Consider the following 72089-nt stretch of genomic DNA (forward strand, 5'->3'; position numbering starts at 1 on the left):
CCCGATCCGATCATACACCCAAGTCCAAATTCATGATACGAACTTATTGGAACCGTCAAATCCCGATTCCGATGTCGTTTACTAAAAATATTGACCTAAGTCAAACTCGCCCTTTTTAAAGCCAACTAAGGAACCAAGTGCTCCGATTTCAACCTGAACACTTCCAAATTCCGAACGAACCATCCCCGCAAGTCATAAATTAGTAAAACCACATACGGGGAGTCTTATTTAGGGTGTCGCGACCCAAATTATCCCTCCGTAAGGTATCGTGATGGCACCTAGTCTTTACGACTAGGTAAGCCTAATATTGCGAAAAATATAAAGAAAATACAACATTTTAAAGATAAACAGCATATTATAAATAGCCAAGAGTAGCACCACTCGGCATATACAAAATAGTTTCCCAAGACCCGGAATATCACTAAGTCACAAGCTGCTATAATCTATGTAGCTCTATACAAAAGTCTGAAGATAATAAAGAAAGTCTCTAGGCGAGGGAGTAGAAGGAGACTCCGAAGATCTACAGACGCAAGAAGTAGTACCTTGAAGTCTCCTAAAATCAGCAGGGAAGGGCACGAGTATACCACAATGGTACCCAGTAAGTGCCAAGCCTAACCCCGGTCGAGTAGTGACGAAGTCAGGTCAAGGCCCTACCGGAGTAAATATAATAAATTAAACAGTAAAAGATATAAGTAAAATTTATGGTAACACAGTTAAAGAGATTCTCGAAATATTTAACAGTTAAGGGAGCCCTCGGCTCAAAACAATGTAAACACAGTGGGAAATCTCCCGGAATACCGTCCCATAGTTTCGAATGAATATACAGTATAAGGGGATCTCCCGGAATACGTCCGTAGTCCCAAAGTAAATATGCAGTGCTGGAAGATCTCCCGGAATACGTCCGTAGTCCCAAAGTAAATATGCAGTGCTGGGGGATCTCCCGGAATACGTCCGTAGTCCCAAAGTAAATATGCAAGACAGGGGGGATCTCCCGAAATACGTCTGTAGTCCCAATTTAAATATGCAACGCAAGATGAAATGGTAGGTATGGCATCGAATTATACAGTTTATACTAAACACAGATAAGGAAAATAGGGATTTAACTAAGCATGGCGCACAGAATGTCAAATAGGCAGTTAAAACATGTAAGCATGCTTTTCTAGTCTAAACTAAACAATTAAACGTGTTAGTATAATTTAATAAGAGAAACAATTTATGATTTAAAAAGGATAAATAGGATTTTTGCAATAACAACCCGTGTACGTACTCGTCACCTCACGTACATGGCGCCCACACACCAAATAATATCAAGATATCCTAAGGGGAAAGTCCCCAACACAAGGTTAGGCAAGCCACTTACCTCGAACCACTCAAATCAACTCGATATCACGTTCTTGCCACGAGTATCTGACTCCAAATGGCCCAAATCTATTCAAAACAGTACAATACCATCAATACGAGCTAATGGAATGAATCTCACAAGAAAAACTACAAAATTAGGCCAAAACCCGAAATTGGCTCAAACCCGGCCCTCGGGCCCACGTCTCAAAACCTAACAAAATTCACGAAACTAGAAAGCTCATTCACTCACGAGTCTAACCATACCAAATTTACTAAAATCCGACACCAAATGGTCCTCCAATCCACAATTCAAACTTCCAAATCCCTAGCCTCCAACTTCCAAATTTTCACCTTAAATACACATTAACTAGGTGGGAAAATACATGGCAAGGCAAGATTATTGAAAAAAATAAGCACAAGGAACTTACCTCAGGAAATGCCTCGAAAATGCTCTCAAATATCGCACAAACCCTAGTTTGCAAAGCCAAAAAAGATAAAAATCGCGAAGCCCTTCGGTTTTAATCACTGCCCAGGTATTTCCGCACCTGCGGAACCTGGGCTCGCACCTGCGGGTGCGCTTGTGCGGAAAACGTGCGCATCTACATAACTCACTTGCCCCCTCTGTCTTCGCACCTGCGACGAAAGGGCCGCACCTGCGCGCCTGCGCCTGCGGACATCCCTTCCGCTTCTGCGCATATTGCGCATTTGCGAACAGCCTTGCGCATTTGCGGACATCGCAGATGCGGAACTTCCTCGCACCTGCGACCCCAGACCAACTCTCGACTTTCTCACATCTGCGCCTACAAGCCTCGCTTCTGCGAGGCCGCACCTACGGAATCCCCACCGCAGGTGCGAAAACAACAAAACCAGCATAAATAAGAAATTTCTCTAAGTCCAAGCTTTCACCCGTTAAGCATCCAAAACACACCCGAGGCCCCCAGAACCTCAACCAAACATGCCAACCAATCCTAAAACACCATACGAACTTAGTCGAGCCTTCAAACCATATCGAAGAACACCAAAATCATGAATTAAGCACGGATTCAAGCCTAAGAATTTAAAATCTTTCAAATTCTACAACCGACACCGAACCACATCAAATCTAGTCCGAATGACCTCAAATTTTACACACAGGTCAAAAATGACACTACAAACCTACAACCACTTTCGGAATTCCATTCCGAGCTATCAAAATTTCCAGTATCGGCCGAAATTGCCGAAAAACTAACTTTCGCCAATTCAAGCCTAAATCTACTACAGACCTCCAAAACATATTCCGGACGCGCTCCTAACCCCAAAATCACTCAACGGAGCTAACAGAGTCGACGGAATTCCATTCCGGATCCATCTTCACACAGTTCCAACTACGGTCCAAACTCTAAGGCTTTAACACATAATTAGGGACTAAGTGTCCCAAAACTCTCAGAATCTCATAACCAATCACTCCAGCAAGTCCCAAAAGTAGAAACAGATATAGGGAAAGCAGATATTAGGGGATCAGGGCTCTAAATCTCAAAATGACCGGCCGGGTTGTTACATCCTCCCCCTCTTAAAATAATCGTTCGTCTCCGAACGAGTATAAAGACATACCTAAAACTGTGAAAAGATGAGGGTACTGGCTGCACATATCCTGCTCGGTCTCCCAAGTCGCCTCTTCGACCAGTTGACCCCTCCACTGGACCTTTACTGAAGCAATATTCTTTGACCTGAGCTTTCTGACCTGCCTGTCCAAAATGGCTATTGGCCCCTCAACATAAGATAGATCTTTGTCCAACTGGACTGAGCTGAAATCCAATACATGAGTTAGATCACCGTGATACTTCTGGAGCATAAACACGTGGAATATCGGGTGAACTCCTGCTAGGCTGGGAGGCAAGGTAAGCTCATAAACAACCTCCCCAACACGTCGTAATATCTCAAAAGGACCAATGAACCTCGGGCTCAGCTTGCCCTTCTTCCCGAACCTCATGACTCCCTTCATAGGCGATACCCGAAGCAAGACCCGCTCACTAACCATAAATTCCAAGTCACGAACCTTTCGGTCTGCATAACTCTTCTGCCTGGACTGGGCTGTGCCTCGCCCGGCTCAAACCATCCCATTGGGGACCGACACCACCTACCATACAAAGCCTCATACGGTGCCATCTGAATGCTGGACTGGTAACTGTTGTTGTAGGCAAACTCTGCAAGTGGCAAGTATTGGTCCTATGACCCTCCGAACTCTATCACACAGGCACAGAGCATATCCTCAAGAATCTGAATCGTGCACTCGGACTGCCCGTCCGTCTGAGGGTGAAAGGTTGTTCTTAACTCCACCCTAGTACCTAACTCCTGCTGTACGGCTCTCCAAAATCGGGATCTGAACTGTGTACCTCTGTCTGAAATGATGGATACTGGAATACCGTGAAGGCGGACAATCTCTCATATATAAATCTCAGCCAATCTCTCCGAAGAGTATGTAGTCAACACTGGAATGAAATGGGCTGACTTGGTCAGCCGATCCACGATCATCCAAATAACATCGAACTTTCTCAAAGTTCGAGGAAGTCCAAGCACAAAGTCCATGGTGATCCGCTCCCACTTCCACTCTAGGATCTCTAACCTCTGAAGTAATCCACCCAGTCTCTGATGCTCAAATTTAACCTGCTGACAGTTGAGACACTTGGCCACAAACCCAACTATATCCTTTTTCATTCTTCTCCACCAATAGTGCTGCCTCAAGTCCTGGTACATCTTTGCGGCACCCGGATGAATGGAGTACCGCGAGCTATAGGCCTCCTCAAGAATCAACTCTCGAAGCCCATCTACATTGGGCACACAGATCCGGCCCTGCATCCTCATCACACCGTCATCACTAATAGTCACATCTTTGGCATCACCTCGCCGAACCCTATCCTGAAGAACTAGAAGATGAGGATTATCATACTGGCGCTCTCTGACACGGTCAAAAAGAGAAGACCGAGCAACCACACAAGCTAATACCCGGCTAGGATTTGAAATATCCAATCTCACGAACTGACTGGCTAAGGACTGAACATCCAAGGTAAGGGCCTCTCAGCTGTCGGAAGATATGTCAAGCTCCCCAAACTCTCTGCCCAGCGACTCAAGGCGTCGGCCACTACATTGGCCTTCCCCAGGTGGTATAATATAGTGATATCATAGTCTTTAAGTAGCTCCAACCACCTTCGTTGACACAAATTAAGGTCCTTCTGCCTGGACAAGTACTGCAAACTTCGGTGGTCAGTGTAAATCTCACAGGGAACACCGTACAAATAATGACGCCAGATCTTCAGGGCGTGAACAATAACTGCTAACTCGAGATCATGAACCGGATAATTATTCTCATGCACCTTCAACTGTCTAGATACGTAGGTAATCACCCTACCGTCCTGCATCAATACCGCTCCAAGGCCAATCCTCGAGGCATCACAATAGACGGTGTAGGACCCCAAACCTGTAGGTAATACTAATACTGGGGCTGTAATCTAAGCTGTCTTGAGCTTCTGAAAGCTTTCCTCACACTCCTCGGTCCACCTGAACGGAGCACCCTTCTAGGTCAGCCTGTCATAGGTGCTGCAATGGATGAAACCCCCCCACAAAGCGACGGTAATACCCCGCCAAACCAAGGAAACTGCGAATCTCCGTAGCTGATGATGGTCTGGTTCAACTCTGCACTGCCTACACCTTCTTCGGATCTACCTTGATCCCATCACAAGACAATATGTGGCCCAAGAATGCCACTGAATCAAGCCAGAATTCACACTTAGAAAATTTTGCATACAATTTCTTCTCCCTCAAAGTCTGAAGCACGGTCCTCAGGCGCTGCTCATGATCTTCCCGAGATCGGGAATATACCAGGATGTCGTCAATAAACATGATGATGAAGGAATCAAGATAAGGCCGGAACACACTGTGCATCAAATGCATAAAGGCTGATGGGGCATTGGTCAGCCCAAATGACATGACAAGAAACTCATAGTGACCATATCTGGTCCTGAAAGCAGTCTTCGGGATGTCCGGCTCCCGAATCTTCAACTGATGATAGACAAAACGCAAGTCAATCTTGGAAGACACCCTGGCACCCTGTAGCTGATCAAATAAATCATCGATGCAAGGCAAAGGATACTTGTTCTTCACTGTAATTTTGTTCAACTGCCGATAATCAATACATATACGCATAGAACCATCCTTCTTCTTTACAAATAAGACCAGAGCACCCCAAGGTGATACACTGGGCCTGATGAAACCCTTATCAAGCAACTCCTGCAACTGCTCCTTCAACTCCTTTAACTCAGGAGGAGTAGATATGGGCTGAGTGCCCGGCAACAACTCAATGCCGAAATCAATATCTCTATCGGGCGGCATGCCCGAAAGATCAGCTGGAAACACATTTGAAAAGTCCCTCACTATTGGAACTAACTCAACTGTAGGGGTATCGATACTGACATCTCTCACATAGGCCAAATACGCATCACACCCCTTCTCAACCATTCGCTGAGCCTTAAGAAATGAAATGACCCTGCGGGGAGTATACTCTAAGGTACCTCTCCACTCTAATATCGGAAAGCCTAGCATAGACAACGTCACGGTCTTAGCGTGACAATCAAGAATAGCATAATGAGGCGACAACTAGTCCATGCCCAAGATAACATCGAAATCTACCATACTGAGTAATAACAAATCGGCTATGGTCTCAAAACCACTAAGAGCAATCAAACATGACCGATATACGTGGTCCACAACGAGAGAATCTCCCACGGGAATAGATACATAAATAGGGAAACTCAAGGAATCCCGAGATATCCCTAAATGTGGAGCAAAATAAGAAGACACATATGAATACGTAGAGCCTGTGTCAAATAATACTGATGCATCCCTATGACAGACAGGGACGATACCTGTGATGACTGAGTTTGAAGCAACGGCCTCTAAACGGGATGGAAGGGCATAGTACCTGGCCTGGCCTCCCCCTCTAGGGTGACCTCGACCTCCCCGACCTCCATATCGGGCTGGCTGAGGAGGTGGGGTAGCAGCTGGTACTGGAAGAATGGCCGGAGGACCCGGTGGAGCACGTGGAGGCTGATAAGTCTGTAGAGGTGCACCCCTCCTGGCTCTGGGGAAATCTCTAACCAGGTGACTAGTGTCACCACACTCAAAACAACCCCTCGGAGGATGCGGCGGCTGAGATTGACTCGGACCTGGCCTGCTGGACTAGCCGGTAATAGCACCTCGAGTAGGAGGCATACTGGATACTGGCGGTGCATAATAGGGCTCCTGAGGTCTAGGAGGAGCTGGAACACCACTGGCTGCTGGAAGAGCTGAATGAACAGGGCGACTCACAAAACCCCTACCATAGCGTGCTGCTGGTGCGCGAGCTCCTGAATAATGACCAGTCTCTCGAGACCTCTTGGCCTCTCTCTCCTCTTTGTCCCGGGCAAACATGCCCTCCACTCTCCTGGCAATGCTCACTGCCTGCTGATAAGTGATGTCCATCTCCAACTCCCTGGCCATACTGGTCCGAATACTGGAGTGGAGTCCCTCAATAAAGCGACGAAGCCTCTCTCTGACTGTAGCAACCAGAGCCGGTGCATGGCGAGCTAACTCACTGAAACGGACTGCATACTCCGACATAGTCATAGCACCCTGACACAACTGTTCAAACTCTGCGCGCCAAGAATCCCTGAGGCTCTGAGGAACATACTCACGCAAGAAAATCTCTGAAAACTGAGTCCAAGTGAGTGAGACTGCCTCGTCCGGACTACTCAGCTCATAGGCACGCCACCACTGATATGCTACTCCCCTCAGCTGGAAAGCGGTGAAATACACCCCACTCATCTCCACAATGCCCATAGTGCGGAGAATATGATGACACTCCTCAAGAAAACCCAGAGCATTATCTGAAGCTAGTCCGCTAAAAGTAGGTGGGTGGTACTTCTTGTACCTCTCAAGTCTGAGCTGCTCTACCTCAGAAGCAGCTACCCTGGTCTCATGCTGAACCGGAGCCACTGGGGGCATAGGAATATACTTTGGGGCCTGATCAACCTGGACCCTCTGCTCAGGAGTGCGGGCTGCGGGAGTCTGTGCCCCTCCCCCGGCCTGAGATGTAGCTGGAGCTATTGGAAATAGTCAAGCCTGAGCCAGAGTGATGAACAAGCTCAAGAACTGAGCTAAAGTCTCCTGGAGGGCTGGAGTAGTAATAGGGATCTCCGGTGCTTGCCCTCCTGCTGGAGCTGTTGGGGGATCCTCTGACACAGCTCTCATAGACGCTCGGGCTGCACCGCGTGGTCATCCTCTACCCCGACCCCGGCCTCTGGCGGCTCTGACAGGGGGCTCAGGTGCTTGATCGTCGGTCCTCCCGGTACGTGTCCTCACCATCTGTGAGAAAGAATAGAATAGAATCTTAGATTCTTGGCGTTAATAACTCGCACGACAAGGAAATTAAGGAAATATGATTGTTCTTAACAGTTACATAGCCTCCTGAAGATAAGTACGGACGTCTCCGCACCGATCCGCGAGACTCTAATAAACCGGCTTGTGACTTACGACTCCTACGAACCTAGTGCTCTGATACCAACTTGTCACGACCCAAATTATCCCTCCGTAAGTTGTCGTGATGGCACCTAGTCTTTACGACTAGGTAAGCCTAATATTGCGAAAAATATAAAGAAAACACAACATTTTAAAGATAAACAACATATTATAAATAGCCAAGAGTAGCACCACTCGGCATATACAAAATAGTTTCCCAAGACCCAGAATATCACTAAGTCACAAGCTGCTATAATCTATATAGCTCTATACAAAAGTTTGAAGATAATAAAGAAAGTCTCTAGGCAAGGGAGTAGAAAGGGACTCTGAAGATCTGCGGACGCAAGCAGTAGTACCTTGAAGTCTCCTAAAATCAGCAGCACGCACTAACCCCGAGGCTGATAGCTCGCACCTGGATCTACACACAAAAACATGTGAAGGGAAGGGCATGAGTACACCATAATGGTACCCAGTAAGTGCCAAGCCTAACCTCGGTTGAGTTGTGACGAGGTCAGGTCAAGGCCCTACCGGAGTAAATATAATAAATTAAACAGTAAAAGATATAAGTAAAATTTATGGTAACATAGTTAAAGAGATTCTCGAAAAATTTAACATTTAACGGAGCCCTCGGCTCAAAATAAGGTAAACACAGTGGGAAATCTCCCGGGATACCGTCCCGTAGTTTCGAATGAATATGCAGTACAGGGGGATCTCCCGAAATACGTCCGTAGTCCCAAAGTAAATATGCAGTGCTGGGGAATCTCCCGGAATAAGTCCGTAGTCCCAAAGTAAATATGCAGTGCTGAGGGATCTCCCGGAATACGTCCGTAGTCCCAAAGTAAATATGCAGTGCTGGGGGATCTCCCGGAATACGTCCGTAGTCCCTAAGTAAATATTCAAGAGAGGGGAGATCTCCCGAAATACGTACGTAGTCCCAATTTAAATATGCAACGCAAGATGAAATGACAAGTATGGCATCGAGTTATACAGTTTATACTGAACAAAAATAAGGAAAATAGAGATTTAACTAAGCATGACGCACAGAATGTCAAATAGGCAGTTAAAACACGTAAGCATGCTTTTCTAGTCTACACTAAATAATTAAACGTGTTAGTACAATTTAATAAGAGAAACAATTTATGATTTAAAAAGGATAAGCAGGATTTTTGCAATAACAGCCCGTGTACGTACTCGTCACCTCACGTACACGGCGCCCACACACCAAATAATATCAAGATATCCTAAGGAGAAAGTCCCCAACACAAGGTTAGGCAAGCCACTTACCTCGAACCACTCAAATCAACTCGATATCACATTCTTGCAACGAGCATCCGACTCCAAATGGACCAAATCTATTCAAAACAGTACAATACCATCAATACGCGCTAATGGAATGAATCCCACAAGAAAAACTACAAAAATTAGGCCAAAACCCAAAATTGGCTCAAACCGGCCCCCGGGCCCACATCTCGAAACCCGACAAAATTCACGAAACTAGAAAGCTCATTCACTCACGAGTCTAACCATATCAAATTTACTAAAATCCGACACCAAATGTTCCTCCAATCCACAATTCAAACTTCCAAATCCCTAGTCTCCAACTTCCAAATTTTCACCTTAAATACACATTAACTAGGTGGGGAAATACATGGCAAGTCAAGATTACTAACCAAATATAAGCACAAGGAACTTACCTCAGGAAATGCCTCAAATATTCTCTCAAACATCGCCCTAACCCGAGTTTGCAAAGCCAAAAATGATAAAAATCGCGAAGCCCTTCGGTTTTAATCACTGCCCAGGTATTTTCGCACCTGCGGAACCTGGGCTCGCACCTGCGGGTGCGCTTGTGCGGAAAACGTGCGCATCTGTGCAACTCACTTGCCCCCCTCTGCCTTCGCACCTATGACGAAAGGGCCGCACCTGCGCGCTCGCGCCTGCGGACATCCCTTCCGCTTCTGCGCATATTGCGCATTTGCGAACAGCCTTGCGTATTTGCAGGCATCGCAGATGCGGAACGTCCTCGCACCTGCGACCCCAGGCCAACTCTCGACTTTCTCGCATCTGTGCCTACAAGCCTCGCTTCTATGAGGCCGCACCTGCAGACTCCCCACTGCAGGTGCGAAAACACCAGAACCAACATAAATCAGAAATTTCTCTAAGTCCAAGCTTTCACCCGTTAAGCATCCGAAACACACCCGAGGCCCCCGGGACCTCAACCAAACATGCCAACCAATCCTAAAACACCATACGAACTTAGTCGAGCCTTCAAACCACATCGAACAATACCAAAATCATGAATTAAGCACGGATTCAAGCCTAAGAATTTAAAATCTTCCAAATTCTACAACCGACGCCGAACCACATCAAGTCTAGTCCGAATGGCCTCAAATTTTACACACAGGTCACAAATGACACTACGAACCTACATCCACTTTCGGAATTCCATTCCGAGCTCGATATCAAAATTTTCACTATCGGTCGAAATTGCCAAAATAATAACTTTCGCCAATTCAAGCTTAAATCTACTACAGACCTCCAAAACACATTCTGGACGCGCTCCTAACCCCAAAATCACTCAACGGAGCTAATAGAGTTGACAGAATTCCATTCCGGATCTGTCTTCACACAGTTCCGACTACGGTCCAAACTCTAAGGCTTAAACTCACAACTAGGGACTAAGTGTCCCAAAACTCTCAGAATCTCATAACCAATCACTCCGGCAAGTCCCAAAAGTTGAAACAGATATGGGGAAAGCAGATATTAGGGGATCAGGGCTCTAAATCTCAAAACGACCGGTCGGGTCGTTACACAGGGGAACGAAGTTCTAACAGTCAAAATGACCGATTGGGTCGTTACATTCTCTCCTACTTAAATATACGTTCGTCCTCGAACGTGCTAAGAACTGCTCCAGAATTTGCTGAAATTATTGTTTAACACCTTAAGCACCTATCTGTGCTACCACAACTCAGCTGAGCACATTAGTCCGAGCAATTCTGAAGATCCTCCCCTTTATTTAGGCGAATAAGCCTTAGAGACAAATTCCAACATCCGAAATTTTCTATTAGGCCTGCTTCCAATATACGAACACCATTTCAATCACCACACAATGTACCAATACATGATTGTATACTCTCAATGAATTCACACCATGCACCGCATTATTCACATGACCATAGTAACATCCTCTGACAACGATAGACAAAATTCCATGAATTCGATGCCCACAACACACTTCATGACACATATAAGTCCTGTTCCAACTCTTGCAATACTGCCACGACGGAAAAGATATGTAGAAATTCATAACCAACTGTATAGTCAACAAATCATTTAGTCCCTCCTCCTGACAGGAACCATTACCTCATTATGAACCAAATAACGATATTTGATCTTTAATATGCCTCGTATAAATCTGATAGCACTGATCCTAGGTCCAAAAATCTCGCCTCACCCAATACAAGTCGTTCCGGTAATAAGCCACCATAATCACTACCAAAAGTCTCATATGATGCCACCATGTCCTAAATAGCAACAAACTCGAATGTGATACATAAGGAATAACGAACTCTGGAGAGAACTACTCAACCCATGTAGCAATTTAAACAACCGAAAAGGTGTTATGAACCTTCCTTAGAACATAAGAAATAAGACACGCAAGAATTAGATATGGGGAACTGTACTCAACATCATACTTTTGCGGCGTGCAACCCGATACAAATAACATACCCATGGCGGCGGGCCACCCGATCCACACATGACAATAAATAGGGAAGTACCTATTAAGCCAAAATGCTTATACCTATGAAATACCTGAATGTCAACCACAAGCACGCCAAGTGCACAATACCATCAGATAGTGACATACGCTACAAAACTCAAGCACGACTAAGGTGCAATAAATGACCTGCATCTTGAGAGCCATCCTGCTCATATAATACCGCAAACTATACGGGATCTCAATACGAGTGCGAATAATCAAACCGCCTCACAACCCACATGGCACAATAAAGACTACACAGAATAACTGACGGCGAAAATAACATTCAATGCCTGACGACTCCTTAGTAAGGAATATTATGACGAATGAATATATCCGACCTTACACAGAGAACACATTCACATTGGTCCCACCAACGAACCTCAAACCGATTATGATAATACCATACTGGGCTAATAACCTTTCAAGGATTCATAATGGCCCTATTTATGGCACACACGAGCAGTTGTCCCAATCCGGAACAAACTCTCACATCAACGATTGTACCCAAAAATCTCCATACTTGGTTTTTAAATCTTTAGTACTCAAGTGACCAACATATCACACTTATACAAATTTTCTCGTGGAATACACTCCCACAACCTTCCGCAGCAGGCAGCCAAATTTGAACATCAATGGCCATCAACCATGCTATTTCTACATAACTAGCCAGGCATCAACATTTCAATACCCCAACACTACTAACACAACATATACCATTCTCCGACTGCCCGTCAATAGTGCCACAATACACTGGACATCTAAAATCCTCCTCCGCTCCTCCGAGCATGTGATATTCTTATCAAAACCAAATCGCAACCTTGATCTTCAACTTCCAATTTCCATACCACTCACCGCACTTATCATGCCGCTACGTGATAATACACGTATTCACCATAACCCTTGAACTACTAGTAGAATTAAACACTTCACTGGCTAGAAACCTTCCACTTAGCAGCATTTCAGAAGGACCAATACAACACGCAACCGAATTCCCAAATCGTAGAAAAACACAACTTCAAACCGCGATCTAAACCGTCATAACTCTTCCAGAATCCATTTACCCAATAAAGCCATTTGAATCAACTACCTCCCAAATAAATCAATTATTAGTGGTTGTCAAGCCTGAACGTATAACCACAAATCACATGTTATATCTTCACACATCGAATGAACCGACCATTGCCACAATCACGCTGACTCAGCCATTACAACCGACCCAATTTCTTTAAATTTACCCTTGATATGCCTTAGAAATAACGTTATCTCCATTCACAACATATCGAACTCAATCCGCACTCATCCCGAGTGACCCGTATCACGAGACTACATCATCTCAATACCCATGAATCACCTCATACCTTTCTCCAGCCCACGATAGCATCTCCGACTGGTATACACATTATGCAGAACATCCCGCAAATCCGAAGCCATTTCTTCCTTTCCTCCAATATTGCACCGCTTACCCGATAATAACATAGAATACTCCAAGTCCCATTCGCAATCCACTACAGAACTCGATCCTTAACCATACCACGGACCCGAGATCTTTAAGCACCGCACTTATTATTATTTTTGAATCCTCTGACTTGTTCCCAAATATGATCAACTCCAAGGCTCTGCTAGCACATGAACGCCCTCTCAAAGAAGCACCCGGCTGAATCACCTTCCTCGTACACCACATCTACACGAAGCATAAATCCTGAGTCTTCCCAAAGCCTGAACATGAATCGATAAGGCCAATTATAGCACACGTTCCTCAAATCCTTGGCTCAAATCACCACTGATGTTCTTTTTCCTTAGTCGTAATAACCCACCAATATTCCGATAACCAGAAACCTCACAAGTACACCACCATGCAATCCAATCGTAGACGGTGGGGCTTTCCCACTTAGCTTAAAGCTACAATTTCATAACCCCGGAACCTACCAATATTCCTTCTTCTTCATTGACATGACCTCGCACAATCGACCCGCCAAATTCCTCGAAATCTTCCTGTTAACCATTTCATGAACACTCTGAATCACTAGCCACATTTACATGCTCGACCTCTTACCGGATAGCCAATAAAATTCTTCGTAGAAGCTTCATCAACACCACGCAACTGCTAGCCTGCTCACAGGAGATATCCACCTGTGAAAATTCCATGCCGACATCCTCCAACCACGCTGTACCAAGTACAATTACCACGAAACTAATATCCTGAGCCTGTGCTCGTTCACCAGCTGTACAAGTCCGTTCACTCCTCATGGACATCAACTAAAGGTGCGACAATACATTCCAATCCAAAGTCATGTTGTATCCTGCTTCATTTTAAGCAACTCCCTCCTGTGACACCCAATCTTCCTCAATATAGCAGCCAATATTCCAAATTAAGCCCGTAGACCTAGTCACTGTCCACCATGAATCCCAAAACACTCTAATTTCCCCCAAGGCGTGTGGCTATCCTACCACAGAACTCGTATGCCACTCTGCCACTCTCCCACTTTGGTCAAACCCTCCTTTAAGCAACTACTCGACTCTTGTTTCTCACACTCGGCCTTCTAGAAGTTTAACCACCGTGAGACACATCCCATATGTCCCTCCTCATCCTTCCCTACCCAGTTGTTGCCTTAAATCAATATCTATCTCTGTAGCACTTGAATCAATTGATCGCCACCAACTTTAAACCTTTCCGAGGATCCTCTTTCTCGAGCCATCAATACTAGGAACACTGCTTCGATCCTGAACCACTGCACACTGCGATCTGTAACAACCGCTTTCCCGGCATCATTTCACAATACCCTGTCCCAAAGGCGAATTGAAGAAGACTACAACACCGGCAAACTTAACACATTCCATCAAGGACGACGTCATTGCCTTTCCTTCGCCAGAAATAAAATACTAACTCTCTAAATCATGCACTAAGTAAAACCTCCTTTCAGGTCATTCACTGCCCCGACGCATAGACAAACATCCTACCATTACACAACACTATGCGACAGCAATGCACGAGTCGCCATAACAATCAATGCCTAATCTCAAAACCTTAAGTAATACTGATACTGAGCTGTGTTGTGGCCAAACGCACACGCAAGTATACGCGGTCGTCAAGTAATAAAGTGACTAAAAGTCGGATGTCAAACCCACGAGGACTTGTGATTAACTATTAACTAAATTAGACTATCCTAATTATCTAAACAAGAATTAAACCTAAAAATATTTGATTCTAAACTAATTAAATAAAAAAATATAAATAATGAACTTTGAACACAGAAAGAGCATATTTTTATGATATCAATGTAATGAAAACTATCTAGGGTTATGGGCTATCTAACAATCCTATCGTATTCTTTAATTGAATTGACCGACTAATTTATCTAGCTTATTGGTTGACAGGATTAATATTGCTCATAAGAATTTGTCGAGTTCTTACTCGCCTATTCAAGCTAACCTAACGCCTATATGTCTATGAAGTTAGAATCAACAAGAATGCATTTATAATTCATGTAAATCAACCAAGCAAGGCAATTAGGCATATGTCTATCCTAACCACGAATCCGTTCCCCGATGCCCGAGTTCAAGAACTTGCTCTACTCAATCCTATATGCAATCTAGAATTTCCACTTTCGAGTTCAATTCTAGATTCATAGATAGTATTCAATTGGTGATCAAGCAATTAAATAATTAAGCGCAAGATTGAATAAATAAACCAATATGATAAATTAAGAATGCAAAATCAATATCCGAATAATAATAGTCATGAAAGAACCACAACCCTAGAACGTGAAGTTTAGCTCCACATAGACATGGTAGCCAAACAACAAATCATACAAAGAAATATAAAAATTACTAAGTTTGGTGGGAGAAAAATGGAACTTAATGAATTCCGGCCTCCACGGCGGCTCTGTGCTTGTGTTTTTCTCTCAAAAAATGTCCTCTCCAAGTATGTTCTCCCCAAGTATGTTCTCTTTCGGTCTTTTACTTTTATGGCATTTTTAGGTCTATTTATATGTGTAGGAAAAGACCTAAACATGTAGGACAAGTCCTAGTCAAACCCGGAAACGAATTAAGTCTTCAAAACTCGGATTGGACTTGGCCCCAGGCCTGGCGTCGCCAGCCTAACTCCAGCCTCAGCCTGGCTTTTGCTTAGAGTTTCCAGCCTAACGCCAGCTTCCGCCTGGCTTTAGCCTGGCGTCGCTAGCCTAACGCCAGCCTCAACCTGGCTTTAGCCTTGCAAAGCCACCCTTAAGCCAGCTTCAAGCCTAGCGTCGCCGGGTTTTCTCATTCACTGCTCCTGCGCACGCTTTCGACTTGTAGGTCTTCCTTTTCTTCTACTTTCATCTCCAATTCACCTACACATAAAATAGACTCAATTAAGCACAAATATAGTTTAGTTTAGCATTAAAGCCCCAAAATGTAAGGTAAGTAATGCACTAAAAATATGTAATTATAACCAAACATCACTACCCTACACTTAAACTTTTGCTCATCCTCAAGCAATCAAACTACACTTTATATAGACATGACCTTTTTAAATAATTCTCTTAACTCATCACACCAAGAATCTTTAAAATAGACTAAGCACAAGAGTGTAACATCTTCACCTCAAAATTTGATTCACAAGTACCACGCATTATTCACAACTCACTCACTTACTCTAACATAGAGGTTAATGACATTACCTTCCCTTCATGAATCAAGTGCCCTCACACAACAAAAGAGAGTAGTTCCACACACGATAAAAATTTAAGAACAATTAGGAACTCAAGAAAGAAATAATTCACTCACTCTCAGAAATAACATTCATATGCCACAAAAGATGCGCCATAGGCTTGCCCGTAGTGTACTACTCTACTAATTGAGCTCATTCAGTCTAGGATCAAGTAGGACTTTAATTGGTTGTAATATAGGCTACGGGTCAGGTATGATACATTTGGATATAAGAGTGACTACACCTTCTTACGCACTTTAATACATATACTTTAATATTTAACCCCACACTTATGTCAAACCATAACTCCACCTTCACATAAATGTATATTAACTCCATACTTCTTTAAGCACAATTATATCAAGAGTCACCACTATCAAGGAATATTTTTCACAGCAATACAACTATTTTTCCTTTCTTTTTCAATTCAAGTGGCTTTTCTTGTTATTTTATTTTTTTCAAAACAGTGCACCTTTCTCCTTATTTCATTAGTTCCACTCAAAAGCCAAACCAACCACCCCACACTTTAACTTTTACAAAGTTCATAACAATTCAAGTGCTCATGAGAGGTGAAAAGGTTCAAATAGATGGTTAATTCAAACAAATAGGTAAGGCTTGTAATGTGGTTGTCAAAGAAACAAGATTACAGGCTCAAAGGGGTTAACTACGATACATAACAATAAGGAGGGTAAATTATATAACTGGTTCAACAAAGAAATGCCTATATCACTTCCAAGACTGAACAAAACTACTATTTCGCTTTGCAAACACACCGGGCAAGTTCTAGACATCAGATGCAATGCACAGAATTACACACAAACCTTACACTCACATGGCACATAACTCACTTAGGATTGGACTCATCAAGACATACTAGTCAAAGCAGTTAAGCAAAGTTAAGATCATACGATTTAAGCTACTTATACAAGAGTCAAAAACTGAGCTTAAGCGTCACAACCAAAGTACTCACTATTCTCAAGGCATAACAAAGTTAAGAGATATTACTCCAATTCAATTCATCTCACAGTGGCTCCTACTCCTAAAAATATAAAATTACCTACACCCGGTTCAAATAAAATCCTGGAAAAAGAACCGCGCCACAAAGAAAATCCAAGGGGTAATTACTACACTACCTACAAAGAAAATATTTTTGTCCTTTTTCTTTAGACTTAAATCCCTCAAGAAAACTGTCTAGGAAATCCATCGTCGGGAAAAATCTTATTTTTCTACTTTTTTTTCTTATTTTTTTAAAAAAATAAAAAATTAAGCTACTAAAACTACTACTACTACTACTACCACTACTACTAACTCTGTGAATAAAAATAAGAAGCTAGCTAACAATAAAAAGATAAAAACTAATAATATACTAATATAATACTATACAAAGCACAGAGAATCTTCCACCCCACACTTAAAAGAGTGCAATGTCCCCAATGTACAAATATCGCAAAAATAACAAGGGTGAACAAGAAACTCTCTGAAAGTCCAAAGGCCGAAGAATTAGCAGCTTACGGGATACTCAGACTTCTCCCAAGTATGGTCCTTTGCGTGGGCACCACACACTTAGTTCTCACCATCTGTCTCGCTTTTGCGTATCTTATGACCTTACTTCCTATACTCATAATCCTACAACATAAAACAACACTACAAATATAATAGAAAAATAAAATAAACCAAAAATAAACAAAAATAAAAGAAAGCAGTAAAGCTGGGTTGCCTCCCAACAAGCGCCTAATTTAACATCGCAGCACGACGTGAACCACTTTTTGCCTCCACCTCGAACTTATGAATTGCATCCCTAATTTGGCATCAAGCTTTCTGTTATGCGCCCGAGGTGGTGAGACAAATTTAATTGGGCCAAGCAAATATAGTGTTTTACACTTCTTAGCCTTCAGATGAGGTATGTAATTTTGTCTCTCTGGCAGGATGAATTCAAGAATGTAAGCACCCCGTTCCTCATCCATTGGCTCCTCCAAAGGCTCAGATGGCTCGATTTCCATATTATCATCCAAACACAGTTTTGAAAAATGTATGGAATGAGGACCAATACACCCTAACTCTAGAATTGTATTACTCTTTACATCCTCATATGTACACACACTAGAGTCTTCACATATAATATTATCTACTTCCTCACATGACTCTAGAGTGCTTTACTCGACATAGACATCATCAATACAAGTATGGTTGAATGATTTATTCTCCACTTTTAGCTCCTCAATTTGGCGTGTAAGCTCCTTTTCAGCTTCACACAACTCAGAACTATTTTGTTGGGCGTTAGACGCATCAACTTTTGCAATTAATTTAGCTCCCAAGTCGTGAATATCAGTGCCAAATTTTTCAATCTCTTGTCCCAGTTCAGCTATTCCTTCTATAAAGTGTCTCATCCCATCAGTAATTTCCTCATGTTGAGCCTCATATATTTCTAACTTTTCAGCTCGTTCCACTAGCCATGTTTGGCTCAAAATCTCTACTTTTTCAAAATTTTCCTTTTCTTGGAACTCGCTCTCTTCATTCAATTCTTCCATATTAGCCTTCATTCTTATGATTGTTGCCCTCATTCTTTTCATATCTTTTTTGAGTTTATCTTGTTGCTCTGCTATTTGCCTCAGAATATCCCTAATATATGCATCATGTTCCATATCCTACACTTCATTGCCCCTATCAAACTCACAAACATTGTTAGAAAGATCATAATAAGGGCTCAGAGAAGGATGAAAAGAATTAGAACAACCATTCCAATGGCTATCTTGACCACCACACATATTACAAATATTCCACTCAAAGGATTGAGATTGTGCGCACAACTCGCTCCCGGGAACATTCTGATAATTTTTCCACCAGTGGGGTCTTCCACAATATGGACAGGGATTATCAAAATAAGAATAACCATCATTTGAATAATTTTCATTCCAAGATGCCATGCTAAAATAAATAAATAAATACTAACTAAACTAAAGAAAGAATAGAAAAAAATGTCTAATCTAGAAAAATAGCTAATTTCTAAGTCCCCGGCAAAGGCGCCAAAAACTTGTTGCGGCCAAACGCACACAAAAGTATACGCAGACATCAAGTAATAAAGTGACTAAAAGTCGGATGTCGAACCCACGAGGACTTGTGATTAACTATTAACTAAATTAGACTATCCTAATTATCTAAACAAGAATTAAACCTAAAAATATTTGATTCTAAACTAATTAAATAAAAAAATATAAATAATGAACTTTGAACACAGAAAGAGCAGATTTTTATGATATCAATGTAATGAAAACGATCTAGGGTTATGGGCTATCTAACAATCCTATTGTATTCTTCAATTGAATTGACCGACTAATTTATTTAGCTTATTGGTTGACATGGTTAATATTGCTCATAAGAATCTCTCGAGTTCTTACTCGCCTATTCAAGCTAACCTAACGCCTATATGTCTATGGAGTTAGAATCAATAAGAACACATTTATAATTCCTGTAAATCAACCAAGCAAGGCAATTAGGTATATATTTATCCTAACTACGAATCCGTTCCCCGATGCCCGAGTTCAAGAACTTGCTCTACACAATCCTATATGCAATCTAAAATTCCCACTTTCGAGTTCAATTCTAGATTCGTAGATAGTATTCAATTGATGATCAAGAAATTAAATAATTAAGCGCAAGATTGAATAAATAAACCAATATGATAAATTAAGAAGGCAAAATCAATATCCGAATAATAATAGTCATGAAAGAACCACAACCCTAGAACGTAAAGTTTAGCTCCACATAGACATGGTAGCCAAACAAAAAATCATACAAAGAAACGTAAAAATTACTAAGTTTGGTGGGAGAAAGATGGAACTTAATGAATTCCGGCCTCCACGGCGGCTCTGTGCTTGTGTTTTTCTCTCAAAAAATATCCTCTCCAAGTATGTTCTCCCCAAGTATGTTCTCTTTCGGTCTTTTTCTTTTATGGCGTTTTTAGGTCTATTTATATGTGTAGGAAAATACCTAAACATATAGGACAAGTCCTAGTCAAACCCGGAAATGAATTAAGTCTTCAAAACTCGGATTGGACCTGGCCCCAGGCCTGGCGTCGCCAACTTAACGCCAGCCTCAGCCTGGCTTTTGCTTGGCGTCGCCAGCCTAACGCCAGCTTTAGCTTGGCCTTAGCCTGGCGTCGCCAGCCTCAGCCTGGCTTTAGCCTAGCAAAGCCAGCCTAAAGCCAGCTTCAAGCATGGCGTCGCCAGGTTCTCTTATTCACTGCTCCTGCGCATGCTTTCAACTTGTAGGTCTCATTTTTCTTCTACTTTCATCTCCAATTCACCTACACATAAAATAGACTCAATTAAGCACAAATATAGTATAGTTTAGCATTAAATCCCCAAAATGTAAGGTAAGTAATGCACTAAAAATATGTAATTATAACCAAACATCAAGCTGTAACGACAGAGCGACCTTCCGCAAGGCGACAATAATAGCCCAATCAAATACGCAGGGAGAAACATCCTGCACCACATCTATAGTACCGTTAAGCTTCCTCGATTCCAAATTTATGACAAGTGCTTCACGTCGCATAAGATTGAATAGGAAGAAAACGAAGGCATAAGCCTCAAAGGAATCAAATCTGTAATGACCCGGTCGGTCATTTTAAGAATTAATGCCCCGTTCAGTGACTTAAGGTCTCGAGTAGTTTAGCAATATTTATTCTGACTTGTGGGTGTGGTCGAGTTTAATTTACTGAAGATTCGAAATTTAATGAAAAGAACAATCCTTATTTAGAAGCTTAAATGGAAAGAGTTGACCGGAGAGTTGACTTTTGAGCAAACGACTCGGGAATGGAATTTTGATGATGTCAATAGATCCGTATGGTGATTATGGACTTAGGAGCGTGTCTGAAAAATTATTTGGAGGTCTGTAGAGGAATTTGGCTTGAAATAACGATAGATGAATTTTTGGGAAAGTTTAACCGGGGGGTTAACTTTTTGATATCGGGGTCGGAATCCGATTCTGAAAATTTGAATAGTTTTGTTATGTCATTTATGACTTGTGTGCAAAATTTAAAGTCATTCCGGATTGATTTGATAGGTCCCGGCGTCGTTTGTGAAAACTTGAAATTTCAAAGTTCATTAGGCTTGAATTGGGGTATGATTCATGGTTTCAGCATTGTTTGAGGTGATTTGAGGGTTCGACTAAGTTCGTATGATGTTATGGGACTTGATGGTATGTTTGGTTGAGGTCCCGGGGGGCTCGGGTGAGTTGTGGAAGGGGGGTTAACGGATCATTTTTTGCCTTGGTGAGATTGCTGATATCAGCTGCTGCATTCTTCTGGTTTCCTTCTTCGCGTTCGCGAGTGGGCCCTCGTGTTCACGAAGGGGAATTTAAGGCAAGCAAGATTTTCCCTTCGCGTTCACGAAGAGGAGCTGGTGTTAAAGGTTCGTGTTCACGAAGATTGGCTCGCGTTCACGAAGAAGAGAATTCAGTTGGGGACCCCAGGTCCTTGTTCTACACGTTCGTGAGGTGGTGGTCGCGTTCGCGAAGGTCTAAGCTGGTAAAGCTTTGCATTCGCGAAGGGTGAGATTGGTAAAGCTTCGCGTTCGCGAAGCCAATGTCGCGTTCGCGAAGCCAATGTTGCGTTCGCGAAGGGTTAAATGCTGGCAGTCAAGTTTGTGCTTCGCGAACGCGAAGCAATGGTCGCGAACGCGAAGAAGGCCTATCTAGGCAGAATTAAAAGTCCCAAAAACGGGGGTTTGAGTTCATAACACAAAAATCAAATTGGGAGCTCGGTAGAAGGCAATTTTTGAAGAGATTCTTGCGTGGCTGTTTGGGGTAAGTGATTCTTATCCAGTTTTGATTAATTTCTATGATTATGCCTTTGAATCCATCATTTAATTCGGATTTAAATGGAGGAAAATCAAGATTTTTATAAAATCTTCCAAAAATGAAAATTTAAGATTTGGAGGTCGAGTTGTTATTGGAATTAGATAAAATTGGTATGGTTGAACTCGTATCGGAATGGGTGTTCAGATATCATGAAAATTATGTCGGGTTCCGAGGGGCGAGCCCCGCGTTGATTTTTGTTGACGTTTTGGAATAAATTTTTAAGTCGACGTATTATTATCCGGAATTGTTTCCGATGAATTTTAATGAAGTTATACAATTAATTTGGATAGATTTAAGCTATCCGGAGGTCAATTCAAGCAAGAAGGCTAATTTGGAATATCGGTCTAACTTCAAAAAGGTAAGTGTCTTGCTTAACCTCGAGTGGGGAAGTTTCCCCTTAGGCATTGAGTCTTATGTGTAATTTGTGTAATTGAAAATCATGCACGTGAGGTGACGAGTACGTACTTGATTTATATGTGCAAACTTCATTGATTTAAAATCCTTAGACGCCCTTATGTATTAAATTAAATTTTTTTGGCACTTATTAAATCCTCTATTTGTCATGCCTAGGTCCTTGTTTGTTGAAATTCTTTTTACATGATGATTTGGTGTGATTGCCACCTTGATTTTTATGTGAAATATTATTTTATTGAGTTGTTCACTTCCGGATATTTTGTTAAGATTTTTGTGCACATTATGGTCGAGCCATGGGTTCCTTATTGTGAAAAATAAGGTATTGTTGATTTTTGTGGCAAGTTGTAATAATTGAGCATTTGATATGCAATTTGTGCTATGTTGAAATATTTGAGCACTTGATGTGCAATCTGTGATAAGTTGTAATAATAGAGCATTTGATGTGCAATCTGTGCTATGTTGTAATATTTGAGCACTTGAGGTGCAGTTTATGAGATGTGATATTGGCACATTATATTGTGGGAGTTATGTTCGGGTGTTTGCACGAGGTTTCTGTCGTGCTATTATTACTATTGATTTATGCACATATAGCATGACAAGGCGGGCTATTTATATATATATGTGGGTTTGCGCATGTGGCGAGGCAAGATGGGAATATTGTTATGTGCGTGCGGCGAGACAAGGCGGGCAATTTACTTATTTAATGCGCACGTGGCGAGACAAGGTGAGCTATGTCGGGGATTGAATTGTGATGACTTATGATGGCCTGGGGGCATTGTTGTTATTGCATATTTACTTTTGAGACTACGAGACGGTGACTCGGGAGTGCCTTTGTTGACATTCTTTGTGGTTGCACTTGCCTTCGGTTAATTTGTATTTCCGTGATAAGTAAATTGTTGTGTTCTTCTGTGATATAACATTTGATTTTATTGTGTGTCTGTATCCCTTGTTGTAATGTGTTGGCTTTGTCTTTTGTACGAGGCTCTGAGGATTTGTGGTTTTAGACTTTATTAGTTTTCAAGGTTAAGTTATTTTGAATAAAAGAAATTGCTATGTGCTTTAGTTCTTATAAGTTTTACATCCAAATCAGCAACTATCGGGTGCTTCATTTTAATTGAAATATTATTTTCTTCACTCAAATAATTTCTAAAATAAATTCATTTCTTTGTTGATTTTCTTACTTGATTTAAAAATTTTAAACTGACTTATTCGGAAATAAATTGATCGTGTGGATCTTATATGTATTGATAATGATATTTGGCACGTGAATTGTCCGTGCAGTTGTGATATGAAATAAGGGTACGGGGTGCCGAAAAAATATGATGATTTAATTATGGGCACGAGGTGCCGTGGAAATATGAAAAATGGGCTGAGACTCGTGTTTACGAAAAATATGAAAATGGGTTAAGACCCGTATTTTTATGATTATGAAATGAGGTGTCACATGGTGACTTTTTAATTGAAAGAATTATATTCAAAATATTTATTTGGAAGGATTCTTATTTAGAAAGTATTATATGAAAGAATTGTATTTGAAAGATATTTATTTGAGAAAATTATATTTGAAGAGATTTATTGAAAGAATTATATTTGAAAGATAATTATTTGAGAAAATTATATTTGAAAGAGAGTTATTTGGAAGAATTATATGTGAAAGACATTTATTTGAATGACTTGATTTAATTAGGTGTACTTATATTTATAAATTGTTGAGCGATATTAATTCATTGTTGCCCTGTAATGCATATCACTGGTTGATTTGTGTTGCCCTTATTGTTATTTGCTTTAAATTATTCTTGTATATCATATTGCACAGGTTTTTAGACTAGTGAGTATCTTGACTGTACCTCGTCTCTACTCCATTGAGGTTAGTCTTGATACTTACTGGATACCGATCGTGGTGTACTCGTACTACACTTCTGCACATTTTTGTGCAGAGCCAGATATTAAAGATATCTGACTTGGGTAGAGTTAAAGCGGGATCGTAAAGATTCAAGGTAGAGCTGCTTGGTCGTCACAGTCCCTTGGAGTCTTTTCACTACATTGTACTGTTAATTATTATTCAAACAATATTAAGTATTCGATCCTTGAGATCAATTCATGTATTCAGCTAGAGTTTGTGACTCAGTACTACCAGTCTTGGGAGGTTGTATATTCATATTTGTTCCGTTGTTAGTTTTGATTATTTATTTAATTCAAAACAAAATGGCTTCAAAATGTAATTGAAATCAGCTTACCTAGTCTTAGAGACTAGGTGCCATCACGATGCCTGTGGTGGGATTTTGGGTCATGACAAAATCGCACGATAAGGACTCAAAAAAAGGAAGTGCTCCTAACAGCCCTGTAGCCTCTTGAAGATAAGTACAAACGTCTCTATACCGATCCGCAAGACTCTACTAGACTTGCTCATGACTCGTGAGACCTAAGTGAACCTAGTGTTCTGATACCATGTTGTCACGACCCAAAACCCATTAAAGGTCGTGATGGCGCCTAACACCGTTGTCAGGCAAGCCAACCTTGACTAATTAATTTAATTACTCATTTTAGTATTTGTGAATCAAATTTTCTTCAATTAAATAATAAAGATAGAATTCATATAGTAAGTGATAAATATTTTAGCAACTAAATTACTAAACAACCTATAACCACTGCCAAAACTCGGTGTCACAAGTGCATGAGCATTAACTAGGGGTAAGATAAAATACAACATCTGTCCGGAATACAAATTAGACAGAAAAAATATAAATAACTCTGAAGGAGACTCTGCTGGCTGCGGAACGTGATATAGAATGCAACTCACCTAAGTCCCCGCATTTAACCACACCTCTGCGCCCACAAGGCCGCTAGACATATCTGTGCTTGCACAAAAATGTGCAGCAAGTGTAGCCTGAGTACGTAAACAACGTGTACCCAGTAAGTATCAACTCTAACCTCGAAGAAGTAGTGACGAAAGGTCAACTTGATACTCACTAAGGGTCAATAATATTCAAATAGAAATATTTAAATCAACATAATTTATAGGAATAACAATAATTTCTTTAACCAACGGAAATGATTAATTCTTTCAATTCCAATAATTTCTAATTTATCAATTAGCTTCACAAGCTGCAATAAAATATCAAGATATCGTGTAATTATTATTATTAGGCACGATTTCCGCCATGGTCGTACGGCCCAATCCAGAGTGTCGTGTACACTGCCGATGGACGTGTGGCGTGATCCATAGATGCATCTATACTGCCGAGGCGTTCGGCCCGCTCCACAAGAAAGGAGGACATTTTCTTATGAATATCCGGAATGAGAAGTTTTATAATATTAACACGTAGGATGTTCAATCTTTATTAACAATTCAATAATTTACACAAAATTCAAGTATATGAAGTTTCGATCTATTACTATTTCCTCAAAAAAATTACAATATAATTCCAGTAATTTAAGCAATTAAAAGAAGCAATTATCACAAGTAATTCATGATTTGAGTCCTAAACTACCCGGACTTTAGCAATATTAGTAGCTATGCACGGACTCTCGTCACGCCCCCATAATTAGCAACAATTATTAATTTAAGTCACCTATGGGATAAATTCCCTCTTACAAGGTTAGACAAGAGACTTACTTTGTCTCAAAGCCCACTTCCCGATCACAATGTCGCAAAAAATCTCAATTCGGTGCCGAAAAATCCAAAACTATCCAAAAGTTATAGGAAATAATTAATACATGCTCAATAATTCGAAATTAGACTATTAAATACATTACCCTATCCAAAATGGTAAAATTCTTAAAATTTACCCCGGGCCCACATGCCCGGATTCTGAAAATATCGTTACCCATAACCTCAAGAACTCAAATATACCATTTCCATCCAATTCCATAGCCATTTTCGTGGTAAAAATCCAAAAATACCAATTTCAAGGTTTTTCTTCAAAATCCCAAATTTTTACAAATTTTCATGTTTAAATCCATATATAAACCAAGTACTTAACTTGCAATAAGTGAGAATCACTTACCTTGCATTAGATGATTAAGATGGAGCTCCAAAATCGCTCCAAGATCGGCTCCCATGGCAGAAATGAAGTGAAAATGGCCAAAATCCTATTTTTTGCAAACTTATACACTGCCCAGGCGACCCTTCTTCGCGTTCGCGAGATCCCCATCGCGTTCGCAATGAACAAAATTCTCAAAAGCCATTTTCAAACTCTTCTCAAACAGCCTCTAGTATAATGGCCATAACGTTTTGTACCAAACTCTAAATCATAAATGGTTTGACTTTTTGGAAACTAGACATCAAGGGCTATAACTTTTATATGTTGATCATCTCCCAATTCATTGTATATTGTAAGATATAAGCTTCCAAAGTCAGCCCTATGCAATAGAGATTTCCAAACTCTTCCCGGATAGTCTGTAGTATATCTACTATAACTTTTTGTACGCAACTCCAAATGATAAATGGTTTACCTTTCAGAATATTAGACACCAAGGTCTACAACTCTCATTTTTGGATCATCTCTAGATTCATTATAGATTGAGAGATATAAGCTTCTGAATTCAGACGACGGACAACAGAAATTCCTTCTTCGTGAACGCGAGAGCCTCTTCGCGAAGGCGAAGAACAAAGTCCCAGCAGCAAAATCCTTCTTCGCGAAGGCGAGAGGCTCCTCGCGAACGCGAAGAACAACACCAGAACCAGCAACCAACATCATCAAAACACCCAAACTTGGTCAGAAACCATCCCAAATCACACCCAAGGCCCCCGGGACCCCGTCCAATCATACTAACCTGTCCCAATACATAACACGAACCTGCTCAAGGCCTCAAATCACATCAAACAACATCAAAACTATGAATCGCACCCCAATTCAAGCTTTATGAACTTTAGAACATCAAACTTTTACATTCAACGCCGAAACCTATCAAATCAAATCCTATTGACCTGGAATTTTGCACACAAGTCATAATTAACATTACGGACCTACTCCAACTTCTGGAATCGGAATCCGACCCCAATATCAAAAAGTCCACTCCTAGTCAAACTTCTTAAAAACCTTTAAATTTCTAACTTTCGCCAAATGATCCCGAAATTACCTACGGACTTCCAAATTAACATTCGAACGTGCTGCTAAGACCAGAATTATCATACGGAGCTATTCCCAGACTCGGAATCCCAAACGGACATCAATAACATTGAAATGCACTTCAACCCAAATTTATGAAATTCTTCCAAAATGTCAACTTTCCACAATAGGCGCCGAAACGCTCCCGGATCATCCAAAACCCGATCCGATCATACACCCAAGTCCAAATTCATCATACGAACCTATTGGAACCGTCAAATCCCGATTCCGAGGTCGTTTACTAAAAATGTTGACCGAAGTCAAACTCGCCCTTTTTAAAGTCAACTAAGGAACCAAGTGCTCCGATTTCAACCCGAACACTTCCAAATCCAGAACCAACCATCCCCACAAGTCATAAATTAGTAAAAGGATATACGGGGAGTCTTATTTAGGGGAACGAGGTTCTAACAGTCAAAACGACCGGCTGGGTCGTTACACATATAGCACCAAAACCTTTGATGAACCTCATGTAGTATCCAGCAAGACCAAGAAATCCTCTTAGTTGTTTAATATTGCAAGGAACAGGCCAACTCTGTACAACCAATATTTGCTTGGGATTAGTTGAAGCCCCTTCAGCACTGATGAAATGGCCCAAGTACTCCACCTTAGACATACTAAATGCACACTTAGTCATCTTAGCATACAACTGATAGTGATGCATCAGTTCAAAGACAGCCTTCACATGCTCAACATGAGCAGACATATGCTTCTACTGTAAATTAAAATGTCAGCAAAAAATACTAGGACTGAATTCCTCAACAATGGTTTAAAAATAGAATTCATAAGACTTTGGAATGATGAAGGAGCATTAGTCAGCCCAAAAGGCATAACTAAGAACTCATAGTGACCTTCATAAGTTTTGAAAGCTGTTTTGTAGGTGTCTTCTCTTGCCATTCTTAGCTGGTGGTATCCTACTCTAAGATCTATTTTAGAGAACACAACTGCACCCCCTAATTCATCAAGTAATTCTTCAATAATAGGTATAGGAAACTTGTCCTTAACTATCATATGGTTCAACTCCCTATAATCAATACACAACCTCCAACTACCATCCTTCTTCCCTACTAACACAACAGGTGAGGCATAAGGACTGTTACTATGTTGAATTACCCCTTGGTCCATAATTTCTTGAACTAGATTCTCAATGATATCCTTTTTTATTCCAAGATATCTATATGGCCTTTTGTTCACAGGATTTGCAGACTATTAAGGGAATTCTGTGATCAAAAGCGCCTCTATGAGGGGGTAAGGTTGTGGACACTTCAAAAATACCTGAGTATTGCTTGATGAGAGCAAATACGGCTGGTATAAGTGCAGCTTCCTATGTGGCTTGTATGTTATGCCATTACATCCATGTCCATCAATGACATCATGAAGAACTGAGCCGCTGAGTCATTTAGTTTGGGCAAGGAAGTAGCTTTAGTTGATTTCAGTTGGTTGTTAGCACCCCTCAATACATGCTTCTTTCCTTGGTGTACAAATTCAAGGGTTCTGTTCTTGAAATCAAACAGGATTCTTTCTAAGGTGCTAAGCTATTGCACTCCTAGTACTATATCCATATTCCCTAATGGTAACAATAGAAAATGTGATGAGAATGTTGTTCCTTACAGTAACTATTATAGGTTTTTGCACAAAACAACAGTTCGTACTTTCCTACCATCAGCTACACTGATAAATTGTTCTACTATATAACTAAATTGGCACCCAGATTCTTAGCAACTCCTGATCAATAAAGTTGTGTGTACTCCCAGTATCAATCAAAACTTGTAAGGGCCTCTTCTCATGATAGCCAGTGACTCTAATTGTTTTGTAACCAGACACAAATAAAAGCTTGCAAAGATATAGTCATAAATTCATTTTCAGGTTCTACAACTTCTTGGGTCAATACCTCCTCCTCAACCTCAACTGATGCGGTTGTTTCTTTATCTACCACCTCCACCATAAAAAACTGCTTCCTAGACTTGCATTTATGCCCCATCTCATATTTTTTATCACAAAAGAAGCACAAACCTTTGGCCTTTTTTCATCCATTTCAGACAGTTAGCCTCCTTCCTAATCTGTTTAGTTTGTTTGAGTTGCTATCAATATTTCTTTGGTGAGTGAAATTTGGTGCAAAGGTTTTTTGGTAATTATGTGATCTGAAGGCAATTGGAGTAAGTAAAATAGGATTAGAGTTGGAGTGAAAAGATCTGGAAATAGGTTTCAATCCCAAGTTTTGGCTTGGGCATCAAAAATTTCCTCCTATAATCTGACAATCTTATAGGCTTGCATTAAAGTTCTTGGTGCTTGAGTTTTAACAGCTTTATTCAGTTCTGATTTAAGTCCCCCTGGAAAATAACTAATAGCATTCTTAGTTGTCAAATTAACAGCAGTTAATAATGTGTCAAATTCTGCTTGATATTCCTTAACCCCATCAGTTTGACTTATAGTCTTCAAAGCCTCCATAAGATCCTCAAAATTATCCCCAAATCTTTTATTTAAAGCTAGTACATATTCAGTCCATGATAAGTCTATAGTGGAAGTTCTAGATTTCACATAAGATCTATGCCAAGCAATAACATCACCATCCATGTGAATAGATGCCACTTTCACCCTTTGTTCAAACATAACATCATCCATAGAAAAGTATTGATCAACTTTATACAGCCATGTACGCAAATCTACACCAGAAAATTGAGAAAAATCTAGTTTTGAGAATCGAGTAAAGAAGTTCCCATTTCCTTGATGAGCAGAACCATTGTGTGATTCCTTGTATCTGACCTCTATTGGTTCCCCTCTGTTAATCGAAGACTCGGCTAAAATTTGTTCTTTTTCCCTTTGATTGATGATTCCAATAGCTTCCTTAGGGCCTAGCAATTCCTTATCAGCTTGCGCATTCCTCTCACCCATACTTATCATGCCATCCATCATATTTTGTAACTACTCTTGAATCTGTGACAGCTTATCCTCCATTTCGTCGACTGGTTTGTCTTGATTTTTGCTTCAAGTCATGTTGATTATTCCGAGAATCGTTTGCTCTGATACCAATTTATGCAATCAGTAAAGATCGCAATGGAATTTGTTAGTCTAGGAGCTAATCTCGAAGAAGATGGTAGTTAGTTCAGGGTAAAATCGAGAAAAATAGCTGAAAGAAATATGAGAAGAGAAGAGAGAATAGAATGATCTTATTTGATCAATGAATCCAATTACAATGTATCAATATATTTATATCACAACTATTGAGCAACAAATGTTAATTTCATTCTTCTACAGTGCGCTTCCTAACTAACTGTTTTAACTAACTTGTAACTAACTATAACTAACTCCTCTGATAGCTGCAACTAACGCAATGCCAACTACAACGCTCATCTCCCCAGTCCATTTATGCTCTAACAATCTTATACTTGCATCATTGGACGTAAAAACATAAAAAAAATCAACGAGTACTTGAGTGATGTAGCAAATGTTTGGTTTGAATAGCTTATGGAAGAAAAATGGTTGAATTGCAAATGGAGCAGGAGTTTTACAAGGGGCGCATGGGCAACAAACGAACGACGCGTTGGGTGGCGGATTTTTTAAAGTTTGTATAATTTTCACAGTGGCGATGCCACGCTGGCCCTGACCCATCAATGATAAAAAAAAATTGCCTCTTTATTGTCATTGATGAGCTGTAGCTGCCGGTCCGAACATGCTTCTAGTCACGGTTTTAGTCACGGAAAAGCTGCGTAACAAACACGTGTGGTTGCTAATGGGAAATTAATGGTTTTTGTTATGAAAATAAAACTACATAAATATTAACCCCATCATTCAATTTTATATAATGCTATTGGATTAGATATCGAGTTTAAGAGAAAAAAATAATTAAAATTTATGATCTAAGAACTGTCATAAATAGTTGTATATAATTTTAAGGGGAAAAAAATTAAAATTGAATTATTAAAATTTAATTAACTTCACTTAATTATGGTCTAAATCTGAATCATTCACAGCTCAACTAATTAAGTGTAGTTGTTTTTGTTTTCTTTCACAACCACTAAAGTTCTTAATAGGTTTTAAATTATTTAGAACTTGTACATACTCTTCAAATTATTAAGACACTAACTTAAGGATTTAATGTAAATGGAATAAATAATTACTATTCTATTTAATACCACCGCCGACTATGTCAACTGCCAATCACCTCCACAACGTCTCAGCATTGCCAACAATTTACTATTAGCCTCCACTACCATCAATCAGCAACCACCTCCATCATAAGCTACTAATACCAACCACTTACACAACTAGCCTCCATTACACAACTACCACCACTATTCATATCCACCACTAGTTATCACCACCAACTATCTTTACCATGAGGCTCTATCGTATAATCATCACCATCAGCTACCATCGCATATTTGTCATCTCTAAACTATCATCCTATCACGATTATCATTGCGAACCTCCCTCCACTAACCATGACCAGTTCTCCACCACCGTCAGCAAAGAATAATTTATATCTTTTCATAATTTTTTGTAGATGTAATATTTATTATTATTTAATTTGAATGTTATATTTTTTTAGTTTTTAAATCAAAATAAATTATAAATAATTAGATATTGAAAAAGAAAAAAAATTGAATTATCTAGTATTTAAATATAAATACAATTCTTTAATAGCCATAAATATATTCAGATTCAAACATCTTATTATTCTTAATAAGACAAATAGGGTGGTACTCACTCTTTTTATATACATGCACATAATGAGATACAAATAAACATAACAAGACTATCATAATTATCGAGTTAAATGGTTTTGCGGGTCTGTCACGACCCAAAATCCATAAAGGTCATAATGGCGCCGGACTCCACTGTCAGGTAAGCCAACACTAAACAGTTAATTAAATCCTCATTTTAATATTTTTAAAATCATAAATTTACTTTAATTTATCTAGTAAAAGATGAATTTACAGAATAAATAACAATATTTTCCAATTCCAAAAGCGAACATCCCATAATCATCCCAGAACCCGGTGTCACAAGTGCATGAGCCTTTTCTAGAAATTTAAAATAAAATACAATAAATGTCGGAATACAACTTGGACAGGAAAGAAAATACAATACTCTGAAGGAGACTCTGCTGGCTGCGGTGCGTCTTATAGAATGCAGCTCACCTAAATCCCCGCCATAATCGCGCCTCTGTGTCCACAAGGCCGCTAAACATATGTGTACCTGCACAAAAATGTGCAGCAAGTTTAGCATGAGTACGTAAATCAACTTGTACCCAGTAAGTATCCCGCCTAACCCCGAAGAAGTAGTGACGAGGGGTCGACTTCGATACTTATTAGTGGTCCAATAATATCAGGTACAGCAAAGAAGTAAATGAATGTAAGACGGAGTAAATATATGAAACAAACAAGTATAAAATACGTAGTATAATTTTTCTCTTTGTAATTTACTCAAGCTCTCAACTAGCAAGTTTCCTCTGTAACCGGAGCATATGTATAGATATAGTGGATTTCATCAAAGAGGTTATCATAATCCAAATCATGGAAAAACCCTCAGATACACTGGCTTCTTGCCAAACGTTACGCACGATTTCATGAGGATAATATATATATATATATATATATATATATATATAGAAAATGCCGAGGCGTACGGCCCGATCCAACATAAAAGTAAATTGTGCATTGCCGATGGTCGAACGACGCAAACCATAGATGCATCTATTAACCTGCCGAGGTGAACGGCCCTCTCCCATGAGAGTGTGGTACATAAATCCTGCTGAGGCGAACGGCCCGATCCCATAAGAGTGGTAGAAGGAAATACCCCGCTCGCGAATCATATGTGTGACGCGGTCAAATATAAATTTAACATTAAAATCATATCTCTTTCTTGATTCTTTTCAAAATAAGGAAAATTCAGCTTGTAGCTTTTTTTAAGAAAATTACCCCGCTCGTGAAACATACATGCGACGCGGTTACACATAGATTTCTTAAGCCATTAGCATTACTCAATCTTTTTCAAAATTACGAAGTTCAAACGAACCCTTTTAAATCTTACGTTCTTCAATTTCCACTCCTTTCAAAAATATTTAATAAGCAAACTCGATCTCGCTCCCTCTCAAGGCAGACAATAAACATAAATCAATAACAATATCAACAAGGCATGATGTGAGCCTAAAACTACTCGGACATAGGCATAGCTAGTAGCTACGTACGGACTCTCGTCACCTCGTGCGTACGTAGCACCCACAAATAGAAGCACACAATAATTTAGTTCACCTATGGGGTTAATTTCCTCTTACAAGGTTAGAAAGGAGACTTACCTTGCTCCGAAATTCCATAACCGGCTCCAAGGCCGCTCCGACAATTCAAATTGATGCTCGTCGCTCCAAAACTAGTCAAATATGATGCAACCGAATAAAAATATACTCTAATACTCATAATTAATTATTTTATAATAATTTCCAACTCCGTTCGAAAAGTTGATAAAATCACCCTCCGGGCCACGTGCCCGGATTCCAAAATTTTTCGAAAATAATCATTACTCATAACCTTATGAACTCAAATATATGATTTATTTCTAATTCCATGCTCATATTCGTGGTCAAAATCCAAAATACCAAATTCTAGGTATAAAAACCCCACAATTTATACTAATTTCCCTGTTCAAATCAATATAAACACATGTATTTAACTCAAAATTGTGAAGAAAACACTCACCACATTATGATTGATGAAGATGGCACTCCAATGTGCTCCAAAATCGGCTCCCATGGGCGAAAATGAAATGAGATAAGCCAAACCCTCGCTTTGAAGGAGACACTGCCCAACCCCGACTTCCGCACCTGCGGCCTCTTCGTCGCATCTGCGCCTTCGCAGGTGTGGACATACCCTCGCACCTGCGCTCCCAGATTCTTCTCTCACTTTCGCACATGTGACGCATCTCCGCATCTGCGACCTCGCAGGTGCGGACAACCCTTCGCACCTGGGGTCACTGCCCAGCTTCGCCCAAACCGCACCTGCGACCACTGGCTCGCACCTGTGGCCCTTATTGCGCAGGTGCGATCACACCAGATATCAGCTGCCTCATCTTTTCTGCCATGTCCAAACTCGATCCGTTAACCAACCGGAATCCACCCGAGGTACTCGAGACCTCAACCAATTATACCAACACGTCCCAAAATACATTATGAACTTAGTCGAGCCTTTAAATCACATGAAACAACGTCGAATTCATGAATCGCACCCCATTCCAAGCTTAGTGAACTTTAGAATTTCAAATTTCTACATTCGATGCCGAAACCTATCAAATCACGTTCGATTGTCCTCAAATTTTGCACACAAGTTATAATTGACATTACAGACCTACTTCAACTTCTAGAATTGGATTCCGACCCCGATATCAAAAAGTTCACTTCCGGTAAAACTTCTCAAAAACCTTCAAATTTTTAGCTTTAGCCAAATGACTCCTAAATGACCTACGGACCTCCGAATCCACTTCCGGACGCGCTCCCAATACCAGAATCACCATACATAGCTATTTCCACACTCGAAATCCCAAATGGACATTGATAACATTGAAATGCACTTCAACCCAAATTTATGAAATTCTTTCAAAATGCCAACTTCCACAATAGGCGCTGAAACGCTCCCGGGTCATCCAAAACCCGATCCGGACATACGCATAAGTACAAATTCATCAGACGAACCTGTTGGAACCTTCAAATCCTGATTCCGAGATCGTTTACTCAAAAATCCAACCATACTCAATTCTTCCAACTTAAAGCTTCCGAAATGAGAATTTCTTTTCAAATCAACTTTGAACTTCCGAAATTTCAATTCTGACCACGCGTACTAGTCATAATACCTGAAGCCTCAAACTGCTGAACGATGCGCTAGAGCTCAAAACGACCAGTCGGGTCGTTATATTTTCTCCCACTTAAACATACGCTCGTCCTCGAACGTGCTAAGAACTGCTCTGGGGGTTGTCCGAAATCACTGTTTAATTCCTCAAGCACTTACCCGTGCTGCCACAACTTAGTTGAGCACACTAGCTCGAGCCAATCTGAAGATTCTCCCGTTTTACTTAGCCAAATAAGCCTTAGAGTCCAATTCCAACATCCGGAATTCTCTGTCAGGCTTGTTCCCATCATACGAATACCGTATCAATCACTTCACGATGCACCTATACATGATTGCATACCTTTGCTAAATTCACACTATGCACTGTATAACTCACACGACCATAATAACATCATATGATAACAATAGCCGAAATTCTACGAATCTGATGCTCACAATGCACCTCATGACATATATAAGTCTTGTTCCAACTCTTACAATACCACCACGACGGAAGAGATGTGTAGAAATTCATAATCAATTGTAGAGTCAACAAATCATTGAATCTCTCCCTTTGACTAGAATCATCGCCCCATTATGAATCAAATAATGGTATTTGCTCTTTAATATATTTTATATAATCCGGTCGCACTGATCCCATATCCAAAAATCTCGTCTCACCCAGTATAAGCTGCTCAGGCAACAAGCCACCCCAGACACGATCAAAAGTCTCATATGACACCACAATGTGCTAATAAGCTACAAACTCGAACGTGATATATAAGGAAAACGAATATCTGGAAGGGACTACTCAACCCACACAACTAATTAGACAACCAAAAAGGTGTTATGAACCTTCCCCAAAAAATGGAAAACAAAACACACAAAAATAGATATAGGGGACTGTAATCAACATTCCACTGTTGTGGTGTACAACCCGATCCAAACAACATACCCGTGGTGACATGCCATCTGATTTTCACGACCCAATTTCTCCCTCTGTGAACCGTCATGACGACACCTATTTTCTATGACTAGGTAAGCCTAATACTTTGCGGAAATGAAACAAAACACGAACATTAACTACTAACAGTAACAAGTATCTAATAAGCAACTGAATGCCACTCGGCATATACAATTATCACCTCTGAAAATGTACAAAATAATTTCCAAAACCCGGAATACCGTAAGTCACAAGCTACTAAGAAGTCTTAACCATTCTATACATTATTTCTACAGAAAGAGGGAAAAATGAACATAGGGGGATAGAGGGGGACTCCGAGGATCTATGGGCACGAGCAGATGTACCTTCAAGTTTCCAATAAGCAACAACGACTGCAACTAGTGATGAGGCTGGTAAGATGAACCTGGATCTACACACGAAAAATATGTGTAGATTAGGGCGTAAGTACACCACGACGATACCCAGTAAGTGCCAAGCCTAACCTCGGTCGAGTAGTGACAAGATCAGGTCAAGGCCCTACTGGTATAAATATAATGAAATAAGACAGAATAAAATATCGCAGTAAAATAAATATGGAAATCTAACAGGAATAGAATCAATAAAAGACAACAACTCAGAACACAGTGATAACAACAAGGGATCTCCCGAAATACTATCTCGTAGTCACAAACATAAATGTGTAGGGGGATCTCCCGGAATACCGTTATGTAGTCCCAAAATAAATATGCAAAACAGGAGGATCTCCCGGAATACCGTTCCGTAATACCAAAGTAAATATGCAGTACAGGGGATCTCCCGGAATACCGTTCCGTAGTCCCAAAGTAAATGTGCAGCGCAACCAACCGAAATAACAATTACAACAAGAAATCCTACAGTTTAGACTAAGTTCAAGTCAAGGAAAGCAGGAAATTTCACTAAACATGCTGCACAGAGTTCAAATAGGCAGTTAAACAAGTAGGCATGCTATTCTAGTCTAAACAAGATAGTTACATATGCTAGTGTGTTTCAAATAAGGAGAAAATAAGTTATGACTTAGTGAAAAACGGAGTTTTATAACAAATTGCCCATGTACGTACTCGTCACCTCACGTACACGACGCTCACATATCAAACAATACCAAATTCTAAGGGGAGTTCCCTCATACAAGGTTAGGCAAGCCACATACCTCGAACCAAGCTCAAATTAATCCGTCACAATGCTATTTCCACGAATATCCGACTCTGAATGGCTCAAATCTAGCCAAAACCAATTACATAACATAAATATAGCTACAAGAAACTAATCTATCTAACGAAATCAAAGCTAAGGCAAGAAATTAGAAAAATGCCCAAAAAGCCTCCCCGGGCCCACGTCTCGAAATCGGGTAAAAGTCACAAAATATGAACACCCATTCACTCACTATTCTAACTATACCAAATTCACTCAAATCCAATACCAAAATCTCGATCAACACCCCAAAATTTGTTCTAAGAACTTTTCTCAATTTTTTCTAATTTTTCACCCCAAATCCGAAATTAAATGATAACATTAATGATAGATTAGCGGGTTATAACCATAAAGGAGCTAGGAATCATTACCCAATGATTCCCTCTGAAAATCTCTCGAAATTTCGTCTTCTACCGAGCTCCCAATTCAATTATATGAAATAAACTCAAAACCCTCGTTTTTAACTTTAAATTCTGCCCAGGTATGCCCTTCTTCGCGAACGCGGTCAAACCCTCATGTTCGCGAAGCATAAGCTGCTTCAGACCTAAAATATACTTCTCACAAATGCAATAAACTGGTCGCGAACGTGAAGCTCAACTAGCTTGACCTTACGCGAACGCGGGACACTCATCGTGAACGCTTAGGCTATCATGCATGGAACCCATCTGGCCGTTGACTCTACATGAACGCGAGGTCATTATCGCGAACACGTAGCCTTAGTGTTCCATACCTTCGCGAACGTGGGAATGACGTCGCGAACACGTAGAACAACCTCAGCTGCCTTTCCCATATGCTCTATGCGATCGCGAGACCTTTCTCGCGAACGCGATGAAGGATTGTCTACAACAAAAATACTAAAAAATCTGCTATCTTTCAAGTCCAAAAACTAGTCCGTTAAGCACCTGAAACTCACCCGAGGCCCCCGAGACCTCAACCAAACATACCAACCAATCCTAAAACACCATACAAACTTAGTCGAGCCCTCAAACCACATCAAACAATGCTAAAATAACAAATCATCCTCCGATTCAAACTTAAAGAACTTGAAACCTCCAAATTCGACAACCAATGCCGAAACCAACCAAACCACGTCTGATTGACCCCAAATTTTGCACACAAGTCATATTCAACCTTACGGACCAACTCCAACTTCCGGAATCAGAATCCGACCCCGATATCAAAGAGTCCGCTACCTGTCAAAATCTCCAAAATTTTGACTTTCACCATTTCAAGCCTAAATAAGCTACGGACCTCCAAAACACAATCTGGTCACGCCCCTAAGTCCAAAATCACCTAATGGAGCTAACGGAACTGACCGAATTCCATTCCAAAGTCGTCTTCACACAGTTTCGACTATGGTCCAAATCCTAAGGCTTAAACCTCCATTTAGGGACTAAGTATCCCAAAACACTCCAAAAACCAAAATGAAACCTCCCGGCAAGTCACAATAGCAGAAATAGATATGAGAGAATCAGTAAATAGGGGATCAGGGCTAGTACTCTCAAAATGACTGGCCATGTCGTTACATCCTCCCCCTCTTAAAACAATCGTTCGTCCTCGAACGAGCATAGAGACATACCTTAAGTGGTGAAAAGATGAGGATAACGGTTGCGCAAATCCTGCTCGGTCTCCCAAGTCGCCTCCTCGACCGGCTGGCCCTGCCACTGAACCTTTACTGATGCAATGTTCTTTGACCTCAGCTTCCAAACCCGCCTGTCCAAAATAGCCACGGGCTTCTCAATGTAGGATAGATCCTTGTCCAACTGGACTGAGCTGAAATCCAACACATGAGACGGATCGCCATGATACCTCCGGAGCATCAAAACATGAAATATCGGATGAACTCCTGCTTGGATGGGAGGTAAGGCAAGCTCATAAGCAACCTCCCCAACTCGCCGCAACACCTCAAAGGGGCCAATAAACCTTGGGCTCAGCTTGCCCTCTTTCTGAACCTCATAATGCCCTTCATAGGCGAAACTCGAAGCAGGACCCACTCTCCAACCATGAATGCAACATCGGGAACCTTCCAGTCCGCACAGCTCTTCTGTCTGGACTGGGCTGTGTGAAGTCTGTCCTGAATCGCCTTCACCTTCTCCAAGGCATCCTAAACCAAGTCCGTACCCAATAATCTGGCTCGCCCGGATTGAACCAACCCACTGGGGATCGACACAGCCTACCATATAGAGCCTCATACGGTGCCATCTGAATGCTGGACTGATAACTGTTGTTGTAGGCAAACTCCGCAAGTGGCAAGAACTGATCCCAAGAACCTCCAAACTCCATCACATACGCACGGAGCATATCCTCAAGAATCTGAATAGTGTGCATGGACTGCCCGTCCGTCTGAGGGTGAAAAGTTATGCTCAACTCCACCCGAGTACCCAACTCTTGTTGTACGGCTCTCCAGAACCGCGATGTAAACTGCGTGCCCCTGTCAGAGATGATAGATACCGGTATGCTATGAAGTCTGACAATCTCACGGATGTAAATTCGAGCCAGCTGATCGGAAGAATAGGTAATCATCACAGGAATGAAATGAGCTGACTTGGTCAGCCTGTCCACAATCACCCAAACTGCATCAAACTTCCACTGAGTTCGTGGGAGTCCAACAACGAAGTCCATAGTGATCCGTTCCCATTTCCACTCCAAAATATCTATCTTCTGAAGCAACCCACCCGTCGCTGATGCTCATACTTCACCTGCTGGCAATTTAGACATCTAGCCACATACTCTACTATGTCCTTCTTCATCCTTCTCCACCAATAATGCTGCCTCAGTTCCTGATACATCTTCGCGGCACCCAGATGAATGGAGTACCGCGAGCTGTGAGCCTCCTGGAGAATCAACTCACGCAACCCGTCCATATTAGGCACACATAACCTGTCTTGCATCCTCAATGCACCATCCTCCCTAATAGTGACCTCCTTAGCATCACCGTGCTGGACCGTGTCCTTAAAGACAAGCAGATGAGGGTCATCATACTGACGCTCCCTGCTACGATCATAAAGAGAAGACCAAGAGACCACACAAGCCAATACTCGACTCGGCTCAAAAATATCCAATCTCACAAACTGGCTGGCTAAGGCCTGAACATCCAATTCCATGGGCCTCTCTGCTGCTGGTAGATATGATAAACTCCCCAAACTCTCTGCCCGACGACTCAAAGAATCGGCCACCACATTGGCCTTCCCAGGATGGTATAAAATGGTAATGCCATAATCCTTAAGCAGCTCTAACCACCTCCTCTGACCCAAATTAAGATCCTTCTGCTTGAACAGATGCTACAAACTCTGGTGATTAGTGTAGATCGCACAAGGAACGCCATACAAATAATGCCTCCAAATCTTTAAGGCATGAACAATAGCTACTAGCTCAAGGTCGTGGACAAGATAGTTCTTTTTATGCACCTTCAGTTGTCTGGATGCATAGGCAATCACCCTACGGTCCTGCATCAACACCGCGCCGAAGCCAGCTCGCGACACATCACAATAAATTGTATAAGACCCCGAACCTAAAGGCAATACCAATACTGGGCTGTAGTCAAAACTGTCTTGAGCTTCTGAAATCTCTCCTCACACTCCTCTGTCCACCTAAATGGAGCACCCTTCTGGGTCAGCCTAGTCATAAGAGCTGTAATAGAAGAAAATCCCTCAACAAACCGATGGTAATACCCCGCCAACCCAAGAAAACTCCGGATCTCTGTAGCTGAGGACGGTCTAGGCTAACTCTGCACTGTTTCCACCTTCTTCGGATCCACCTTGATCCCTTCACTCGACACAATATGACCCAAGAATGCCACGGAATCTAACCAGAACTCACATTTTGAGAACTTTGCATACAACTTCTTTTCTCTCAAAGTCTGAAGCACTGTCCTCAGGTGCTGCTCATGATCCTCCCGAGTCTGGGAATATACTAGAATGTCATCAATGAATACGATGACGAAAGAATCAATATAGGGCCGGAACACATTGTGCATCAAGTGCATAAAGTCTGCTGGGGCATTGGTTAGCCCAAATGACATCACAAGGAACTCGTAGTGGCCATACCGAGTCCTGAAAGCAGTCTTCGGGATATCTGGCTCCCAAATCTTCAACTGATGATAACCTGATTGCAAGTCAATCTTGGAAAACATTTTGGCACTCTGTAGCTGATCAAATAGGTCATCAATACAAGGCAAGGGATACATGTTCTTCACTGTGACTTTGTTCAACTGGCGATAATCAATACACATACGCATAGAACCATCCTTTTTCTTCACAAACAAGGCAGGAGCACCCCAAGGTGACAAACTGGGCCGAATGAAGCCCTTATCAAGCAACTCCTGCAACTGCTCCTTCAACTCCTTCAACTCAGGAGGAGCCATACGGTATGGAGGAATAGAGATGAGATGGGCTAAGTGCCCGACAACAAATCAATGCCGAAATCAATATCTCTATCGAGTGGCATGCCCGGAAGATCAGCTGGGAACACATCTGGATAGTCCCTCACTACTGGAGCTAACTCAACTGTAGGGGTATCGATACTGACATCTCTCACATAAGCTAGATACGCGTCACACCCCTTCTCAACCATTCGCTGAGCTTTAAGAAATGAGATAACTCAACTGGGAGTATACTCTAAGGTACCTCTTCACTCTAATCGCGGTAAGACTAGCATAGCCACCGCCACGGTCTTAGCGTGACAATCAAGAATAGCATAATAGGGCGACAACCAGTCCATGCCCAAGATAACATCAAAATCTACTATGTTGAGTAATAATAAGTCGGCTCTGGTCTTAAAACCACTAAGAGCAATCAAACACGACTGATACATGCGGTCCACAACAAGAGAATCTCCCACAGGAGTAGACACATAAACAGGGGAACTCAAAGAATCCCGAGATACACCCAAATGTGGGGTAAAATAAGAGAACACATATGAATACGTAGAGCCTGGGTCAAATAATACCGACGTATCTTTATGACAGACTGGAACAATACCTGTAATGACAAAGTCGGAAGCAACTGCCTCTGTACGAGCCGGAAGAGCATAATACCTGGCATGGCCTCCCCTTCTAGGGCGACCTCGATCTCTCCGACCTCCACCTCGAGCTGGCTGAGCAGGTGGGGTGGTAGCTGGTGCTGGAATCATGGCCTGAGGTCCCGGTGGAGCACGTGATGGCTGAGAAATATGTGGAGGTACAACCCTCCTAAGTCTGGGGCAATCCCTCACCATATGGCGGGTGTCGCCACACTCAAAACAACCCCTCGGAAGGCGTGGCTTATGTGACTGACTCGGGCCATGTCTGTTAGACTGGCCGCTAAAAGTACCCCGAGCAGGAGGCACACTAGATACTGGCGGTGCATAATAAGGCTCCTAGGGCCTAGAAGGGGATGGAACACCACTGGCGGATGGAAGAGCTGAATGAATGGGGCAACCCACATAACCCCTACCATGGCGAGTTGCTGGGGCACGAGCTCCAGAATAAGAACCAGTCTCTCAAGACCTCTTGGCCTCTCTCTCCTCTTGATCCCGGGCAAGCATGCCCTCCAATATCCTAGCAATACTCATAACCTGCTGGTAAGGAATATCTATCTCCAGCTCCCTCACCATACTAATCCTGATACTGGGGTGAAGTCCCTCAATAAATCGTCGAACCCTCTCTCGAACGGTGGCAACCAAGTCCGGTGCATGTCGTGCCAAATCACTGAAGCGGACTACATACTCTGACACAGTCATAGCACTCTGGCGCAGCTGCTCAAATTTCGCGCGCCATGAGTCCCTGAGGCTTTGAGGGACATACTCTCTCAAAAACATGTCCGAGAACCGAGTCCATGTAAGTGAAGCTGCCTCACCCGGACTACTCAACTCATAAGCATGCCACCACTAATAGGCTGCTTCTCTAAGCTGGAAAGTGGTAAAAAAAACCCTGCTCGTCTCCGCTACGCCCATAGTACGGAGAATACGATGACACTCCTCCAGAAAACCCTAAGCATCATCTGTAGCCAATCCGCTGAAGGTAGGTGGGTACTTCTGGTACCTCTTAAGTCTGAGCTACTCTGCCTCAGAAGCAGATGTCCTAGTCTCATGCTGAACCGGTGCTACCGGCGGCATAGGAATGAACTATGGGCCTGATCAACCTGGACCCTCTGCTCAGGAGTGTGGACTATGGGAGTCTGTGCCCCTCCCCCGGCCTGAGATGTGGCGGGAGCTAACGGAATCAATCCAGCCTGAGCTAAGGTGCTGAACATGCTCATAAACTGGGCTAGAGTCTCCTGGAGGGCTGGTGCATCAATAGGAACCTCTGGTGCCTGCCCTCCAGCTGGAACTGCTGGGGGCTCCTCTATCGCAGCTCGCGCGGGTGCTCTGACTGCATCATATGGCCGTACTCTACCCCGGCCCCGAAGGCACCTAATCTCTATGACTAGGTAAGCCTAACACTTTGCGGAAATGAAACAAAACACGAATATTAACTACTAACAATAACAAGTATCTAATAAGCAACTGAATGCCACTCGACATATACAATTATCACCTCTGAAAATGTACAAAATAATTCCCAAAACCCGAAATACCGTAAGTCACAAGCTACTAAGAAATCTTAACCGTTCTATACATCATTTCTACAGAAAGAGGGAAAAGTGAACATAGGGGGATAGAGGGGGACTCCGAGGATCTGCGGGGGCGAGCAGATGTACCTTGAAGTCTCCAATAAGCAGCAGCGACTACAACTAGTGATGAGACTGATAAGATGAACCTGGATCTGCACACAAAAAACATGTGCAGGAAAGGGCGTGAGTACACCACAACGGTACCCAGTAAGTGCCAAGCCTAACCTCGGTCGAGTAGTGACGAGATCAGGTCAGGGCCCTACTAGTATAAATATAATGAAATAAGACAAAATGAAATATCGCAGTAAAATAAATACGGAAATCTAACAGGAATAGAATCAATGAAAGACAACAACTCAGAACACAGTGATAATAACAGGGGATCTCCCGATATACCGTCTCATAGTCCCAAATATAAATGTGCATGGGTATCTTCCGGAATACCATTCCGCAGTCCCAAAATAAATATGCAAAAGAGAGGGATCTCCCGGAATACCGTTCCGTAGTCCCAAAGTAAATATGCAGTACAGGGGGATCTCCCGGAATACCGTTCTGTAGTCCCAAAGTAAATATGCAGCGCAACCAACCGAAATAACAATTACAGCAAGAAATCCTACAGTTTAGACTAAGTTCAAGTTAAGGAAAGCAAGAAATTTCACTAAACATGCTGCACAGAGTTCAAATAGGCAGTTAAACAAGTAGGCATGCTATTCTAGTCTAAACATGATAGTTACATATGCTAGTGTATTTCAAATAAGGAGAAAACAAGTTATGACTTAGTGAAAGACAGAGTTTTACAACAAATAGCCCGTGTACGTACTCGTCACCTCAAGTACACGGCGCTCACATATCAAATAGTACCAAATCCTAAGGGGAGTTCCCCCATACAAGGTTAGGCAAGCCAGTTACCTCGAACCAAGCTCAAATCAATCTATCACAATGCTCTTTCCACGAATATCCGACTCCGAATGTCTCAAATCTAGCCAAAACCAATTACATAACATAAATATAGCTACAAGAAACTAATCTATCTAACGAAATTAAACCTAAGGCAAGAAATTAGAAAAAACGCCCAAAATGCCTCCCCAGACCCACGTCTCGGAATTGGGTAAAAGTCACAAAATTCGAACACCCATTCACTCACGAGTCTAACCATTACTCAAATCTGATACCAAAATCTAGATCAAGACCCCAAAATTTGGTCTAAGAACTTTTCTCAGTATTTCCCAATCTTTTACCCCAAATTCAAAATTAAATGATAAAATTAATGATAGATTAGTGGGTTATAACCATAAAGGAGTTAGGTTATGATATGAACCTAACTCAATTCAATTTTCTGATATGAACTCAAAATCCTCGTTTTTGAACTTTAAATTCTGCCCAGGTATGCCCTTCTTCGTGAAGGGGGGCAAAGCATCGCGTTCGCGAAGCACAAGCTGCTTAAGACCTAAAATATACTCATCGCGAACGCGATAAACTGGTCGCGAACGCGAAGCTCAACTATCCTGATCTTACGCGAACGCGGGACACTCATCGCGAACGCGTATGCTATCATGCCTGGAACCCATCTGACCGTTGACTCTATGCGAACGCGAGATCCTTATCACGAACGCGTAGCCTTAGTATTCCATACCTTCGCGAATGCGGGAACGACGTCGCGAACGCAAAGAACAACCTCAGCTGCCTTTCCCAGATTCTCTACGCAATCGCGAGACCTTTCTCGAGAACGCGATGAAGGATTGTCTGCAACAAAAACACCAAAAATCTGCTATCTTTCAAGTCCAAAGACTAGTTTGTTAAGCACCCGAAACTCACCCGAGGCCCCCCGGGCCGTCAACCAAACATACCAACCAATCCTAAAATACCATACAAACTTAGTCGAGCCCTCAAACCATATCAAACAACTCTAAAATCACAAATCATCCTCCGATTCAAACTTAAAGAACTTGAAACTTCCAAATTAGACAACCGATGCCGAAACCAACCAAACCACGTCCGATTGACCCCAAATTTTGCACACAAGTCATATTCAACCTTACGAACCTACTCCAACTTCCGAAATCGGAATCTGACCCCCATATCAAAAAGTCCACTACCGGTCAAAATCTCCAAAAATTTGACTTTCGCCATTTCAAGCCTAAATAAGCTACGGACCTCCAAAACACAATTCGGACGCGCCCCTAAGTCCAAAATCACCTAACTGAGCTAACGGAACCGACAAAATTCCATTCCGGAGTCGTCTTCACACTGTTCCGACTACGGTCCAAATTCTAAGGCTTAAACCTCTATTTAGGGACTAAGTGTCCCAAAACACTCCAAAAACCAAAATGAAACCTCCCGGCAAGTCACATTATCAGAAATAGATATGGGAGAAGTAGTAAATAGGGGATCGGGGCTATTACTCTCAAAACGACAGGCCGGGTCGTTACACCGATCCACAGATAAAATCTACATAAAGAGATACTTACCAAGCTAGAATGCTCATTACTATAAAATACACGAATATCGGCCACAAGCATGCTAAGTGCATAATACCATCCCTGAGGAGACAGATAGCGCCATACGCTACAAAACTCAAGCACAACTAAGGTGCGATATATGAATTGAATCTCGAGAGCCATCCGGCCTACATAACACCATCGCTATGTTGAACCTCAACACATAAGAAATTTACCAAGTCGTTTCACAACTCACACGACACAATATAGTATTACATGAAATAGCTGACAACGAAATGACATCCAACGTCCGAATACTCCTCCATAAGGAGCGCTATGCTGAAATGAACACATCCAGCCTGATATAGATCCCATATTCATATATAAATCTATCCACAAACCTCAAGTCGATTCTGATCGCACCGTACTAGTCTAATAACCTTTCAAGGGTCCATAATAACCCCATTTTCCCATAACATATAAGAACACCCATCATAACCGGGACAAGCTTCCGCAGTCCACCACCATACGAACCGAGCGTCCTCCAGGCACGAATTCCCAATTAGCAATATTACCACTATCTTCATACTTGGTTTCCATTCTTCAATCAATCAAGTGACTACACGTCACACTTATACAATCTTCCTGTGGTATATGCTCCCATGACCTTCCGCACCAGGTAACAAGTCTGTACATTCATACTACCGGCCACACCAATGATGTAAAGCAATTCAAGAATCTACATTCAGTATGCAAAGCCTCTTCACACCAGGCACCGATCTCATATGACGCCAAAAAAAATGCCAGCTGACTCTAACCATCTGAGTCCTTTCTTGATCATCTGAGCTCATGACATTCTTGTCAACATCGAACCGAAACCTTGATCCTAAACTTCCAAATCCCATGCTAATCACTGCACTTAATCGTGCCAATGCGCAAGAGCACTAAAAATTTCATCATAACTCCGGAAGCACTAATAGGGTAAACATTTCATCATATAGAAATATTTTACTTAGATTATTTCAAGAGAACTATTCCAACACGCAGCCAAATTCCCATGACCACAGAAAATACAAACCTCGAGTAGTGGTTTAAACCACCATAATCCTTCTGGGATCCGTCTACACATAACATGCCATAATGCTCGAATGCCCTCAAATAAAATCAATTATGGCAGTCGTCAAACCTCGCACATACCGCCACAAATCACATGCACAACTCAACATGCTGAAAGAGCTGATCATTGCCATCATCATGCCAATTTAACCATACTATGGACTCGAAATCCTTAGACACCACACCTTAACTTTTGAATCTACTAGGACCGTTATTGAGAGTCACCCACTCTGACTTGGTCCCGAATATAATCAACTCCAAGGCTCTGCTAGCACATGAGCACCCTCTCAAAGAAGCACCTGGCCGAATCATCTTCCTTGTAACTCGCCTCTACACGAAGCATAAATCCCGAGTCTTCCCAAAGCCTGAGCATGAACCTATAAGGCCAACTATAGCACACATTCCTCAAATCGCTTGCTCAAATTACCACTGATGTTCTCTTTCCTTAGTCGTAATAACCCATCAATATGCCGATAACCAGAAATCTTACAAATAGACGACCATCCAATCCAACTATGGGCGGTGGGACTCTCCCACTTAGCTTGAAGCTACTATTGCATAAACCTGAAACCCACCAAGATTCTTCCTTCATCAACATGATCTAGCACAATCAACCCGCGAAATTCCTCGAAATCCTTCTATTAAACTTTAATAAACACTCCAAACCACTAGCCATATTTACATATTAAATCTCTTATCGGGTAGCCAGTAGAATTCTTCGCAGAAGCTTCGTCAACACCATGTGACCGCAAACCTACTCACAGGAGATAACCCACCTGTGGAAATTACATGCCGACATATTCCAACGTCGTTGCACTGGGTATAATTACTACGAAATCAGTAGATCATCCTGAGTCCGAGCTCATTCACCAGCTACACCAGTCCGTTCACTCCTCATGGACGTCAACTAAAGGTGCGACAATACATTCCAATCCAAAGTCATGTGGTATCCTTCTTTATATCATGCAACTCCTTTCTGTTGTATCCAATCTCCTGCCGCATAATAGCCAATATTTCAAATTAAGTCCGTAGACCTAGTCACTGACCACCATGAATCCCAAATCACTCTAAACTTCCCTCAAGGCGTGTAGCTATCATATCACAGAACCCACGTGCTACTCTGTCACTCTCCTACTTTGGTCAAACCCTCTCCTTTAAGCAACTACTCGACTTCTATTTCTCACACTTGATCTTCTAGGAACTCAACCACCACAAGACACCTCCCACATGTCCTTCCTCATACTTCGTCGTCTAGTTGTTGCCTTAAATCATTATCTATCTCTGTAGCATTTGAATCATTAGATCGCTAATAACTTTAAACTCCTTCAAAGATCATCTTTCTCGAGCCATCAACACCGGGAATGCCGATTCGATCCTGAACCACTACACACTGCGACCTCTGACAGCCGCTTTCTCGGCACCATTTATAATACTCTACCCCAAGGCGAATTAAAGAAAACCATAACACAGGCAAACTTAACACATCATAACCAATCAAGGACAATGACGCCACATCACAAGCGAAGATTCCACCACGCTCGAAAATATCGAGTCCTACTACTCCATCAACCCAAGTCTGAACATTTTTAGTTCGATTGCCTTTCCTTCGTCGGAAGTAAAATACCGAATCTCTGAATCATGCATTAAGTAAACCTCCTTTCAAGCCATTTACTTCCCCGAGACATAGGCAAATATCCTACCATCACATCAATATTGTGCGATAACAACTCATGAGCATCATAGCAACCTGTACATAGCCTCAAAGCTCTCGGAATTAGAGCTACTGAGCTGAAATGATAGAATATCCTTCTACAAGGCGACGACAATAGCCCAATCAACTATGCAGGGAGAAGCATCCTGCACCACATCTGTAGTACCATTACAATTCCTCAATTCTCGATCGATAGCAAGCGTTTCACGTCGCATAAGATTGAATGGGAAGGAAACAAAGGCATAAGCCTCAAAAGAACAAAATCGCACGATGAGGATCAAGAAGGGAAGTGCTCCTAACAGTCCTGTAGCCTCTCGAAGATAAGTAGAGACGTCTCTGTACCGATCCGCAAGACTCTACTAGACTCGCTCATGACTCGGTAGACCTAAGTGAACCTAGTGCTCTGATACCATTTTGTCACAACCCAAAATTCATAAAGGTCGTGATGGCGCCAGACTCTACTGTCAGGCAAGCCAACATTAAATAGTTAATTAAATCCTCATTTTAATATTTTTGAAATCGTAAATTTACTTCAATTTATCTAATAAAAAATGAATTTACATAATAAATAACAATATTTTCCAATTCCAATAGTGAACATCCCATAATCATCCAAGAACCCGGTGTCACAAGTGCGTGAGCCTTTTCTAGAAATTTAAAATAAAATACAATAACTGTCGGAATACAACTTGGACAGGAAAGAAAATACAATACTCTGAAGGAGACTTTGCTGGCTGCAGTGCGTCGTATAGAATGTAGCCCACCTAAGTCCCCGCTATAATCGCGTCTCTGCGTCCACAAGGCCGCTAAACATATGTGTACCTGCACAAAAATGTGCAGCAAATTTAGCATGAGTACGTAAATCAACGTGTACCCAGTAAGTATCCCGCCTAACCCCGAAGAAGCAGTGACGAGGGATCGACTTCGACATTTACTAGTGGTCCAATAATATCAGGTACAATAAAGAAGTGAATGAATCTGAGACGGAGTAAATATATGAAACAAACAAGTATAAAATACGTAGTACAATTTTTCTCTTTACAATTTACTCAAGTTCTCAACTAGCAAGTTCCCTCCGTAACCGGAGCATATATATAGATATAGTGGATTTCATCAAAGAGGTTGTCATAATCCAAATCAGGGAAAAACCTTCAAATACACTAGCTTCTTGCCAAACGTTACGTACGATTCCATGAGGATATATATATATATATATATATATATATATATATATATATATCAAAAATGTCGAGGCGTACGGACCGATCCAACATAAAAGTAAATCGTGCACTGCCGAGGATCGAATGACGCGAACCATAGATGCATCTATTAACCTGCTGAGGCGAACGGCCCGCTCCCATGAGAGTATGGTACATAAATCCTGCCAAGGCGAACGGCCCGATCCCATAAGAGTGGTAGAAGGAAATACCCCGCTCGCGAATCATACGTGCGACATGGTCAAATATAAATTTAACATTAAAATCATATCTTTTTCTTGATTCTTTTCAAAATAAGAGAAATTCAGCTTGTAGCTTTTTTTTTTAAGGAGATTACCCCGCTCGCGAAACATACATCCGACGCGGTTACACATAGATTTCTTAAGCTATTAGCATTACTCAATCCTTTCAAAATTACGAAATTCAAACGAACCATTTTAAATCTTACGTTCTTCAATTTCAACTCCTTTCAAAAACATTTAATAAGCAAACTCGATCTCGCTCCCCCTCAAGGCAGACAATAAACATAAATCAATAACAATATCAACAAGGCATGATGTGAGCATAAAACTATCCGGACATAGGCATAGCTAGTGGCTATGTACGGACTCTCATCACCTCGTGCGTACGTCACCCCCACAAATAGAAGCACACAATAATTTAATTCACCTATGGGTTAATTCCCTCTTACAAGATTAGAAAGGAGACTTACCTTGCTTCGAAATTCCATAACCGGCTCCAAGGCCGCTCCGACAATTCAAACTGATGCCCGTCGCTCCAAAACTAGTCAAATATGATGCAATCGAATCAAAATATACTCTAATACCCATAATTAATTATTTTATAACAATTTCCAATTCCATTCAAAAAGTTGATAAAATCACCCTCGGGTCACGTGCCCAGATTCCAAAAATTTTCGAAGATAATCATTATCCATAACCTTATGAACTCAAATATATGATTTATTCCCAATTTCATGCCCAAATTCGTGGTCAAAATCCAAAATACCAAATTCTAGGTTTTCTACCAAAATCCCCACAATTTATACTAATTTTCATGTTCAAATCCATATAAACTCATTTATTTAACTCAAAATTGTGAAGAAAGCACTTACTCCATTATGATTGATGAAGATGACACTCCAATGTTATCCAAAATCGGCTCTCATGGGTGAAAATAAAATGAGATAGAGCCAAACTCTCGCTTTAAAGGAGACATTGCCCAGCCCCAACTTCCGCACATGCGGCCTCTTCGTCGCATCTGCGCCTTCGCAGGTGCGGACATACCCTCGCACCTGCGCTCCCAAATTCTTTTCTCACTTTCGCACCTGCGACGCACCTTCGCATCTGCGACTTCGCAGATGCGGACAACCCTTCGCACCTGCGATCACTACCCAGCTTCGCCCAAACCACACCTGCGACCCTTATTGCGCAGGTGCGATCACACCAGATATCAGCTACCTCATCTTTTCTGCCAAGTTCAAACTCGATCCGTTAACCATCCGGAATCCACTCGAGGCCCTCGGGACCTCAACTAATTATACCAACACGTCCCAAAATACGTTACGAACTTAGCCGAGCCTTTAAAACACATCAATCAACGTCGAATTCATGAATCCCACCCCATTCCAAGCTTAGTGAACTTTAGAATTTTAAACTTCTACATTCGATGCCGAAACCTATCAAATCACGTCCGATTGTCCTCAAATTTTGCACACAAATCATAATTGACATTACGGACCTACTCCAACTTTCGGAATCGGATTCCGATCCCGATATCAAAAAGTCCACTTCCGGTTAAACTTCTCAAAAACCTTCAAATTTCTAGCTTTAGCCAAATGAGTCCTAAATGACCTACGGACCTCCGAATCTACTTCCGGACACGCTCCCAATACCAGAATCACCATACGGAGCTATTCTCAGACTCGAAATCTCAAACGAACATTGATAACATTGAAATGTATTTCAACCCAAATTTATGAAATTCTTCCAAAAGGTGGGTTGCTCTGATGGTAAGCACCCTCCACTTCCAACCAAGAGGTTGTGAGTTCGAGTCACCCCAAGAGCAAGGTGGGGAGTTCTTGGAGGGAAGGATGCCGCGGGTCATTTGGAAACAGCCTCTCTACCCCAGGGTAGGGGTAAGGTCTGCGTACACACTACCCTCCCCAGACCCCACTAGTGGGATTATACTGGGTTGTTGTTGTTGTTGTTGTTCCAAAATGCCAACTTCCACAATAGGCGCTGAAACGCTTCCGGGTCATCCAAAATCCGATCCGGACATACGCCCAAGTTCAAATTCATCATACGAACTTGTTGGAACCTTCAAATCCCGATTCTGATATCGTTTACTTAAAAATTCAACCTTAGTCAATTCTTCCAACTTAAAGCTTCCGAAATGAGAATTTTCTTTTCAAATTAACTCTCAACTTCTGAAATTTCAATTCCGACCATGCGTACCAGTCATAATACCTGAAGTGAAGTTGTTCATGGCCTCAAACTGGTGAACGACCCACTAGAGCTCAAAACGACCGATCGGGTCGTTACAGGATCATTAGAAACTTATTTGTAGTTTTATGATCATATTTCTTTTTTTACTGGGAGATTTGCTTTTATACATAAGAGATCTAAAAATGATATTTTCTTAATTTTAACATTATAAATGGCCATGAAGGCCCATTCCCTCCATAATTATCACTATTGCAAATTGTTTTTTTTCCTGATTTTCTTTATTTAAAAGAAATATTGCTTTGATAATTTACCTCTTAAATAAAAAACAATATTGAACTCAAACTATTTATAGTTGCATTTTACATTAAATTTAGTCTTATGGATGGATCTTTCATTTTATTTAGACAAACTCATATTTGGGCCCGTTTGGCCACAAGAAAAAAAAAATTTGAAAAAAGTTCACTTTTTTCGTATTCACTGTTTTCGGAATTTTTCGAAAATTTGAATAACTCCAAAAAGTTATTTTTTAAAATTTTCACTTCAAATCACTCACAAAAATTCAAAAACAGCTCCAAATGGTATTCATGTCCAAACACAACTCTAATTTTCAAATACCATTTTTCACTTTAAAAAAAATTCATTTTTTTCCGAAATTTTACAATTCTTATGTATAAACGCCCACTTTATTTGAACGAGGATTTGAATCAAAACCAAATAAAAGGAAAAACTGAAACTTGAAATTACAAATTGGTCTCTCTTGTGCTATTTAACTCTTAGAGGTGTTATCAAATCATTCCAAAAAGTTGAAGGGGTCAAACTATAACTAGAAGTGCACTGTCTCCATTTCAGAGAGACGAGAGTTGTGAAGTCCGAATTCCGATTATCGAACGGAGCCACCGGCAAGAATTGCTTTGGGCGAATCATCTACAGGGATATCGCAATGGGATACGTGCAGGAAGCCCGAGAAAATCACGTCAAGAAGAAGGTCGAAGAAGGTACATTTGATCTTAAACCCCTAATTAGTCATGTACACTAATCATATATATTGTCATTTGTGAAGCATCAAGTAGGCGTAGGATACAACCGCACCCATTACTACTTTGTGGAAATGAATGCCATTTTTGTACAAATGTATATATTGTAAAAATTGCTCATACTTTATGCAGTTCAAGTCGAGTCTCAAATGTGAGCTTCAAATGGCAAAAAACAATTGTTTAATCACCTCCATATTCCACAATTCATTTTCCACATCTGTTTAATTTTCTAATAAACCATTTGGAAAGCTGGAGTTGTTGGCCTAAGTTCTGTTTGAGTAATTTTTGTGGTATCTCAATGGTATGAGGCAGAAGGACTACTTGCTGATATATGGCACTATATGTCCGCAGTTCTCCTTAGAGTTTTATTTGTTTCATTACGTTTTATATTGCTTATCAAGGACATAATCTCCTCCTCCATTGTAGTTTTTCCGGTTAAAGAATTTATAGGAGGTTGCAAGGTTGTGTGTGGGTGACAAGAGGGGTTGCTCTGATGGTAAGCAACCTCCACTTCCAACCAAGAGGTTGTGAGTTCGAGTCAACCCAAGAGCAAGGTGGGGAGTTCTTGGAGGGAAGGATGCCGAGGGTCTATTGGAAACAACCTCTCTACCTCATGGTAGGGGTAAAGTCTGCGTACACACTACCCTCCCCAGACCCCACCAGTGGGATTATACTGGGTTGTTGTTGTTGTTGTTGTTGTTTGCAAGGTTGTGTGGAATTAGGGTAAAATTACCACTAGAGATTCAATAAGGAGGTGATGGGTGAGAATCAGGAAGAGCGAGAGGACGGAGGCAAAAATGGAATCTGCTCTGCCGCAGTCGTACACCTTGTCTACAATTGCTTCACTCTTTTTTTTTCCTTACCTTACTAGGTACATTTCTTTAGTTTAGGTATGGATTCTCACGTGCTCTTGTAAGGAATGTGAGTGAAACTTTATGTTGTAACTGCAAGGAGGAGATGAAGGAAAGACAATAACCAGAATATTTGTAAAGATTACTAAAATTGCAGGGAGAGTGCACGGTTAGTACTGAGCTGGACAAAGTGCTTGCCAGGGATGCAAGGTAGTGCTGGAAAAGGATTATTGCAGGGAAAGCCAGACCTGCTAAGCAGCCAGCATGCCCATTGCCATTACTAATATAACATGATTAGGGTAGTTTGAGGGGTCTTAGGATGACATGTTATAGAAATAGAGTGTGGGTAAGAAATGCAGTGGGCTTACACAAAAATATGTTTGATTTGGTAATTTGTTTAGTATAAGGTACAAAGTGGCTCGTTTTGACGAATTGAAGGTAGATTTGTTAAGCAAGACTCCACGTAACTACCTTGTTATAGGACAGGGACATTATCAAATTTGTAAGCCTCATTTACTAAATGAAGAAGAAAGATGATTTTCCACTTTCAAGCCTTTAAAATTTAATTTGTTGGTTGTGAAACTATTTTAGGTATTCTTGTGTTGTCCATTATTGATGTTCCTCAAGAACACTCTATATCATCTTCAACCCTCCACATTAAGTGCTTAGTTTGTTTCTCTCTGTGATTGTTTCCTCTAAACGTTGAGGAAGTTTTCGTTTTGATAGGGTTGTTATTGGTTTAGAGTCCTATTCATTCTTTCTGGTCATCCAGAAGCAGAGAAATAAAACAACATAGCAATTCGGGTCCGCTATTTGAATCATCACTGTCCATGTTAGCGCCCAATTTTGATTTAGATTGAGATGTGCCAAGAATATCTGGTTGCTTTTGTTTTTTGGTGTCTTGACATGTGATGCAAGCAGTTGTCCTTGCTTGGATCTAGACGCTCAAAAGAACAAAGCTTTTAGTTCACTTTTCCAACTTATGTCTTGCCACATTATTTGGTCCAACAGAGTTGGATAAAAGTTTGTCATTCATGCTTTCGCAAAAGCTTCCTGTTACATAGTCAGGACCATGTCTGTTTGACATTTTTATGCCTGTTTTTACCTGACAAATATGACTTATATTTATACCTTAAATGGCAGTTCCCTTATGTATTGTTGTCCGCTGTTTTTCAGCTACTGTCATGAAAAAATAAATTTATCTTTCAGTCATATTCCTTAACTTGAATGTTTTATGCATCAATAATTCAGCTTTGCGCAGTAAAATGAAGCAGAAAGCACTTCAACAATGCAATCACTACACTGCAAAGTATGCTGAATGTGCCTCAGGAAGAACATTATCTGTTGTTTGGCAGTGCCGCAAACAAGCTAAAGAATTAAATGGGTGCCTCCATCAGTAGTATGTTCCTCATCTTTGATTCAACTTGTTCTTTCATCTTTAGTTACGTCTAAATATGTTCAGCAACTATTTGCTCTCATTTTGGTTATCATGACATCTTTGTCTTCCATTAACTTGCCTGCAATTTTCCCACGATCTGATGACAGATTTTCTTTGAATAAGTCCTCAAGAGAAACTGAGCTTAACTGCAAGGTTCAAATAGTTATGTACCCAAATGTGAATACTGGAAGTTCGAGCTGACAAATCTTCTAACAATCAACTTTGCCCATTATCGATGGGTGATCTTCTGAAAACTTAGAATGCTTATTTTAGAAGCATTGTTCATGACAGGTGTGTTAAAACTTAAGATAAACCATAGGAGGCTTATTACTTAATTAAAAAAAAAAAAAAAAAACTTAAGATGCACTCAAGCTTAGGCCATGGCATCCCTTTGAGATAAGGTGTGACTAAGCAAGTAAATTGATATTTTGAATATGTTTGACATTTTGAAAGTACGGAGCGGTTAGAATTAAGTTATTTTTGACAATTATGCCCTCAGGTTTGAACTAGACTTGCAACCCAAAGCAGAAAAAACCCTAAAGGGAAAAAAAGTTAACCATGGGTATTGGGGGGCAGAACATGTAATAGGGGTAAAATTATTTCTTTGACCCGTAATTCAAAGGGGAATTTCAAGTTTATAGGCAAAATTTTGTTTCAAAACAAATGTAGGTGTATTAGAGACCAATAGACCATCATCTAATCCTCAGCTACTCAATGAACAAACCAGAGGCAGGATAAATGATTTCCGAGGACTGTACCCCTTTATCTCCGCGACCAAACTAAATCCATTGGGCAGTCAACATGTTATTGTAATATTTTAGCGCTTAAATTTCGTGATGCACTCTGATGTTCTATTTTTTTCCCCTTGTTTCCTGTTCATGCAGTACAAATGACTCTGTTTTGGAAGAAATGAAGAAAGAATACATGCTTCAACAAGACGGGAAGGAACCACCTAGAGCTTGAGTTTCACTTTCTTGGTACTTTCAGTTTGTAGCTCTAAACATTGTCATTGTACCTACTTTCTGCTTGGTCAAGTTATACTGGAATTAGAGTGGTTTCTGCTCAGTCATGTTGTACTGGAATTAGAAGAAGAATATTTGATTTTTTTTTTCTTTACTTGAAAAGGAATAAGTGGGCTTCGTATTATGCAAGTCATTTCTGGGATGAGATTATTATATGTTGCTCCAGAGTTGGGATTTCGTTAATTGTGACATTAGTATCCTGGTCAGCTCGAAGGTACTTCCGCTAATACAGTGGGCAGTTTGCTATGATCAAAGTTTGAGCAGATGGGTTTACACAGAGTGTCTCCAACATAGCATGTGGACTGGTCTTAAACGTTAATACAAGAAAAGATAGCTAGTTTGACACAATGTTCAATATAGATTTGTGTTCAAACAAGTTATGTGCTACCACGGCGCAAACGAGGAAACATAGTACTACCTTTGTTTCAATTTAGATGACGCATTTCGCTTATCGAGAGTTAATTTAACTAAACTTTGAAGTTACATTTGATTAATTCATTTCAATATTTTAAAATTAAAATTTAGATATTCAAAAACTATACGAAAAGTATTATTAGTTACAATTTTTCTCATGTTAATATGATAGAAAAATATATTTTAAAATGTTAGTCAAACTTCACTCTGTTTGAGCGATAAGCTAAATGTTTCATCTAAATTGAAACGGAGGAAGTACTATTTTATCATTCTATTAATACATCTCGGATACTTGGACATGAAAAGAAATGGCTCTCTTTGACAAGACGAATGTGTGTTTGGCGAGGAAAAATAAAAAATAATTACTATTTCTTAGGCCTATTTTCTTATCACGCACGAGATGTTCCCAAGTCTAGAGACTAGAGGGACCCTTTCTTAACCTATATGTGAACGGATTAATTTTATGGTAAAGAGCCAAAAATGTTCTTGAACTATCTCAAATAGTTCAAAAATGTCATTCGTTTGTTTTTTGTACCAAAAATATCCATGTCGTCTATACTTTGGACCACAAATGCCCTTAAACTGTTAGTCTTGTCATTGAAGGTGACATGGTAGTCCAACTGGGTTAGATTTGCTTACATGACCATCCACCTAAGCAATCCAACATGGCAAAATTATTTTTTCGGAAAAAAAATATTTTTTTCGGAATTTTTAAAAAAAATACAAAATCAACACTTATTCCGAAAAAAAGTAAAAACAATTCCGGAAAAATTATTTTCTGAAAAAATAATTTTATTTTTTCCGGATTTTTTTTTATTTTTCCGAAAAATAATTTTTCCGGAATATTTTTTACTTTTTTCGGAAAAAGTATTGATTTTGTATTTTAATAAAAATTTCTGAAATAAATAATTTTTCCGAAAAAATATATAACGGTTTAATGGCATTTGGACAACAAAATCAACACTTTCCGGAAAATTATTTATTTCGGAAATTTTTATTAAAATACAAAATCAATACTTATTCTGAAAAAAGTAAAAAATTTCGGAAATATTATTTTTTCGGAAAATAATTTTTCTGGGAATTGTTTTTACTTTTTTCGGAATTAGTGTTGATTTTGTATTTTAAAAAATGGGAAAATATTTTTTTCGGAAAATTATTTTTTCGGAGATTTTTTTTTACTTTTTTCGGAATAAGTGTTGATTTTGTATTTTAAAAAAAATTTCGAAAAAATAATTTTTCCGAAAAAATAATTTTGCCATGTTGGATTGCTTAGGTGGATGGCCATGTAAGCAAATCTAACCAGTTGGACTGCCATGTCACCTTCAATGACAAGACTAAATGTTTAAGGGCATTTGTGATCCAAAATATAGACGGCGGAGATATTTTTGGTACCAAAAACAAACGGAGGGCATTTTTGAGCTATTTCAGATAGTTCAAGAGCATTTTTGGCCCTTTTCCGTTAATTTTATTCTGATTTTTTCCATCTACTTGTTCGACTTTGAGGAGAAAAGGACAATGTTGCTGAAAAACATTCCATGCATCTCTCGATACAATTATTGAACTATTTCTACTATAACCACAAGAACCTAAATTACAGAAATAGTAAGAAAAGAAGCTTTCACCGAAAAATTCATCTTATGAACGGCCATATTGTTGGATCATGGAATTAAAATAGTAGGAAATAAAGACTAATTTATAATAGTAGGTTGTCCAACATATGAAAAAACATGTGAACAAGACTAGCTAGTACGATTTGATTCTAACTAATAAAGCAACAAAAACACCCTAGCTACTATACTATATAAGCATCTAAATAAAATAGTAGAAGCTAAATTAATTAATCTTTACTAACAAGCTAAAGAGCTTCGATAGAACAGTGAGTTTTCTTAGCACAAAGCTTTTCCAACTCCTTTGCAACTTCTTCAATTTCTTCATCTCCTTTGGAACGAAGCATTTCCTTCATATCCCTTGCCTTTTGCCTCACAAATTCACCATCCTTCTCCACCACCACTTGGTTGATTATGGCTGCAACTTCCTCTCTATGAAGTTTTGCATTACTATCCCTCACAACTTCCACAGCAATACCAACCTCTTCAACAAGCCTAGAATTAACTGGTTGATCAATATGCATTGGCATAGCGATAATTGGAACACCATATTTCATGCTTTCCATTACAGAACTCCATCCGCAATGACTCACAAATCCGCCAATACTTGAATGCTCCAAGATTTTTGCCTGTGGTGCCCATCCTTTAAAAACGTTTCCCCTATTCCCTACCCTATTGAAAAACCCTTTAGGTAATGCCTCTTCAAGTTCAAGATCTTCCCCTTTTTGGAACCTTATAGGCCATATAAAATTCACCTTACTCTTTTCCAACCCATAAGCAATCTCCAATAAATCTTCCTTGGACAAAAAATATTCACTTCCAAAAGATACAAAAATTGTGGATTTCTCCTCCTTTTCATTCAACCATGTTATTAACTCTGATTCTCCATCATCAATAGTAGGTTCTTGAACTAATGGACCAAGTGGTACAACTTTTTTCCCAGTTAAATTAGTGATATAATCACTATACTTACCCTCAATCTCCTTAAAACTTTTTATCAAAACAAGATCACTAGATAGGTAAAAACAATCTCTAACTCGCTTCTTATCTTCCTCAAGCTTTTCCACAGGCATAGATGATTCATCTTTCTCTATACGAGCCATCTCATAGTCACGATAACAAATAGACGAGAAGGGAAATTTTATACCTGGGTTGTTGAACACATGCAACATATAAGAAGTCATTGTAGCGCTACTACTAATAAATTCAACAGCAGGGATTTTTAACTCAGCAGCAGCCTTTGGAGCCCAAGGTTGGAGAAAATCATAAATCAATAAATCAGGTTTTAGGGTTTTCAAGATTAGGGTAAAATCAGGACTGGCTAAGTCAAAAGCTTCTTTGAGAGTGTTCATAAGATGAGGTGGGAGACCATTTGTGGTGTGGTGACAAGGAGGAAGATTAGGTAAAGTTTGGAGATTAAGTTCCAAGAATTGGATTGATGGTGAAAATTCTGGGCTAAGGTTTTTCTTAATAGAGCTTAGGTTTATTGGCGTAGAACACAAGTAAATAGTGAAGTTTCTTTGGCTGAGCTTTTTGGCTAACTCTAAGAAGGGAGAGATATGGCCATAGCCCAACCATGGAAACATCAAAACTCGAAGTGGTTTTTGATTATCCATAAAACCATTCATGATTTCTTGAATTTTTTTTCTTTCTCAAACTTAATTCTTCTCACAACTTTTTGGCATGCAAAAAGGGATTGATATGGAGTTATATTTATAGTTTATCAACAAGTTCATTGTATGGTAAGTTGGAAAATATTGGAAGATCTATAAGTGTTTAATGCACAAACACGTAGAAGGAAAATGCGACTATATATTTTTGGTATACGTATAATATCTGCATGGTTCACTTTCCTTTTGCGTTGTTCCACTTTCTTGTATTTCTTCCTCTTCCTTTTCAGTTTCTTTTATAACTGGATTTCTTTTCCTTTTTTATTTCTGGTAACTATGCTAATTGGGAACCTATATATGGTAGTTATTTTGTTTAGGTGGTAATACCTTATGTACTAAAAAAAAGGTAAACTTAACGTACTCGGAAATCAATCCATAAATATAAATAGAACCCTAGATTTCCAAGTGTTTATATATAGACAAGATTTTAAAAGAGTAGAAATAATCTTTTCTTTTATATTCTGTCGTTTTTCATTTCTCAAATTTTTAAACTTTATTCTTCATTAGTGTTTTTTATGTGGCACAATTATTTACAGAAGCAAAGTGGGATTTCTTTCTAATTCAGACAAGCCAAGTGGGATGAAAGAGTTAAATTATGCATCCAGTGAGAAAAAAGTTAGATCAGATAAAATAAAATCTTATTACCGAGAAAGAAAAAAAACAACCCCGTTAAACATAAGGGGTATAAGCTTATCAACGTATACATTATAATGTAATTTTTTTTTACACAAAATATGAAAGAAAATTACTGCGTTTGCCTAATGTATATATGTACAAACCAAAAGAGGATGTGCGTTATTATAAGTCAGAACTTCGAGAAAGTTAGGTGTAATTCTCCTATATATAGGATTTGTAATTAAAAGTTAGAATAAACGGGCAGTGAGCTACATATATGATTTTCATACTTCTTATTTTATTTTTAAGGAAATAATAACAATAAATTTTTAAATTCACCTTGGTTTCGTTCCAATAGAATCTTTAGAATTTTAAGGAATACCTTTTCAGTACTAAAAACATTATGTTAGTATATTCCCTTAATCTTGAGATCAGATTTGTATATATTTCTATTCCAAAAAGTAACACCACTTGACATAGTTAAGTCAAGAATAATTATACTGGCCAACGCAAGGAAATAAATCAATGAAGAAGAAACAGAGTTTTTGAAGGAAAAATTAGGTCACAAACTTCTCTAAAATCCTGAAATGCTGTATATCCAAGTTGTAGGCGTGCTTCTATAGTACTAGTCTCTCGGCACATGCGTTGCACGTAAGCACTAACTTATATATTATATGATTTTTGTAATAATATGAATATTATAGAAACAAATATTTCAATAAATAAATATACCTAAATAATAAAATATAAGTTTTGTGAATAATCAATGTAATTCGTTAGTATGGTGAATTATTTGTCCAGGTCAAAAAAGTTGGATATCGTCCTAATATACGAAGATGAACCGTCAAATTATAATTAACATTACAAACGCCAAGAATATTTAACTTATCAAAATGTTGGAAGTAGTCGGTCATATTTTGAAAGGTGTATGGGTCAATAGTGTTAGAACATTTCTTTAAGCGATGGCTAAAATATGAAATTAACTTCATAGAAAATATATAGGTGAGTACTCTTATATTTATATACTCCGTCCCTTTTAATTTGTTGGTCTTAGTTTGAAAGTTTAATAAAGAAATAAAGACTTCTGAAACTTGTGATTTTAAATATGCCATAATATTTGTGTGACTATAAAACTTTAAAAAGTTGTGGTCTTAAAAAACCATAGCATTTGTCTGGTTATAAAAATTTTTCATTAAGAAAATATAGGAATGTGCCAAACGTTTTGAAACGGACTAATAAGAAAATAGTGTAAAAACGAAGGGAGTAATTATTATCCGTTAATGAACAAACCATCTATTAGGGGAATTCTATTGATAAATCTTGTGATACGTACAAAAGAAAAAATTAAAAAGAAAGGGGATATTAATAATTGACAGGGTTGATCTTAGACGGCCAGTGGTTAATGTTGTGTTCACCTTATCCTTCCGTTTTTCATAGCATTGGGCTCTATTTATTGGTTATTCTTACTGCATGTCATTTATTTTTGGTTCTTATGTTGCTGTTATTATTTCTATGGTTTCTGTTGACGGTATTGATATATTGTCTCTTCTCGTCTTTTTGGTCTTCTTGAGCCGAGGGTCTATCGGAAATAGCCTCTCTGCCCCATCGGGGTAGGGGTAAGGTCTGCGTACACACTATCCTTCTCACACTCTACTTGTGAGATTTTACCGGATCATTGTTGTTATTGTTGTTGTTGGACAGATATTAACTTGGTGCAATACAAAAAAAAAAAAAAAAAAAAAAGGACGGAGAAAGCTTTTCTCCACACTCACATGTTAACTTACAAAACTTGTTAAATCTATATCTATATCTAAATCTATACTATATTAAAAGCATGAAGGTCATTAGTGAAATGTTAATTCGACTTTTTTACCTTCTAAAAATAAATTTCACATTGGACATAATTGTAATTTAAGTTACTTTTCTAATATTTAGGATATTTAAACTACCTAAAATTTTGGTTATTAAATATTTTATTGTTGAGCTAATTAAGAAGTCCTAATTATTAGCCTTCACCATAACAGGTTAATTAAATAAGAAAACGTGAGTATTACCATCCAATATAATACTATTAACAAAATAATATTTACCTAGAATAAAATACTAAAATTTAAACTAATGCTTTTTATTTTCATTTCAAACTTAATCTTTATCACACAAAAAACATTCTAAAGTCCCTCAAATTTTATGTTAAATGTTATAAGCAACACTTCATTTAATAGTTATTTAATTACTTTTTTAATATCTAAGAACTTAAAATTAATTAAATTTTACTTATTAATTTATTTTCTTATTCGAACCATGTAGAATTTATAATATTTAGAGATTTATTAAAATATCGCTTCGTATAAGCCTTACACATAAGTTATATATAAATGATTAAAAAAATAAATAAAAGAAGAATAAAAATATTTAAGAAAGAAGAGGTACGGGTTCCTGGACAATAACGTAGATATCACTTTTTAAAAATATACTGCACCAATAATTTTATTCAATATTATACTTTTAACTTTCAAAAGTTTTAAATGCTCTTTTACAATTATGAGCAATGTCGAGCAGAAATCAATAAAAGCCACAAAATACCAAGATAATTTTTTAGATTCTTTAACTTTTAATCCATGATATATTTAGCTAAACATGAGAGGGTTTATCAGTAGCTTTCAATTGTATATTTTCTTACTAGCTTGCTTTATTTTATTTTTTTAATGTATTTTTTTGTTTATTATTGCACTTTGATTTTATGTTATTTAAAGTTCGTATGTGCTTATATGTTATAAGTTGTATTCTTCAAGATTATTTACATTTTTAAGGTTCTTGCCCGTGAAACTGAAATTATGAAATTACAAACTTGGAACAAATCTTAAGTTGAATTATTAATGATGAGGACTTCTGGGATAGTTTCTTTAATTATTGAGTTAATTATACACAAGCAATATTCATATCATCTTTAGGAACATACACTTTTATTTTATAATTCAATATTATTTTTTAAATAAATTTATACTCATTAAGACAGGATTCACGCGCATCGCACGTACCCTAATACTAGTCTACCATAAAAATGTGTACGTCCTTAACAAATGGCTCCAATTTTTAAAAATAAATAATAAAATTGGTAATTCCATAGTGAGTTCATGCTCACAAAAAGTGAGATGAAAACAGGCTAGTTGCACGTCCGATCTGTAACGACCCGACCGATCGTTTTGAGCTCTACTGTATCGTTCAGCGGTTTGAGGCCTTGAGTAATTTCACTTCATGTATTATGACTTATACGCATGGTCGAGGTTGAATTTCAGGAAGTTCAGAGTTGATTCGGATGGAAAATTCTAATTTAGGAACCTTTAAGTTGAAAGAATTGACTAAGATTTGACTTTTGAGTAAACAATTTTGGAATCGAGATTAAAAGGTTCTAATAGGTTCGTATGATAATTTTGGACTTGGGCGAATGTTCGGGTTGAGTATCGGGTCGCCCGAGAGTATTTCAGCGCTTATTGTGAAAAGTTGGCATTTTGAAGGTTTTAGAATTTTTTAAGTTTGGTTTGAGGTGGACTTTGGTGTTATCGATATTCGTTTGGGGTTCCGAACCTTGAAATATGTTTGTATCATGATTTGTGACTTGTACGTAAAGTTTGGCATCATTCCAGAATGTTTAAGTATGATTCGGACGCGTTCGTTGAAGTTTGAATGTTTGAAAGTTTAAAGAAATGTTTCGATCGTCGATTCGTAGTTTTGATTTTGTTTGGTGTGATTTGAGGCCTCGAGCAAGTTCGTATCATATTTTGGGACTTGTTGGTGCGATTGGACTGTGTCCCGGGGGCCTCGGGTGTGTTTCGAGATGGTTTCGGGACATTTCTCCATGTTTTGCTACTGCTGTTGTTGCTGGTTCTGGTATTGTTCATCGCAAACACGTAGTGGTTATCGCGTTCGCGAAGAAGGATCATGGCTGCTGGAATTTTTTGCTTCGCGTTCGCGAAGGTTTGGAGAGCAAGGCTCCGTGTTCGCGATTTGATGTTCGCGTTCGCGAAGAAGAAGCTGGCCTGGTGGCTGACTTGGTCTTCACGTTCGTGGAAAGTCAGGCGCGTTCGCGATAGGCGGGCTGGTAAAACTTCGCGTTCGCGTAGAAAAGTTTTGGAGCTGAAGCTGGATGTGCTTCGCGAATGCGAGGTGATTTTCGCGTTCGCGATGAAGGTCGTTTGGGCAGTGTATAAAATTACAAAAATGGGTTTTGGCTCATTTTATCTCAAATCATCCATGGGAGCCGAGCTTGGGGAGACTTTGAAGGAGCTTTTTCGTCATCCATCACTAGGTAAGTGACTTTTACATATTGTGAGTTAAATACATGAACTATACATGAATTTTATATGGATTTGAACATGAAAATTGGTGGAAATTGTGAGATTTTAAAGAAAACCTAGAATTTATATTTTTGAATTTTTACCACAAAATTGGACATGGGATGAGGGATAAATTACATATTTGAGTTCGTGGTATCATGGGTAATGTTCATCTTCGGAAATTTTTGGAATCCGGGCACGTGGGCCCGAGGGTTGACTTTATTGACCTTTTCGAGCGGAGATGAAAATCATTATAAATTGTTAAATTGTAAGCATTGGAGTATATTTTTATTAGTTTGTACATTATTTGACTAGTTTTGGAGCGACGGGCATCGATTTGAGGTGTTAGAGTGGCGTTAGAGCCGGTTATGGAACTTCGGAGCGAGGTAAGTCTCATGTCTAACCCTGTGAGGGGCAATTTATCCCATAGGTGCTATGTTCTTATATGCTACATATTGTGGGAGCTACGCACGTATGAGGTGACGGGTGTCCGTGCGTATGCTAGAATTCCTGATTATGCCCGGGTAGACTTAGGTTTACGCTATGCTATAATTGTACTATTTGAGTTATCTTTGCTCGTCTATTTCCTTTATTTCGCGTTACGACTTGAGACTAGACTTGCATAGGGTGATAGACTCGCTATTGTAGAGATGTGACGAGCTTACTTGATAATCCGCGGAATAATTTATGCTTCCCTTATGAATTTCTCCCGCGTTGTGCGTACTCATTGCAAAATTTTCCTTAAATTTCATAACTCACACGTATATTCATGAGTGGAGTCAAGGAACCGTTAAAGCTTCTTATTCTAATAAGATCGGGTCGTTCGCCTCGGCAGAATTTTGTACCACACTCTTATGGGAGCAGGCCATTCGCCTCGGCAGTATAATAGATGCATCTATGGTTCGTGCCACTCGACCCTCAGCAGTGTACACATTATTATTATGGGATCGGGCCGTTCACCTCGACAGTATCATATTCCTTATGGGATCGGGCCGTACGACCTTAGCATAATCGTGCGTTATATCGCCAGCAATCCGAATATTCACGAGATTTTCCTTCCAGTGATACCTTGCATTTTATATGGTATTTCTTATTCATTTGATATTAGCACTTGATATCCGAGTTGTTGAGATAGAATACGATATTGAGAAGTTTATAGCATTAAAAAAAAATTGAAAGATTATGCTGGTTACCATTTCATCCTACTATTACTGTTGTGCTTCATATATGTTTAGGATTTAGCATACTACTTTATTGCACCTCTAATAAGTGTCGGCGTCGACCCCTCGTCACTATTTGTCTGGGGTTAGGCTAGATACTTACTGGGTACGCGTTGATTTACGTACTCATGCTACACTTATTGTGCAGGTATATATATGTGTGTGGTGGTTTTTTGGGTGCAAGGACGCGGCTGTTGTGGGGATTTTACGGTGAGCTGTATTCCATGTTAGGATCTGCAGCATACAGAGTCTCCATCAGAGTTATTTATATTCTCCTGTCTAACTTGTATTTCAGACAAATATTGTATCATTATTGTACTCCTTAGTATATGGTCATGCACTTGTGATACCAGATTTTGGGGGTTCCTACTGGATGTTTATTATTGTAGTTTACATAATTACTATCATTTCACCTTGTAATTTATATTTTATACGGAAGTTGGAAATAAAAATCACGGGTTTTCTGCGAGTTCCAGACCTTACTCTACTTATTTAATGGGATTCATGATTTCAAAAATAATAAAATGAGTAACTAAGTAGATTAAGCATCGTTGGCTTGCTTGACGGCGACGTTAGGCGTCATCATGACCTATAGTGAATTTTGGGTCGAGACAGCTTGGTATCAGAGCTCTAGGTTCACTTAGGCCTCACGAGTTATGAGCAAGTCTAGTAGAATCTTGTGGATCAGTACAGAGACGTCTGTACTTATCATCAAGAGGTTACAGGGCTGTGAGGAGAACCTTCCTTATTGATTCCTCTTCGTGCGGTTTGATTCCATTGGAGCTTATGCCTTCATTTCCTTCTTACTCACTCTTACACGATGTTGAGCACTTGTTATCAATTGGGCATCGAAAAGTTGCAGTGGTACTACAGATGTATTGCATGATGTATCTCCCTGCGTATTCGAATGAGCTATTGTCATTGTCCTATGCAAGGGGGTTCTATCGTTTTAGCCATGTATTAGTATTGCATATAGTTTTGAAGCTATGCCTGGATTGCTATGATATTCATAAGTGGTTATCGCGCAGTGTTGGTATGATGGTAGGGTGCTTGTTTATGTGTCGAGGCAGTGAATGACTCGAAATGAGGATTTTTCAGTGCATGGTTTAGAGGTTCAGCATTTAATTCCAGCGGAGGAAAGGCAATCACACTATGAATGTTCAGGATTTGGTTGATGGAGTAATGAGACTTGATATTTTCGAACATGGTGAAATTCTCATTTCTGATGTGGTATCGTCGTCCTTGTTTGAACGCATTAAGGTTCGCCGGTGTTATGGTCTTTTTTTATTTGCCTTCGGGATAGGGTGTTGTAAAATGGTGCCTGAGAAGTGGTTGTCAGAGATGTCGGTGTGTAGCGGTTTCAGAATCGAATCAATGTTTCTAATGCTCATGGCTCGAGAGAGATGATCTTCGAGGAGGCTTAGAGTTGGTAGCAATTTATTAGTTCAGGTGCTACAGAGATGGGTTTTGATTTGAGGCAGCATTTGGGCAGCGAATGATGAGTAAGGACATGGTGGGAGGTTTCTCGCGGTGGTTGAATTGCTAGTAGGTCAAATATGAAAAGCAGAGGTCGAGAAGTTGCTTAAAGGAGATGGTTTAACCGAAGTGGGAGTGGCAGAGTACCATATGGATTTTGTGGTAGGATAGCCACATGCCTTGAGAAAAGTTTAGAGCGATTTAGGGATCATGGTGGATAGTAACTAGGTCTACGAATTTTATTTAGAATGGTGGCTACTGTGTTGAGGAAGGTTGAATATGACGGGAGGAAGTTGGCTTGGAGTGTTTAAGGGTGTAACAGCTTGATTATCGTTATGGGATACGACGTGACTTCGAATTTGGAATGTATTATCAGACTTTCAGTTGATGTCTAAGGGGAATAAACAGACTTGTACAGCCGGTGGACGAGCATAGGCTCATGAGGGTTTACTGATTTTGTAGTACTGGTACCCAGTGCAGCGTCATTGGAAGATATCAGTATGGAATTCCACATGTGGGTCATCTCCTGTAGGTAGGTTAGTGGTTGCATGATTTCGATGAAGTTCTACGAAGAGTTCTACTTACTACCGGTAGAAGGTCGAATATGCGATTGTGACTGATAATTCGGAATGTTCATGAAAAGTTTAACAAGAGACAACGAGAAATTTAGCGGGTTGGCGGTGCGAGATCATGGTAATTGAGAAGGAGGAATCTTTGTGGGTTCTACATTATGTGATGGTAGCTTAAAGATAAGTGAGAGAGCCCACCATCTACGATTGGATCGTGTGGTTGTCTGCTCTTGCGGTTTCTGGTTATCGTTGCACTGGTAGATCATTTATGACTAAGAAAAGAAAATATCAGGGGTAATTCGGGCAAAGAACTTGATGAATGTGTGATATATTTTGCCTTATCGATTCATGTGCAAGTTTTGGGAAAACTCACAGTTTATGCTTCTTGTGGATGTGATGTACAAGGAATAGAATTCATCTGGTTGCTTCTTTGAGAGTGTTTATGTGCTAACAGAGCATTGGAATTTGATTATATTCGGGACCAGGTCAGAGTGGGTGACTCTCAATAGTGGTTCTAATGGGTTCAAGGATGTAAGTGCTATACCTAAGGATTTTGGGTTCGTTGTGTGGCTGAAGATCGGGATTTTGCAGTAGAGTGTGAAGAATACTTAAGGAATTTTCTATGTTATCATCGGGTCTGTGGGGTAGTATTGGAGGAATGGGAGAAATAGCTTCGGATTCACGAAAGGTCTTGCAGAATAAGTGTACCAGTTGGATATGCTATTGTGCGCTTGGTGAGGGTATGAGATGGTTCATGGGCATGGAGACAATGTGATCTCGTGATTTGGGTCACTTGGGATGAGTGTTGATCGAGTTTCGTTATGTTTTTTTTGAATGAAGCCATTATTATTTCTAAGGCAGGTTAGGAGTAAATTGGAGGAAGTTGGGTCGGTTGGTAATGGTTTGAATCAGCATGATTGTGATAATGATCAGTTCCTTCGGCGCGTCAAGTTATACAGGTGGTTGGTGGTTGTACGTGCGGGCTTGACAGCCACCATAATTTGATTGATTTGGGAGGTATTTGATTCAAATGGCCTTGGTATGTGTAAATAGATCCGGGAAGAGTTATGGCGATTTAGACCACAACTCGAGGTTTGTATTTTCTGCGGTTATAGGGATTCAGTTGCGTGTTGTAATGGTTCTTCTGAAATGAGTTAAGTGAAAGGCTTCTAACCAATGAAGTATTTATTCTACTAGTAGTTCAGGGGTTATGATGAATTTTTGTACTCTCGCGTTGCAGCGTGATAGGTGTAGTGAGCGGCATGGGAATTGGAAGTTGAGGATCAAGGTTGCGGCTTAGTGTTGATAAGAATGTCACGAGCTCGGATGAGCAGGGAAGAATCCAGATGTTCATAGTAAGCTAGCATTTTCTTTAGTGTCACCTGAGAACGGTGTCCTGTGTAAGAGGCTTTGTGTGTTGATTTGCTTTACGGAATTAGTACGGTTGGTGGTATGGATGTGCATACTTTGCTACCTGGTGGGAAAGGTCATGAGAGCGTATCCCACGGGGAGATTTGTATAAGTATGACATGTTAGTCACTTGATTGTTAAGGATTGAAACCAAGTATGGAGATTCTGGTACTATAGCTAATGTGAGAGTTTATGCCTGAAAGGCGCTCTAGTCATTTGGTTGTGGACTATGGGAGTTTGGTCTGGATTGGACAGCTGCTCGTGTGTGTCATGAATAGGGCCATTGTGGATCCTTGAAAAGTTGTTGGCCTAGTATAGTATGATCAGAATCGGCTTGAGGTCCATTGGTGGGTCTAATGTGAATGTGTGCTCTACGTAAGATTGGATGTGTTCATTCGGCATAGTATTGCTTACGGAGGAGTCTTCGGGCATTGGAAGTTATTCCCGCCGTCAGCTATTCCATGTAATACTCTATTATGCCATGTGGGTTGTGTGACGGCTTGATTATTCGTACATGTTTTGTGATCCCGTGTAGCTTGTGGTGTTATATGAGCAGGAAAGCTCTCGAGATGCAGGTCATTTATTGCACCTTAGTCGTGCTTGGGTTTTTGTAGCGTATGGCGCTATCTATCTCCCCAGGGTTATATTATACACTTGGTGGGTTTGTGGTCGATATTTGGGCATTTCGTAAAGTATAAGCATTAAGGAAGATGTGTGTTTCCTTGTTGGTTGTTGTGTGGATCAGGTGGCACGCCGCTACGGGTATATCGTTTGGATCGGGTGTCATGCCTCCACGGGTATGTTGTGTGGATCGGGTTATGCGCCGAAACAATGTCATGCTTAGATCGGGTTGCATGCCGCAACCGTGTCATATTTGGATCGGGTTGTACGCCGCAATAGTGAGATGCTGAGTACGGTTCCATATACTTATTTTTGTGTGTCTTGTTTCTCGTCTCCGAGAAAAGTTTATAGCATCTGTTGTCCGTTTTATCGTTACGCGGGCTGGGTAGTTCCTCATCGGAGTTCGTTTTTCCTTATGAGTCATATTCAAGTTGTAGCTTGTTGGCACTTTGATGGCGTTGTATGAGATTTTAGACAGTGTTTGAGGTGGCTTATTACCCGAGTAACTTGTACTGGGTGAGACGAGGTCATTGGACCTGAGATCGGTGCGATCGGATTCAAGTAGGGTATATTAAAGAGAAAATATGGTTATTCAGTTCAGA

General features: G+C 40.1%; 3 protein-coding genes across 3 annotated transcripts; 1 reads left to right on the forward strand and 2 right to left on the reverse strand.

Moving 5' to 3' along the window:
- Window positions 1-29944: 29944 nt before the first annotated feature.
- Window positions 29945-30592, reverse strand: LOC104096924 (uncharacterized). Its single transcript, XM_009603379.1, has one exon. The coding sequence runs from the start codon at window positions 30590-30592 to the stop codon at window positions 29945-29947; it is 648 nt and encodes a 215-aa protein (XP_009601674.1).
- A 23391-nt stretch (window positions 30593-53983) lies between these two features.
- On the forward strand, window positions 53984-57693 carry LOC104096919 (uncharacterized). The gene is made up of 3 exons (XM_009603375.4): window positions 53984-54201; window positions 56343-56490; window positions 57414-57693. The coding sequence occupies exons 1-3, from the start codon at window positions 54147-54149 to the stop codon at window positions 57490-57492; spliced, it is 282 nt and encodes a 93-aa protein (XP_009601670.1). The 5' UTR covers window positions 53984-54146; the 3' UTR covers window positions 57493-57693.
- A 1946-nt stretch (window positions 57694-59639) lies between these two features.
- On the reverse strand, window positions 59640-61200 carry LOC104096923 (UDP-glucosyltransferase 29-like). The gene has a single exon (XM_070192981.1). It carries the CDS (start codon window positions 61198-61200, stop codon window positions 59821-59823), a length of 1380 nt encoding a protein of 459 aa, XP_070049082.1. The 3' UTR covers window positions 59640-59820.
- Between the last annotated feature and the right edge of the window lie 10889 nt (window positions 61201-72089).

Source organism: Nicotiana tomentosiformis, chromosome 2 (genome assembly GCF_000390325.3).
Source record: "Nicotiana tomentosiformis chromosome 2, ASM39032v3, whole genome shotgun sequence".
NCBI classification, from domain to species: domain Eukaryota; kingdom Viridiplantae; phylum Streptophyta; class Magnoliopsida; order Solanales; family Solanaceae; genus Nicotiana; species Nicotiana tomentosiformis.

Excerpts from the sequence above, each read along its gene's own strand:
- LOC104096924 (XM_009603379.1), bottom strand. The coding sequence starts at position 30,592 with ATGGGTGAGAGGAATGCGCAAGCTGATAAGGAATTGCTAGGCCCTAAG.
- LOC104096919 (XM_009603375.4), top strand. The coding sequence starts at position 54,147 with ATGGGATACGTGCAGGAAGCCCGAGAAAATCACGTCAAGAAGAAGGTC. Across the intron at positions 54,202-56,342 it reads CAAGAAGAAGGTCGAAGAAG|CTTTGCGCAGTAAAATGAAG; the intron begins GTACATTTGATC and ends TCAATAATTCAG. Across the intron at positions 56,491-57,413 it reads AATGGGTGCCTCCATCAGTA|TACAAATGACTCTGTTTTGG; the intron begins GTATGTTCCTCA and ends CTGTTCATGCAG.
- LOC104096923 (XM_070192981.1), bottom strand. The coding sequence starts at position 61,200 with ATGAATGGTTTTATGGATAATCAAAAACCACTTCGAGTTTTGATGTTT.